At 42.2% G+C, this 62,450-nt stretch overlaps 1 protein-coding gene across 1 annotated transcript; it reads left to right on the top strand.

Moving 5' to 3' along the window:
- The first annotated feature begins 17,483 nt into the window (after positions 1-17,483).
- Positions 17,484-41,540, top strand: LOC125446447 (cytochrome P450 2K6-like). The gene is made up of 9 exons (XM_048520040.2): positions 17,484-17,946; positions 23,077-23,239; positions 25,823-25,972; positions 29,218-29,378; positions 31,393-31,566; positions 33,029-33,170; positions 35,271-35,458; positions 36,122-36,263; positions 37,947-41,540. The coding sequence occupies exons 1-9, from the start codon at positions 17,746-17,748 to the stop codon at positions 38,135-38,137; spliced, it is 1,512 nt and encodes a 503-aa protein (XP_048375997.1). The 5' UTR covers positions 17,484-17,745; the 3' UTR covers positions 38,138-41,540.
- Positions 41,541-62,450: the final 20,910 nt, after the last annotated feature.

Genomic DNA, 62,450 nt, shown 5'->3' with positions numbered 1-62,450 from the left:
CCATCAATATCTTTGACATTATCAATATCCAGAAAATGGCTATAAGGATAGATCAAAGGTTGACTTACAGCCTGATTCCTCAAAGCCAGATCACTATCTACTAGCCTGAAGTTTCTCATAACACTCTCCACTTACCTGGCTGAAGCCAATCTGCCACATTAAGCACCAGTGCTTGCTGACACCAGTGTGTATTGTTCACAAGTGGCACTACAGCAACTTGCCAAGCCTCCTTTGACTGTATTTCCAAACTCATAACCATTGCCCAGGTAGGACAGGAGAACAGATACATGGGACCACCACCACCTGCTAGCTCCCCTCCAAGCCAGACATCACTATGATTGTTCCTTCATTACCACTGGATGAAAATCCTGAAACTCCCTTCCTAGTAGCTCTGTAAGTGTTCCTATTCCAGATGGACTGCAGCCGGTCAAGTAGTCAATTCACCATCACTCTATGGTGGACCTTTCGGTATAGGCGATACATGCTGGCCTAGCTAGTAGCCCCAAGATCCCAGAACAGACCAAAATAAATTGTAATGTGAATAGTTTTGAGCAGCATATCCTTGGAAGGATGTGAATGCATTGGAGAGAGTGCAGACTGGTTTACAAAATGGTTCCAGAGATTGGGGGTGGCATGGTGCTTCATTGGTCAGCACTGCAGCCTCACAGTGCCAGGAACCTGGGTTTGATTCCACCTTTGGGTCACTGTATGTGTGGAGATTGCACATTCTGCCTGTATCTGTACGGGTTTCCTCCGGGTGCTTCGGTCTCCTCCCACAGTCCAAAGATGTGCAGACTAGGTGGATTGGCCATGCTAAATTGCCCGTACTGTTTGAGGATGTGCAAATTAGGTGGAGTACAGGGAAAAGGTAGGGGGATGGATCTGGGTGGGATGGTGTGAGGATTGGTGTGGACTTGTTGGGCTGAAGGACCTGTTTCCACACTCTAGGGATTCTAACTTCTGTTATGAGGACAGATTGAAGAAGTTGTGTCTGTTTTCCTTGGAGAGAAGACAGCTGAGGGATGATTTAATTGAAATTTCCAAATGATGAGTGGGCTGGATAGGGTAGATGGGGGGAATTAGTTCCAATTGTAAAATGAAAAAGAACAGAATCACAAAAGTGATTGGCAAAAGAAGCAAAGGTGTTATGAGAAAAAAAAATCACATGGGGTATAGTTAGGGAATGGAATGTACTGTCTGGAAGTGTGTTCAACTGAGACATTCAAGAGAGAATTGGACAATAATTTGGATAAAAAAGATAATTTTCAAGGGTCTGGGGAAAGGCAGGACACTGGTTTTAGGTACTGATGCTCATTTGAAGAGCTTGTGTTGGACCAAATGGTCTCCTCCTGCTCAGTAAATGTTCTGCAGAAAATAATTATAAGCACTTCCATGTAATTAAATGTGCTTATTTCTTGGCAGCACTATAATAAAGGGTAACTGAAAACAATAACACTCTGTTTGACCCTAGGCTTTTGATTAGATATGGAAGGCGATGTTATTAATCTGATTACAAAGATGGATGATCATTGTAACATACCTTCACCTTCTCATGAAATATTCTCCTTGCCTCAAACCCTGATGACTCTGTTTTAATACTTTGGATGCATGGTAATTGTTTTGGAAGCTGATGCATGAAATGTTTGATAAATGTTCCATCTTCTGAGAATGGTCGCTTGTTTAATTAATAGCCAGTCGAATGATCAGAGACTACAAAATATGGTTTATATGATGTAAAGCACATATTTAAAATTTAAAACTTTCACCCTCAAACTTTGAATTTTGAATCCCTCCTCAGCCTTTCCCCTCCCTGTGTCTGGAACCTTCTCCAGCATGACAACCACCTGACATATCCTAGCTCCTCCAACGTGGCTTTTTGTACATCCCTGATTTTTATGGTCCTACCATTGATGTGCTGCTGCCTAGGATTTGAGTTTGGAAATTACATCCCCATACTCTCAGACTGTCCTCCTCACTCTCCTCTTAAGGACTGCTCTTTCGAATTTGCCTTTTCTGACTGAACTTGTGTTCACTTCCTCTATTCACTCATGGATTGAGGGCATTGCTGGCTCGGCAGCATTTATTGTCCAGACTTAACCACATTGCTATCGGTCTGGAGTCACATGTAGGCCAGACTAAGTAAAATGGTAGTTTCCTTCCCTAATGGTCATGATTAAACCAGATAGGTTTCTCCCCAACAATTGACAATGGATTCACAGTCATCATTAGACTCTTAATTCCAGATAATTATTGAATTCAAATTCCACTGTCTGCCATGGCAGGATTTGAACCCTAGTCCCCAGAACATTATCTGAGTCTTTAGATTAACAGTCCAGCAATAATACCACTCGCCCATTGCTTCCCCATTACTTGTCCTGATATCTTCCTAACATGTCAATTTATTGCGAGATAATGCTCTTGTAAACTGCTTTGAGATGTTTCACTAATTAAAGGTAATTTTAATATGTGAACTTTCCACAAATGTTGAATAAAATGTTTCTACTTTCTACAGTTCTATGGGCTACTGAGTTGGATGATCAACTGTGATCAGGTTGACTAGTAGAGCAGACTCAGAGAGCTGAATGGCCTAATTGCACTCCTATTTTCTATGTTTCTTTGTTTCCAAGTTCTTACTGCTTACCATTATTTCTGTAAAGGCATTGTGCTTCTTTTCCCTGTGGAATTCTGTCAAACCTCATTCTCCCATTCCAACCAGAAGAATAACTTTATCCAGGGCAATGGTCAGTGAATGTATGAGCTAAAGCAACTCAGACTTTAGTTCTTCACCTCAGCCCCTGACAAAGAACTGCTGACATGATTCAAGAAGACAACCTTTTTGAATGAGATGTTAAGCTTTGGGCCCATTAAGTGGATATCAAAGTTGACACCACTATTTTGAAGAAAAGGAGGAGAGTTCTCCCTAGTGTACCAGCCAACTCAAAAACAGTTTGTCTGGTCATGAGCATGTTTGCCATTTGTGGACGTTTGCTGTGCACAATGTGGCAGCCATATCTCTGACATCACAATGGTGACTACACTTCCAAAAGGACTTCATTGGCTGTAATGTGCTCAGGGACATCTTGAGGTCATGCAAAGTGCATTAAAGATACTCTACACTCGTCTGGATGAAGCCAATCTGCCACCTTAAGTACTGGTGCACTTTGTGTACTATTCACGAGTCACTGCAGTGACTTGCCAAGCCTCCTTTGACTATTTCCAAACTTGTAACCATTACCCCCTAGAAGGACAATGGCAGCAAATGCATGGGACCACCACCACCTGCTAGTTCTGCATCAAGCCAGACATCACTATGGTTTGGAACTATTTGTCTGTTCCCTCATTACTACTGTTTCAAGCATTTGTCCCCCCCGTCCGAATAACTCTGTGGGTGCACCTACACCAGATGGACTGCAGCAGTTTAATAAGTCAGCTCATTACCACTCTGTAGAAGACAGTTCATGGCAGGCAATAAACACTGGCCTAGCTCGTGACACCAAGATCCCAGGACAGAATAAAAGTAAGTTGTTTGGTGTACATTTCTGGGTGCCATATTCCCAGAATCAGGGAGAGTGCAGAAGTGATTTGCAAGAATGGTTCCAGAAATGCCAAACTTCAGTAATGAGGATAGATTGAAGAAGTTGGAACTATTCCCCTGGGAGTGAAGATGGCTGAGAGAAGATCTGATAGAACTTTTCAAAATCATGAGTGGGTTGGATAAAGTTTTTTTTTAAAATTCATCACCAGGATGAGGGCATCACTGGTTAGGCAGCATTTATTGCCTTGAGTCAACTACATTGTTGTGGGTCTGGAGTGACATGTAGACCAGACCAGGTTAGGATGGCAGTTTCCTTCCCTAAAAGGCATTAGTGAACCAGGTGGGTTTTTTTCTCCTGGTCATCAGCAATGGATTCATAGTCATCGTTAGATTGTTAATTCCAGGTATTTTTATTGACTTCAAACTCCACTATCTGTCAGGATGGGATTTGAACCCAGGTTACCCAGAACATTGTCTGGGTCTCTGGAGTAACAGGTCAGCAATAATACCACTAGGCCATCCCCTCCCTGTGTAGGTAGGTAAGAAACTATAACAAATGTAAAAGGAACAGAAGTGAGAGGGCACCGACTAAAAGTGATTTGCCAAAGAAGCAAAGGTGATATGAGAAAAAAAATTGACACAGTTTTTGGTGAGCATATTGGAATGCACTGCCTGGAAGTGTATTCAATTGAGACATTTTAAAGGGGCATTGGGCAATTATTTGGATAAAAATCATGTGCGAGGATGTAGTGAAAAAGCAAGAGACTGTCTCTCGTCCCGAAGAGCCAATGGTATTATAATAAGCTGAACGGTTTCCTCCTGCACTGTAATGATTCTGCGATTCTGTGAAAATGCTTTTTAATCTTAATCTTGAGAGCTGATTCTGTTCCGAAAGAATGGCCTCTCTCTGTTTTTTCTTATCTGTCCCTCTCTGCCATTTTCCGACTTTACACAGCCTGAGTGGGCCAGTCTATGGGAATGTGCTGGGCTCTGTATTCAGATGAATAGATGAAAGGTTTTGTATCACTCCATGTGTCTTCATCACTAAGATCTACTGCTCTAGTCCAACAGTGAAATAGTAATCATCATGCTCATTTTAATGGACCAACATTACCATCAGTTCTGGAACTCAAGCCTGATTTCTGTTTGCACTACGTCAACAGAGAGCCCCACATATTTGTACCCGGTTGTTTTAAAACAGTAGATGGGGTGAGGTGCGGGAAATTGGGATGTGGGCATTTTGTTTCCATGGTGACAAAGGCCATGCCAATGTGATTGATGGCTATACAGCCATTCAGCGTACCATGGGATTATTGAATGTGTTGCTATAGTGACAGACGATGAGAGAGCGACAGTGCAGAAAGTGGCCCTTCGTGCTGTGCCTTTTTTTGGGTGGGGGGATGTGACTGCAATGCGAGATTGCTTCTATCATCATATTGATAAATTGATCAATTCTGACTGGGGTCTGTTACAAATCTTGCCAGATTTAAAGGTTTAATCTGAGGTTCATTGCTGTGGTCCAGCCCAGAGTACATATAAACAAGGCACCGACTCAATTCTGAAATCACACATTTGCAGACACTCAACTTGACCTTCTCTGTTCCCATACCCTGACTTGCATCAGGTCCCTACTCACCACCATCCCATGACCTATGTTAGACACAATTCTCATTCTGAAGTTCAGATCCCACCTAGACTTTTCATTTTCTTAACTCTGAAATCTCCTCCAGCCCAATGACAATAAATTACTTTCATCCATCAAGCATGGTATACTTTGCTTCCCGAAAGACCAAGAGATGTGTGAGCAGAAATGGGCCATTCAGCCCATCAGGCCTGCTCTGCTATTTAATGAGACCGTGGCTGATCTGATAATCATCAACTCCACTTTCCTACCTTTTCCCCAAAACTCTTGATTCCCTTTCTGATTAAAACTCTGTCTGTCTCTGCCTTGAATATACTTAATGATCCAGCCTTGACTGTCCACTTGTGATTAAAAATTCTACAGATTGACTACTCTTTGTCTTATAGGGTGATTCTTTATTCTGAGATTATACCCTCTGGTCCTAGAAACTTCCAAAAGGGGAAATAACTTGTCTGCATCTGCCCTGTCGAACCCCTAAAAATCTTGAACTGTATGCTTCTAACAGGTTGTGTCTCACCATAAGCTTTTGCTCTCCAACAAGTACAGGCCTGATCTACTCAACCTCTCATCTTGAGACAAAACCACACTGCCCCCCCCAACCCCGTACCTGCAATCAACCTGGGATCAACCTTCTCCTTGACTACTCTATTGCTAGCGTATTCTTACTGTCCTTAATTAATGACAACCAGCTCTTCGGAAAAAAGCTCAGCAATTCTGAATTTTGGATTAGCTTTATTGTCAGATACATGAGTACAGAGAAAGGTTTACAAGTCACTACTTACAGCACAGTCTGAAGTACAAAGCTACAGAATCTTAGTTACAAAGCAGAACAAAAAAGGCTCAGGATAAGGATAGATGGGTTACAGTTAGGGGGAAGAAAGGGGACAGACAGACAGTGCAGAGATCCCCTGTGGGCATTCCCCTCAGCAATAAGTATACCGTTTTGGATACTGCTTGGGGGGGATGATGTACCAGAGGAAAGCCATAGTAGTCAGTTCTCTGACACTGAGCCTGACACCGTGGCAAAGAAGGGAACGGCGCAGAATAGAAAAGTACTCGTGGTAGGGGAATTGACAGGAGATTTTGTGGTCAGGATCGGGATTCCCAGAAGGTATGTTGCCTCCCTGGTGCCAGGGTCCGGGACATCTCCGATCGGGTGTATAAGGTTCTAAAAGGGGAGGGCGAACAGCCAGAAATCGTGTTACATATTGGCACGAATGATATAGCCAGAAAAAGGATTGAGGATATAAAAAGCGATTTTAGGGAGTTAGGATGGAAGCTGCAAAGCAGGACGAACAGAGTAGTGTTCTCTAGTTTACTACCGGTGCCACGAGATAGCGAGGCGAGGAACAGGGAGCGGGCGCAGCTTAACACGTGGCTGCGCAACTGGTTAGGAGGGATGGCTTCAGATATGTAGATAATTGGGATGCCTTCTGGGGAAGGTGGGACCTGTACAAGAAGGACGGGTTGCATCTGAACTGGAAGGGGACCAATGTCCTGGGTGGAAGGTTTGCTCGAGTAGTTTGAGAGGGTTTAAACTAGTATGGCAGGGGGGTGGGAACCTGAGCTGTATACCGGAGGTGAGAGTTGATGCAGGTGAGGCAGTAGCAAGAGGTAGACCAGCTAGTGGGAAGGAACCAAGGGATCGGTTAAAGTCTGTTTGCTTTAATGCAAGGAGTATCAGGAATAAAAGTGATGAACTTAGAGCATGGATCAGTACCTGGTGCTATGATGTTGTGGCCATAACAGAGACATGGGTTTCTCATGGGCAGGAATGGTGGCTGGATCTTCCAGGGTTTAGAACATTTATAAAGAATAGGGAGGGGGGAAAAAGAGGAGGGGGTGTAGCACTACTAATCAGAGAGGGTATCACAGCTACAGAAGCTTCCATTGTCGAGGAAGATCTGCCTACTGAGTCAGTATGGGTGGAAATTAGGAACAGCAAGGGAGTAGTCACCTCGTTAGGGGTTTACTACAGGCCCCCCAATAGCAGCAGGGAGATTGAAGAAAGCATAGGTCGGCAGATTTTGGAAAAGTGTGGACGTAGTAGGGTTGTTGTAATGGGTGACTTTAACTTTCCTAATATTGATTGGAACCTCCTTCGAGCAGAAGATTTGAATGGAGCTGTTTTTGTAAGGTGTGTTCAGGAGGGTTTTCTAACTCAGTACGTTGACAGGCCGACGAGGGGAGAGGCCATTCTAGACTTGGTGCTCGGAAACGAGCCGGGGCAGGTATCAGATCTTGTGGTGGGTGAGCATTTTGGTGATAGTGACCACAACTGCCTCACATTCTACAGAGCTATGGAGAAGGAGAGGATTAGGCAAAATGGGAGGATATTCAATTGGAGAAGAGGAAACTATGATGCGATTAGACATGAGTTAGAAAGCATGGACTGGGAGCAATTGTTCCATGGTAAGGGCACTATAGACATGTGGAGACTGTTTAAGGAACAGTTGTTGCGAGTGATGAATAAATATGTCCCTCTGAGACAGGCAAGAAGGGGTAAGATAAGGGAACCTTGGATGACGAGAGCGGTGGAGCTTCTCGTCAAAAGGAAGAAGGTAGCTTACATAAGGTGGAGGAAGCTAGGGTCAAGCTCAGCTGTAGAGGATTACAGGCAGGCGAGGAGGGAGCTCAAAAATGGTCTGAGGAGAGCCAGGAGGGGGCACGAGAAAGGCTTGACAGAACGGATTAGGGAGAACACAAAGGCATTTTACACTTACGTGAGGAATAAGAGAATGGTCAAAGAAAGAGTAGGGCTGATCAGGGATAGCATAGGGAACTTGTGTGTGGAGTCTGAGGAGGTAGGTGAAGCCCTAAATGAGTTTTTTGCTTCTGTCTTTACGAAAGAAACGAACTTTGTAGTGAATGAAACCTTTGAAGAGCAGGTGTGCATGCTGGAATGGATAGAGATAGAGGAAGCTGATGTGCTGAAAATTTCGTCAAACATTAAGATTGACAAGTCGCCAGGCCTGGACCAGATTTGTCCTCGGCTGCTTTGGGAAACAAGAAATGCAATTGCTTCGCCACTTGCAAAGATCTTTGCATCCTCGCTCTCCACTGGAGTCGTACCTGAGGACTGGAGAGAGGCAAATGTAATTCCTCTCTTCAAGAAAGGAAATAGGGAAATCCCCGGCAATTACAGACCAGTAAGTCTCACGTCTGTCGTCTGCAAGGTGTTAGAAAGGATTCTGAGGGATAGGATTTATGACCATCTGGAAGAGCATGGCTTGATTAAATGCAGTCAACACAGCTTTGTGAGGGGCAGGTCATGCCTCACAAACCTTATCGAGTTCTTTGAGGATGTGACTAGAAAAGTTGATGAGGTCGAGCTGTGGATGTGGTGTATATGGACTTCAGCAAGGCATTTGATAAGGTTCCCCATGGTAGGCTCATTCAGAAGGTCAGGAGGAATGGGATACAGGGGAACTTAGCTGTCTGGATACAGAATTGGCTGGCCAACAGAAGGCAGCGAGTGGTAGTAGAAGGAAAATATTCTGCCTGGAAGTCAGTGGTGAGTGGGGTTCCACAGGGCTCTGTCCTTGGGCCTCTACTGTTTGTAATTTTTATTAATGACTTGGATGAGGGGATTGAAGGATGGGTCAGCAAGTTAGCAGACGACATGAAGGTTGGAGGTGTCGTTGACAGTATAGAGAGCTGTTGTAGGCTGCAGCGGGACATTGACAGGATGCAGAGATGGGCTGAGAGGTGGCAGATGGAGTTCAACCTGGATAAATGCGAGGTGGTGCATTTTGGAAGGTCGAATTTGAAAGCTGAGTACAGGATTAAGGATAGGTTTCTTGGCAGTGTGGAGGAACAGAGGGATCTTGGTGTGCAGATACACAGATCCCTTAAAGCGGCCACCCAAGTGGACAGGGTTGTTAAGAAAGCATATGGTGTTTTGGCTTTCATTAGCAGGGGGATTGAGTTTAAGAGTCGTGAGATCTTGTTGCAGCTCTATAAAACTTTGGTTAAACCGCACTTGGAATACTGCGTCCAGTTCTGGTCGGCCTATTATAGGAAAGATGTGGATGCTTTGGTGAGGGTTCAGAGGAGGTTTACCAGGATGCTGCCTGGACTCCTAGGGCCCAGGTAAAAAATGTGGCAGCCTCTACCCAGATGAGAGTGAGCGAGCCAGAGATGTGCCTGATGTTATAGAAAGGTTTTAAAACGAAAAAGCTATAAGTGGCACTTTTTAAAATGTCAACATTTCTGTGCATGATGCAATACAAGCAGAGGCCAACTACCCTCAATTTCCCCTCAACCCTCCGAACTTATCTTATGAAGAGATGTTGACTGAGCTCGGACTTTTTTCATTGGAGAAAAGGAGGAGGAGAGGGGACCTAATTGAGGTATACAAGATAATGAGAGGTATAGATAGAGTTGATAGCCTGAGACTATTTCCCAGGGCAGAAATGGCTAACACGAGGGGTCATAGTTTTAAGCTGGTTGGAGGAAAGTATAGAGGGGATGTCAGAGGCGGGTTCTTTACACAGAGTTGTGAGAGCATGGAATGCGTTGCCAGCAGCAGTTGTGGAAGCAAGGTCATTGGGGTCATTTAAGAGACTGCTAGACATGCATATGGTCACAGAAACTTGAGGGTGCATACATGAGGACCAATGGTCGGCACAACATCGTGGGCTGAAGGGCCTGTTCTGTGCTGTACTGTTCTATGTTCTATGTTCTAAAAAAGGAAAACAATGCTAAAAATTTGAACCTTACAGTCCTTCTTATTAAGAAGTGGAAGTACAAATAAATACAGTTAAATGATACAACGCCACAGTCCATAAACACCTGGCCATGCTGGGCTCACACTCCTCACGAGGGCTTGACCTGTAAATGGGGGCCCATTCAATTATCGGACCCTCCTCATGCCTCAAATGCATGTAAGTACAGTTTTGTCTGTGTAAGAAGGGTCTTTGGTTTGTTTGTATACAGCCAAACTCCAACGTTTGTTTGTTTCTTTGATATGCTACTGTATAGAACCTAACTGCATTTGTGACTGTGTACACATATGTACAAAGATCTTCTTCATGAATAAAGTACATTTTTCAATCAAAAAACTGGGCTGAACTTCCCGTACTTGAGTCTCAACCTCACCCCCTACTGCTGCCCCGGCCTGCCTGCTGCCTTTCTCACCCCCTGCCACTCCGACCTGCCTACTCCTATTCTAATCCTGGCCACTGGGCAAACCTGTCTGCTCCCACTCTCACCCCAAGCCACCCTGGCCTGCCTGCTCCCGCTGTCACTCCCAGCACCACCCCAGCCTGCCTGCTTCCACAATCCCACCAGAGTACTGCTCTGGTACTGCTCTGGCCCACTCTAGCCCCCAGCTGCTTCCACACTCTGGACCTCAATAAAGTTTCGATGCCACCGGCTGCCAGAGTTCTGCCCAGGCATATCAGCCACCTCATAGCCAGCCGCTCTGGGCCCCCAGCCACTGCCATTGCTGCTGCCGCCTCCACAACCGAGCTCTTTCCAGACGATAAGTCGAGAAAAGAGAAAGTGAAAAAACTAAAAGCAAAGCGAGAAAAGAGAAAACAGAGAAAAAAACAAAAAGTGGAAGCAACAGACAAACCCTGGCTGAGGAGTAAATTCAAGTACAGAACCATAGAATTTTACAGTACAGAAGGAGAGCATTCAACCCAAGGTGAATATATTGGTTCCTGAGAGGCCCTATCTGGCCCTATCTTCAAACCTTCTAACTTAATCACTTTCAAATATATATCCAGTTCTCTTTTGAAACCTCCTGCAAAATCTGCCTCCACCGTTCTCCAGGCAGCACATTCCAAATCCTAACAACTCTCTCTGAGTAAAGAAGTTTCTCCTCATCTCACTCTGAACTTTGTTGCTGACAACCTTGAAATTGTGACCTTTAGTTACTGACATAACAACTACTCAGAATGGGATATCCACTTTACCCGTCAAAATGGTTCATAATTTTGAACATCTCAATAAGGTCACCTTTTAATCTTCTCTGTTCCAAGGAGAATAAGCCTAATTTCTCTAACCTTTCCTTGTATCTAAAATCCCTCACCCTGGCATCATTCTAGTAAAAATCTCTTTTTCCCTCTCTTCAGGGCTTTAACATCCTTCCTTAAATAAGGGACCAGAATTGAAAACAGTACCCCAAATGTGGATCTTACGATTTATAAAGGTATAGCATCTCTTGCTTGCTTTCATACTCTATATTACTATTTATAAACTAAAGAATCCTATCAACCTTCTAAGCAAATGTTGCACCATTCCTTAGAAGACATGTCCATCCTGCGCCTCCTGCAGTGCCACAATGATGCCATCTGAAGGTTGCAGGAACAGCAACTCATATTCCGCTTGGGAACCCTGCAGCCCAATGGTATCAATGTGGATTTCACAATCTTCAAAATCTGCCCGCCCCCCACTGCATCCCAAAACCAGCCCAGCTCGCCTGCGCCTCCCTAACCTGTTCTTCCTCTCACCTATCCCCTCCTCCCACCTCAAGCTGCACCCCCATTTCCTTCCTACTAACTTCATCCCACCCCCTTGACCTGTCCATCCTCCCTGGACTGACCTATCCCCTCCTTACCTATACTCACCTCTACTGGCTCCATCCCTGCCTCTTTAACTTGTCTGTCTCCTCTCCACCAATCTTCTCCTCTGTCCATCTGCGATCCGCCTCCCCCTCTCTCCCTAATTATTTCAGAACGCTCTCCCCCTCCCCCTTTTCTGATGAAGGGTCTAGGCCCGAAACATCAGCTTTTGTGCTCCTGAGATGCTGCCTGGCCTGCTGTGTTCATTTAGCTCCACACTTTGTTATCTTGCAACTTTCCTGACCACCTTCAGAGAGTTATGCACATGATCCCCTCACTTCCTCGTGCTCCTGTATTCCACTCAATGTCGTTAATGTTTGCACTTTTAATGGTAGATCATCACCAGCTCAAAGCCTAAGAGTTTCTTTTCTGTGATGTGGCTTTTATTGAAAAATTGTGCACAATCTGAGTGAAAGCGCAGGAAATCACAAGGCCATTCTGCCTGATTCCAGTTCCAGACAGAAGCCTTTGGTTCCATGCCTTCTTGTTCCCTGTTTTATCCCCTTAACAACTTGTTAACATCATGTAATGTGAAAAGCTTGATCCACGATGGTGCCAATAAAAGGTTTCCTCACTGTATGGACAGAAAAATAGACTTTATTGTTCTGTCACTGGCAGTTGGTACAAACTGCTATGCATTCATCTACTGAAACAATCACAGAATGGGTCCTGACATCAAGTGGCCTATTTTCCAATGTGACAAAGATATGAAGCAGTTTTAGTAATCACCACAATACTCCATTACTCTGGCTACCAATGTAAATTACAAACAAAATCCATTCTATTTACCACCTATTCAATAAGTTCGTCCTGATAATGGTTTAGTTATTCTTAGTATGAGATGAAAGAAAAGAAAAACAATTGATTGATTAATTGATATTCCACTGTTTTTCTTTGAAATAGTGTCATGGGATCTTTTACTATAGCTGCGAAGATAGACGCGGATTTGGTTTAAAATTTTATCTCAGTGTTGGTACCTCTGACAATAGTGCACTGAAATTGTCAGCCTGGATTTTGTGAAGTGGGTCATTTGACATGCTGTCCAATGGCTGGTCAAATGCAGTGCATAGCATCTGAGAGAGGTGCACAGAGAAACCATCATGTTTTACTTGCTTCTGTACAAAATATGTGAAAACTTCAATGGAATGGGAAGCCTTATAGCTATCTATGCACCTGGTATCTCAATGAGACTTATCAGAGAACGTCATTGGGAAAGTACATTACAATATTTGCCTTGCTAATCTTGTTTTTGTGTGCAATTGGTTTCAGTCAATGAACTGAAACATTTCTGTTTGAACAAATGGTTAGTTCATACAATGTTATAAGTAAACTTGCAAACTCAGTCAATGTTGGTATTTACTCATTGGGACATACTGAGCAGGTCCTTCTACGCAATACATGTACTCATGAAGATTCACTGTGCTTCTGTGAAAAATCTGAAAACCTATTCTAAAAGGAAATCTTCGCAAACACACTTCTCAAATTATCACACAACACTGGTACTGCTAAATAATTCAAATTACTCCATTTACACATACAATACCACTGACACTCAGTAGCAGTAACAGAGCCTGTGTCATTCACTAGAAAATGAAGCTTGTCCAGCATTGGGAAAGCAACTGAAGCAATTTTCACACAAATGTTTAGGCTAGCAGGAAGCATCAGATCTATATAAATGGCTGCTGGAGCAATACCATCCGAAGGTCTGACAAAGGACTTTATAGATTGGTATCATCAGGTGATCTAAAGGTTTGCTGTTAAAATGATGACTACTGAAGGAGTATTGTTAACACTTCTGGTCACTTGCTATAGAAAGTATATTGTTAAATTAGGAAGAGTGCAGAAAATTTTTGCAAGGGGTTGGAGGGTTTCAGTTAGAAGGAGAAGCTGGATAGGCTGGAATTTTTTTTCCTTGGAAGTGAGGGGGGACCTTACAAATGTTTAAAAAGTCATGAGGGGCATAGATAAGGTGAATAGCAAGGGTCTTTTCCTCAGGATAGAGGAGTTGAAAACTAGAGGACACAGGTTCAAGGTGAGAGGGGAAATATTGAAAAGGCACCCGAGGGGCCACTTCTCCACACAGAGGATGATGCATACATAGAATGAATTGGCAAAGAAAGTGACAGATGCTGGTACAGTAAAAACATTTAAAAGACATTTGGTCAGGCACATGAATAGGAAAAGTTTAGAGGGATAGGGACCAAACAGAGGCAAATGGGACTAGTTTAGTTTGTGAAATTTGGTCATCGTGGATAAGGTGGACCAAAGAGCCTGTTTCCATGTTGTATTACTCTTTGACTCTATCTACAAAATTACTCTACCCTTACACAAATATTACAGAATCTTCTAACATGTCTTAAATTCTATCATATTTTATCATTCATCATTTGGGACAAGGCTACTAGATTATCCTGATCAGCAATATGATTGATCTGTATACTCTGTGGCTAAATGAATAGGTTCCATTTGAAAAATCCTGCATTTAAAGTTTTGAACTTTTCAATAGTTTAACATTCTCTTTAGTCCACAGTCCAAAGTAGTCACAAGAGATCAGAGTGTAGCCTGTTTTGACTTGGCTCTTCCCCCTCCATCTCACTTTTGAAGGCCTGTTGTTTGAACTTGCCTTTGCATCAGTAGATGTGACATTCTGTGGTTCCAGGAACCCCAGCACCAGGGGTCACAGAGCAAGGGTATGGGGTAGGCCAGTTAGGACAGGGATGAGGAGAAATTTGTCAGAGAGTTGTGAGCCTGTGGAGTTCCCTGCCACAAAAAGTGGTTTTGGTTAGGGCCAAAACATTGAATGTTTTCGAGAAGTAATTAGATTCTAGCTCTTAGGGCTAAAGGGATTGAAGTGTATGGAGAATAATCAGGGATGGGATATTGAGTTGAATGATCAGCAACAATCATATTGAATTCTCACCTTAATCACAATATGGGTCAGCCCACAGCTCGTGGACTGTGGCAGCTCAAGAAAGTAGCTCATTACTACCTTCTCAAGGGCAATAAATGCTGGCCCAGCCAATGATGCCCATGAATGAATAAAAAAAACAGATAATGCTCAAAGGGCTAAATGGCCTACGCCTGCTCCTATTCTGTTTGTTTCTGTGTTTCTATGTCCATCCTCTCTCTCTCTCTCTGGACAGCTACTTAATCCACATCTTCGGCCTTTTTTTGCCTGTATTGACCCTCTTTTAAATTGGAATTGCGAGTTAAAAATGTCCACACTACTTCTGGGTTGTACTCCATGGTCATGACAAGAGATACATGTTGAAATCCCACCACAGCAACTGGAATAAGTTAAATTTAATTATTTAATAATATTCAAATAGAGTGCTAATTTCATGGTAAAGGCGATGGTAAAGGTGATTAAAGTGCATGATTTTTGGAAGCAAAACATCTTGTTCACATGTATCCTTAACCTGCTCTCCCGACCTGGTCTGACATACATCTGACTGTGGATCCACAGCAATGTGGTTAATTCTTAATTTCCCACTGAAATGAAGTGCAGGCCAAATCAGCACAGCAACAGGCACCGTGGTGCTCTCTCTCCCTCTCTCTTTCTCACACACACACACACACACACACACACACACACACACACACACACACACACACACACACAGGATCTCTCTCTACAGCGAAGATCTCCACTTTAATTCCAGATACTGTCAACCACCGCAGTTCTTCAACACAGAGGAGGCAGCAGTGGATGTCTTAAAACACAAAAGATGGATAAATCCCTTGGACCTAATCGGGTGTACTGTAGAATTCTGTGGGAAGGAAGGGAAGTGATTGCTGGGCCCTTTGCTGTGATATTTGTATCACAGATAGCCACACATGAGGTGCTGGAAGACAGGAGGTTAACTAACATGATGCTACTATTTAAGAAAGGTGCTAAGGAAAACACAGGGAACTATAGATAACAAGGTGTGGAAGCTGGATGAACACAGCAGGCCAAGCAGCATCTTAGGTGCAAGATGTGGCTCGGCCTGCTGTGATCATCCAGCTCCACACCTTGTTATCTCGGATTGTCCAGCGTCTGCAGTTCCCATTATCCCAAGGAACTATAGACTGGTGAGCCTGACATCAGTGGTGGGCAAGTTGCTGGAGGGGTTTCTGCCAGACAGAATTTATACGTATTTGGAAAGGCAAGGACTGTTTAGGGATAGCCAACGTGGCTTCGTGCGTGGGAAATGGTGTCTCACTAATTTAGTTGTGTTTTTTTGAAAAAGTGACAAAGAGGATTGATGAAAGCAGAGCAGTGGACATGATCTATATGGGCTTCAGTAAGGCATTCCAGAAGTTTCCTCATGGGAGACTGGTTAGCAAGGTTAGATCAGACGGAATACAGGGAGAACTAGCTATTTAACTTGAAGATAGGAGACGGGGTGGTGGTCGAGGGTTGCTTTTCAGACTAGAGGCCTGTGACCAGTGGCGTGTCACAGGGATTGGTGTAGGGTCCACTGCTTTTTGTCATTTATATAAATGATTTGGATGTGAACATAGCAGATATTGTTGGTAAGTTTGCAGATGACACCAAAATTGGTGCTGTAGTGGATAGTGAAGAAGGTTACCTTGAAGTACAACAGGACCTTGTCAGATGGGCTTGTGGTCCAAGGAGTGGCAACTGGAGTTTAATTTAGATAGATGTGAGGAGCTGCATTTTGGAAAGGCAAATCAGGGCAGGACTTGTACACTTAATGGTAAGATCCTGGAGAGTGTTGCTGAACAAAGAGATCTTGCAGAGCAGATTCATAGTTCCTTGAAAGTGGAGTTGCAGGTAGATAGGATAATGGAAAAGGCATTTGCAGTGTTGATTTAGCTGCAAAATTACCTAGGCACATCTTTAGTTACGAGATTTTAGAAAATAGAGAAATAAAGTGTCCAGTATTACAGAAATAAAAATTCAGCACAGCAGACGACTCCAGGCCTTAACTCCACACTGCGCTGGTGACATTCCATGCTGGGAGGTCACTGCAGGAGACCAGAAGGTCACCACACCCCACTGAGAGACCCCAATGGGAGGAGGCTGCTGTGCCAGGCCCTGAAGGAGGCTGGGAGTTGTCACCGGAGGCCGGGAATCATAACAAATTAACTTGTCTCCGTTGTTGATAACATTTTAGAGTCCTTTATTTAGGATAAGATTGTACTGTACATAGAAGTGCATGGTAAAGGAGGCTTCCACAGCCCTCTGTAGCAATGAATTCCATGGATTAACCACTCTCTGGCTGAAGAAATTACTCTTCATTCAAGTTTTAAAGGTCCACCCTTCATTCTGAGGCTGCCCTTGGGTCCTAGTTTTTCTTGCTGGTGGAAACATCTTCTGCAAGCCCATTCTATCCAGACCTCTCAGTCTCCTGTAAGCTTCAATCAGACCCCTGCCCCTCATCCTTCTAAATTCCATCAAGTACAGACAGAGAGAGATAGGTTCTTGACTGGCAAGGGCATCAAGGTAAAGGGGAGAAGGCAGGGGAATGGGATTGAGAAATATATCTGCCATGTTCAAATGGTGGAGCAGACTTGATGGGCCGAATAGCCTAAATCTGCTCCAATGTTTTATGATTTAAAAGGGAAAAGAGTATATCAAACAATGCTTCACTGCCTATACCTGTAGAGGGATAAAGCACTCATAATCTTTTTCCCTTACGCCCTTTCATCTGTGACTAAAGGTTACTTGACCTCAAAGGGCTTTCACAATTGTAAGGTAAATGTACATGTGGCCTGGTTTCTGTACGATGTGCTGCAATCCATCTGAAAGTCATCCAACAAATATACGTGACTGCAGAGTCTGATGGCCAGCAGAGTGTTTTTCTGCCAGTTTCAATAAGGTCTGAGGGGCTGTTCTTAGGCTGTAAATTATGCTGGGAATGTGACTGTCTCGGGCAAGCAGGAGTGTCAAATGTTTGCATAAGGCTAATAGAAATCAATAACTGCTCATGGGAAAAAACATAGTGAGAAAGTAACAAAATGGTTTGACATTACAGAAAAATCCATTTGCAATGGCTTTAATCAACCTGCTGGCATCTAGTCTCACCACGACATTACTGCTTTATTCTCTACTTGGGATTCTGCTCATTTCCTTCATCATCACGTTCAGGAGTAGGCCTCGGATTAACTACCCACCTGGACCTAGCCCTCTCCCAATAATAGGGAACCTGCACCAGCTGGATCTGAAAAGGCTTTACAAATCTCTGGTCAAGGTAAGAAAACCAGCCGGCGAGCGAGCACTGATTGGTGGTTAACAGTGAATGTTGAGGATATCTTTGTGATAATTGATTTATCGAAAACTCATTAGTTTAAAATCTGTCAGTGTGTGTTAGTCTTTCAAAGAAATCGCTTGACAAGCTCCTGAGCAGAGCGGATACTTAAAGATTGCACTTCATGGTTTAGTTTAGATTAGTCACCATGGTGACAATGCTAACCATATTTGGATCTTGCTTTCAAAAACAGAAGTTGCTGGCAAAGCTCAGCAGATCTGGTAGCATCGGTGAATTAAAAATCAGAGTTAATGCTTCAGGTCTGGTAGCCCTTCATCAGAACAGTCATGATCAAATGGTGGAGCAGACTTAATGGGTCAAATGGCCTAATTCTGCTTCAATATCTTATGGTTTAAAAGGGAAAAGGTAAATCAAACAGGGCTCCACTGCCTAGATCTGAAGAGAGATAAAGAGGAAGGGTAACTCGACCCGAAAATTTAACTCTGATTATTTCTTCACAGATGCTGCCAGGCCTGCTGAGTTTTTACAGCAACTTCTGTTTTTGTTCCTGATTTACAGCATGCACAGTCCTTTCAGTTTTTATTGGGATCTTGCTTTATTGCTTTACAGAATATTGGCACAGCTTATCCTGAAGTTGCTCACAGTTTTTGTCTCCCCTTGTAGGTTTTTTCTCCTCTTGGAACAGGTATAAAGTGTCATTAGAAAGGATAAAGTAGGAATTTACATTTTATATGATGTTTTTCACACCCTTAGGGCATTGCAAAAGCTATCAAAGTATTTATTGAAATGTAGTCGCTGTCATGGCATATGGAAAGTAGCAATATAATTGGCTTTCAAAATCAGCAGAGATAATAACCTGTTTTGTTGGCTAAGCATAAATATTGGCAGGGAGACTGACTCCTTATCTTGTTTAATGTAGGGCCCTGATGCATTTACCTAAGAGGGCAAACCAAATCTTGGCTTATATCATACAATGCATTGAGGTGTCAGCTTAGATTGAGTGCATACCTCCTTGAACCCAGGACCGAATACCTCAGCAGTGAGAAGGCTGCTATTGAATCAATTTGTAACATCTCATGGTTAGAATATGGATTGATGGGCTCAACAGTCATCTTTTTGTGAATCTAGTTAACAAAGAGCCAGAAATCACCCACCACAATCATTTACTGTTAGACATCCAAACATTTCACATGGTTCTCTCTGAAACGTTAACATAACTGAAATTGTTCCTTTTATTTGGGACCAGTTCCAATTTGGGTCTCACTCCTACCTTATATTTTTGAATATGTATACCAGGAGTTTGTTACTGTGTCCATGTGCCCAGAGTGCTTCAAATATCATTAAATGCAGAAACATGAAGTTGCCTTGGTTCTGTAACCTTTCCAATGTCACTAGTTTCATTTGCTTCAGTTTAGCCCTGTGTTACTTCATGTTGTTACTTGAAAGCTGGATGCCCTTCAGCACCCCCAACTAAGTGCCTGTCCCTAAGGTAAGGTCGGACAGTTACCACACTTGGGCTGCCCAATGGTAGCATGGTTTCAGATCTGATCTGAATATTGCTTCCACCTCATAGCATTACATGCACTTGTTTTCCAGGAGATGTCCGACGTAGAATAGTGGGATATTGGATGGCAAGCAGATACCTGTCTAGCCTAGAGATTCTCAAGGAGGTAAACTGGTGTCCAAACCAAGAAGCGAACCCAAGGCTAAAGCTGACCTGCATTATACAGAGTTCAATTTTCCTCTTTTTGTGGAAAGTAAGCAGCTGATCACTTTTCTTACTGAGATGAAAAATGATCAAAGAGCAAGACTAGACCACTCTACCCTTCGAGCCTGCTGTGTCATTCAATAGGATCATGGCCGATCTGATTTTAACCTCATTACTGCATATCGCTGATAGTCTTTCATTCCCTCAGTAATCAAGAATCTGTCTACCTCTGCCTTAAAAATATTTGAAGAGCCTGCACCCACTGCTTTCTCAGTAAAAGAATTCCTAAAGCTCACAACTTCTGAGAGAGTAAAAAAGTATACTCATTTCTGTTTTAATGGGTGATTCCTTACTTTTAAACAACTGTAGGAAAACAATAAAAGGGAACTTAGCTCACTGTGTCACAATTAATCGCCAAATCAACTGAATCCCAAGTACTAGTTATTCTACCAAAATGAAGAGGAGAAAGACTTAAAAGGAACCTAAGGGGCAACATTTTCAAATAGAAGGTGGTACATGAATGTAATGATCTGCCAGAGGAAGTGGTAGAAGTGGGTACAACATTTAAAAGACATTTGGATGGGTACATGAATAGGAAATGTTTAGAGGCCTATAGGCCAAATGCAGGCAAATGGGGCTAGTTCAGTTTAGGAAATCTAGTCGATATGGATGAGTTGGGCTGAAGGGCCTGTTTCCATGCTGTATACGTCTATTATTCTATGACTATAAGTTTTGAAATCTAACCGAAAACAATGAAGGCAGAGAAAATGGTACTCCAAAACTGGAATCAAAAATAAAATGAGTCCTTATGGTTGGAAATCAAAGCCTTAATGAGGAAATAAAGACCACCTCAAATACCAATTGAGGAAGAAGGGTCTGTGGTCAACCAGGTTTCCTTTCATCTGAAGATGCTAATTAAAGTTTATGAGAGGCTAATGAAATTCCAATGGAAGGTCATTTAGGAATGAGGAAATCACAGCTTAAAATATTATAACATTTTTGTCGGCCAGGATTGCAGAAAGATGTAACCAAATTTTGTCAAAAGTGCCATACATCTCATATAGTGAGAAAACCTCAAACCCCAACTGAGCCTGGGCCTTTAATCTCAAACCGATTTTTCAAGAAATATTTAGCAGGATCTTAATAGATCTGTTCTAAAACCAAAAACTGGAACTAATAACTTTTCATGATAATGGTTGCATCCACAAGCTTTTGTTTTAAGACCAGGCTGTAGTGTAATGGGAATGTAACTAGGCTAAAAAGCCAGTGTCCCAAATGTACTGGGGATGTGGGTTCAATTCCCACCGTAGCAGATGGTTTGAATTCACCTTTAGACAAAACCCTGGAATTATTGTATTCTAAAAACTAGAGTAATGATGACTTTGCAATCTTTCTTCCTCCGACTATATCCAATGATGCGCCGACAAGTAAAATTCATGTCACCGTAAAAATCTCCAACAAGTGACAATCTAACTGCCATGTCTTGACATTCAATGGTGTTACAATTACTGGATCCCTCACCAACAATATCCTGGGGGTTATCATTCACCAGAAACTGAACTGGATTAGCTGTATAAACACCATGGTTGCAATAGCAGGTTAGAGGTTTGGAATCCTGCAGCGAGTAACCCACCACCTGATTCCCCAAAGACTGTTCACCATCTACAAGGCACAAGTAATGGAATGCTTCCCATTTGCCAGGCTGAGTGCAGCTCCGACAACATTCTAGAAGGTTGACACCATCCAGGATAAAGATGTCCTCTTGATTGGCACCACATCTACAAACGTTCATTCCTTCCACAACCAATGCACATTAGCAGCTGTGTATCATCTACAAGTTTCACAGCAGAAATTCACCAAGTTTCCCTACACAGCACTTTAGAAATACATGACGACTATCATCTCAAAGTCAAGGACAACAGAGTAATATATTTGTATTTCTGACTAGTCCTGAGTTTGATGTTGGCATGTAGCCCAGTCTTTAATCAACAGCCTGAACCAAATCATCAGCTTTTTCTTACAATGATGAAAATGCCTTAGTTGCATCTTCCTATATGACCACTGAGCAGAGATGGAGAATCAGTTGCATTAGAAACCATAGGTTAAATCCAGAAATCTATTATTTCTACCAGGGTAACCATTCAACATAAGGATTAGCAAGCTGGCAGAAGTACAATAGTAAACAATAATTTAAAAATTCAGATTCCCTCAAACATGATTCCAAACAGGATAGCTCAATAGCCCACAGCAGTTACCTTGTGTCACCAAGCTGCAATGAGAAATCTTTCTCCTTATATATTAGTGCACAGAGCACAAAAGCAGATCTTGCCATCCAACTTGTAAATGTCCAATGTTACAAACTGATTTATTTATCTTCTTTTTCCTAAACAAGACCAGCAACTTTACATGTAAGTTCTGTGCATTTTGTTACCCTTGGCATGATTGCCCAGGTTAAATAATACCAGCAGCAATTTTTTAAAGATTATTTATTTCGAGCGGTTTTTCCCTAATGTTTAAAACTTGTTGTCTCACTTACCCAGTTTCACCTATAGTATCACACACACAAAGAGCAGGTGTAAATGAAGGTGAAACAATAAGATAACAATTTATGATGTTCTCATTCTATTGTTAGTGTGTTAATTGGGCTTGTAGTTTCTTAGATTAATTGATGCTTTACTTGAAGTGAAAGAAATATAAATCATGGCAAGCTCCCAGCAAGGTAGGAGGCTTCTTATGGTCAAACTCCCATGACGTTGGCTCTCAGGTGAATGCCAAGTTGAAACAGAAGTGGAAAATCCTTTGCTCATTTTCAAAGTATTGCTAATTATTATCTTGTCCTGAAAGAGGGCTTACAACTAGTTTGATGGCACTCTCGTGGAATTTTCTCTAGAATACCTTTTTGTCATTATTTTAGAACAAATGAATAGTTTCCTCATCATGTGATTTTCAAAAAGATGAAGTCCCATTTCAAATACCGCTAGGGTGATCGGGTCAATTTTACATCCTGAGTTGTGCAGTACATACTTTTTGAGTTTAAGACACAGTGGTGTCCTTGTTTCAGAATGTTCCATTCAATTACTTACAGCCTTTTGAATGAGATTCAGGAAAGGACATCGAGTAAGTAATTAAGTCTGGAATTTCCCTTACGTTTCCTCTGGTGACAAGAGACTGTTTTTAATTCACATGAGAAGTCAGATGATCCTTGGGTGGCTGCTTTTTGCAGCCTTTTATGATTAATTTAAAAAATACATAAATTAATTTAGAGATCAGAATGCACCGGGACATGACAATATCTTATATATGACATGAAACCCCCTCCCCCATTTTCATTTCATTCTACTAATTAGTGCAACAGGTGGTCTGTTAAGAGACAGATTTACTACTTTGTTATTTTTTCTTTGCAGTTGTCAGAGAAATATGGCTCAGTGTACTCTGTGAGCCTGGGCCCAGAGAAAGTGGTGGTTCTAGCTGGGTATGAGACAGTGAGGAATGCTCTCATTAACCATGCTGATGAATTCCTGGGAAGACCTGATGTACCTATCATGAACGTGCTTAAAGAAGGATCTGGTAATTTCCTGCTATCTATTCTTAAACTCTGTGACCGTGCGATAGGAACTACTATTGGTAGTGTATTGGGGTGCAAAGAATTATCATACTGGCTTCCTATCTTTATAATTTTCCCTACGACATTAGAAATAATATAGCCAATTGAATGAATCTACAGGTTAACTGGAGAAGTAAGCACAGAAAGCTAATAATTCCATCAGCAGCACTAACACAGCTTGATAGTGAGATTACTAGAAGCAGAAAATGTTCCAGCTAGTCAAGTACTCACCTGTCTCTTTGATAATCTTAATTTGAATTCAGGAAAAGGAAACACAGTAACACCATCCTATGCCGTACTATGTTTGTTATAAGGAGTTGAGAATAAGATTGTGACACTGCAGGCAGCAACAGGTTCATTAAAGTAGAATCGAACTTAATCTGCGAAATTGAAGAGAATAATGCCTGGAGAGAAATTCAGAGCTTAATTACCTGGGGACAGTGAATGGGATCTCCTTGGCTGTGATTTGTCTGGTGCTGATAATTGGAAGCTGGTACTGCATGATAGTCATATATATGTAGCTTGTTAGGGCTCTGAGGTGCAGTGGTAATGTCCATACCTCTGAGTCAGGAAACTGGTTCAATCCAACCTACTTTAGAAAATATGATCAGTTTGCTTAAAACATTTTTTCTGTGAATTGGAGAATTTAAATCAATAGTTGAACATGAATAATTCTAAGAGCATTTTTTAAAAAAAAAGCCCTAGATGAAAAGATTTGTACAATGGTGACTCAGTGGTTAGCATTGCTTCCTCACAGTGTCAGGGACCTGGGTTCAATTCCATGCTCAGGCAACTGTCAGTGTGGAGTTTGCATATTGTCCCTGTTTCTGCATGGATTTCCTCTGGATGCTCTTGTCTCCTCCCACAGTCCAAAAATCTGCGGGTTAGGTGGATTCACCATGGTAAATTGCCCCAGAATGTGCAGGCTAGGTAGATTAGCCTTGAGAAATACAGGGTTACAGGGATGGGGTGGGTCTGGATGGAAAACTCTTCAGAGGGTTGGTGTGGACTTGATGGGCTGAATGGCATGCTTCAACAGTGTAGGGATTCTATAATTACATACAGTTGTGAATTATTCTAATTATATGGGAATATGTCGCAACTAATTTATCCCACAACAAGATCCCACAAACAGGGAAATAGATTATTTGTAGCAATTGGTTGAGATTGGGCTATTGGCCTGGCCACTGAGTGAAATCTTTAGTTTGCTTTATTTAATGCCACTAGGCACTTAACATTCAATTGTAACAAATGCCATGTGGAGTTTGATGCCTCATGCTAAAGAGGAGACTGCAAATAATGCAAGATGGCCTTAGGGACCCTCTAGCTCAATGTGGAAAGGTTGTGACGGGGCCAAGTGTGCGAACCTAGATGTTTAATAGAACTCAAAATTTAGTCCTCTTCCAAGCATTCACAGTAACAAGTGAAAACAAAGCAAATCAGGAAGATTCAAAGCAGGAACAAAAACAGAAGTTGCTGGAAAATCTCATCAGGTCTGGCAGCATCTGTGAAGAAAAGGTCAGAGTTAACATTGCGGGTCCTATGACCCTTCCTCAGAACATATTGTTGAGAGGACGTGCAATGTTAACTCTGATTTTTTTTCTTCACAGATGCTGTCAGACCTGCTGAGCTTTACTAGTAACTTTTGTTTTGTTCCTGATTTACAGCATCCACAGTTCGTTCGGTTCTTATTCAAGAAGATCCAAATTTGAGGGAAGATTGCAGAGTTGGGATTTGACTTCACAGTGATTAAGAAGAAACCAGGAAGTGTCTGCAAGGTACACATGCTCCATTATAGAGTGCTGGAACATGATCTCCAGCTGGTGTTTGTCTTTGAGCAGTGGCAATATTGGAAGTGTCGAGCCTAGTACATCATAGCATTCTCAAACAGAATTTTACAGCTCAGAAACAGGGCATATAGCCCAACAGATAGTGCTGAGCCATGCATACTCACAAGTTTCATATTAAAGCTTTTAGGGGATTTGTAGCTCCTATTTGTGCCTATGTGCAGGTGGTGATCTGTGAAATATCACATATTCGTACAGAAATAGCCTATAAATCTTCCTCTGAAATCCTGGAAACTAAATGGTTTTCATTCTCTTTTATGACAAGGGTAGCTAGTGTGTCTAAGCTTAAAATGGAGATAAGTGCGAAGGAAGAGATTATAATGTAATCGGATATGGACAGAAACTGCAGACAACTGAAAAGGAGTACGGGGGATGTCGAGCAGATGTATTTTGCTCAACAAGTTCAGCAACCTGGAACATTTTTCCTGAAAGGGGGAAGCAGAGAAGATTCATTTGTGATGTTCAAAAGGGATTGAAAAGTGAAGAAATGCCAGGCTATAGGAACATATCGCAATCATGAGACAAATTGGACTGCTCTTACACAATAAGAGTGGATGGAAAGTCCTTGATTATTCCACATGATTCTATAGATGATTACATGGTTTTCTGCCACACTAGTAAACTGAACTAGCATTTGACTTCTTCATCTGACTGAGGAAAGACTTGTAGAATTGACCAGCTCTTTTGATTGATCTATAGGTGTTGTTTGGTCCAATGGGGAGCCATGGAAACAAATGCGAAGGTTCATGCTCTCAACCCTACGAGATTTTGGAATGGGCAAGAAATCTATCGAGGACAAGATAATCGAGGAAGCTGGATTCCTGGTGAGAAAGATTGAATCGTACAAAGGTGAGCATGTGTGTTAGCTCAGTCTTACCATCCGAGGAGCAAGTACTCACGGATACCAACCTCCCACGCATGTAATATAAAATTCACCCACTTAGACCAAACGGGGAAATGTATTTTATTAAAACTGTAAAGTAATAGTTTAAAAAAAAGTTCAAAGGGGCATTTTTCTCCTCCTCCTGCAACAAGAGTTATTGAATCACTTGCATGTGCCTGATTAAGCCTGTCTGAATGGATTAACGTTTTAAATTCATGGATAGAAAACAAGTGAGTCCCACCAGATGATCAGGTTCCCTGCCCTCTTCTGTCCTGTATTTGTTAGCTGCATCTCAGGCAGTCGCCCGTGGTGGAGGAACAAGTAGCAGGGCAAAAACAACAGAGTCAAAAATTATTCACCAGAAACAATCCGCATTTATACAGAGCCTTCAACACAGTTAATTGTCCTGGGTGCATTATCTGACATTTACTACTGAGTGACACGAGGAGATGGTAGAATCAAAACATTTGTCCAAGATATAAATGGGAGGGAAAGTCTGAGAGATGAAGAAAGAGAGAGAGAGAGGTTTACACAGGGATTTAGAAGTCCAAACTGAGCTGAATTGGAGGAGACAAGCAACAACATCAGGCCGTTTGCTACAGTGACAGTATATATTTTTAAAATTCTATCAATCACAGAGTTAACAGCAGTGTGAAACAGCAAGCTCTACAGCAGTGAGAACAATTCCTTGGAAAGATAGATAGTACCTGAAAGGGTTAACTGACATCACAAGGATGAGCTCCGCCCATCAGGATATGCTCTGGTTAAGATGGCAGCAATGTAAGACGCTCCAACTGGAGCTCCACAGCTTGCCAGCTTCTTTTCCTCTTTCTTTCTTTTTTCCCCTCTTGCTGCAGCTTTTCTCCCCACCCCTACCTTTTAACTCCTTAATGTACCCTACTGAGAGAGAATGGGGAGCAGCCTCGGAGACGGGTCGCAGCTGGAAGAGTTGAGTCTTGGAAGTGAACTGCAGCTGGAACAGCAGCAGATTAAGTGCAGGCCAAGTCATGTAAGAGAGTCATGGCTGGAGCCAGAGCAGAGAGAGCAGGGATTGAGTCCCATAAGACAGCCGTGACTGGAGCCGGAGCAGAGAGAGCAGAGACCGAGTCCTGGAAGACAGTCATGGCTGGAGCCGGAGCAGAGACCGAGTCCTAGAAGGCAGCCGTGACTGGAGCTGGAGCAGAGAGAGCAGAGACCGAGTCCTGGAAGACAGTCATGGCTGGAGCCAGAGCAGAGAGAGCAGGGATTGAGTCCCATAAGAGAGCTGTGACTGGAGCCAGAGCAGAGACCGAGTCCTGGAAGACAGTCATGGCTGGAGCCAGAGCAGAGAGAGCAGGGATTGAGTCCCATAAGACAGCCATGACTGGAGCCGGAGCAGAGAGAGCAGAGACCGAGTCCTGGAAGACAGTCATGGCTGGAGCCAGAGCAGAGAGAGCAGGGATTGAGTCCCATAAGAGAGCTGTGACTGGAGCCGGAGCAGAGAAAGCAGAGACCGAGTCCTGGAAGAGAGCCGTGGCTGGAGCCGGAGCAGGGACAAATAGCATTAAAAAAATTGACTAGCAAAGGAATACAGAATTTAAAAGTCCAGAATGAGAATAAACGGTATCTTTGAAGTAATCAAGTTATAGTCCATTTCACTGAGTCTGTGCCTGCCAGGCTTTAGAACACGAGGCCACACTGCCTCCACATATTGGGCTCTGGCCCGGACTCCAGGGCTCGTGCTAGAAGACAGCAGTGACTGGAGCCGGAGAAGAGAGAGCAGGGACCGAGTCCTAGAAGAGAGTCATGGCTGGAGCAGGAGAAGAGCGAGTGCGGGCCGAGTCCCAGAGGCAAGCCACGGCTGGAGCAGGAGCAGACAGTGTGCACGGCCGGGTCCCGGAAGCAAGCTACAACCAGAGAGAGTGCGAGCTAAGTCTCAGAAGTGAACTGTGGCTGTAGAGGGAGCAGGGAGAGCATGGGCCAAGTCCTGGAAGTGAGCCACGGCTGGAGTGGGATTAGAAAGAGCACGAACCGAGACCCGGAAGTGAGCTAGGGCCAGCAGGAGGAGAAAGCACGCAGTTCGAGTCCTGGAAACGAGATATAGCCAGAGGGAGCAGAGAGAGCACGTGTTGAATCCTGGAAACAGCCTATAGCCAGAGGGAGGTGAGAGAGCACGTGCCGAAACCCGGAAGCGAGCCGGGGCTGGAGTGGGAGCAGAACAAGCACAGGCTGAGCTGGGAGCCAAGTTGCAGCTGGAGCCATGAACAGGGGCAGAGCGAAAATGGGTTGGCTGGGAGCACGAGCCCTGGCGTCCGGGCCAGAGCCCAACATGTGGAGGTAGTGTGGCCTCGTGTTCTAAAGCCTGGCAGGCACAGACTCAGTGAAATGGACTATAACTTGATTACTTCAAAGATATCGTTTATTCTCATTCTGGACTTTTAAATTCTGTATTCCTTTGCTGGTCAATTTTTTAAAATGCTATTTGCAACGACACTTAACGTATCTGTAACTAAGATGGCACCAAACAGTAAGATTAGAAAATTTTCACTGCGCTCATTCTCGTGCACGTGACAATAAAGTCTATTCTGTTATAATCTAGTCCAGGGCCGATCCTGAGAAGAGCTAACCAATGTTCCTGTTGTTGGTCTAATCGAGAAGTCTGTGTTGATAACAGTAATGTCTACTTAATCCAAAGTACGGTATGAGATCTTACAAAAGGCCCTTGTGTAATTCAGATTGAGTGTAACGAGCTATTAATTATTCTGTAGTGCATTCTTCTGTTCATCAAGGCTGTTGAAGACTTTGATGGGTACCTTTCCTCACCTGGTATCAGTAACTTCAAGTCGTACCGACAGGAAGGATTGGTGCTAGTGATTTGATCCAAGACATCTCAAATGATTCTGGTGGAGACAGCCACTATGGATACCACATAAATAGTACTGGAATTTGAAAACATATCTTTTCTCATTAACATTCTGAATTAGAAGTAGTGAGGTATCTTTCCAACTTTCCAGCCAGGTACCTCTGTCCAGAACATGTACTTGTGTGTGTATGGTACCTATTTACACATGTATATCAATGAGAAAATAGATGAGTAGGTAATAAACGGAGAATGATTATACAAAAAAATATGAAAGGGGCAGGTTTGGAAACATTAATTTGAACTCAGATTCATGTAAATCTCTGCAATTGACTGATATCATGTACCCACGCTGCAACTTCATGTTTTCAGGTCAGCCATTTGACACGGACATTATAACAAACTTTGCCACAGCCAATGTCATCTGCTCCATAGTATTTGGAGACAGGTTTGATTATGAGGACAAGACATTTCTCAACATAGGAAACATGGTCCATGAAAGCTTTCGACTACTTGGCAGCCCCATGGTCCAGGTAACTCCAGTATCTGATAGCTATGAGAGTGTCATCATTTAGAAATTGCATTAACCATTGGATATTGATCAGAAAGGGTAGGGTGTCTCAAACGTTTGAACAGCAGGTTGAAGCTAGCCGCTTCTTGCTGTTGCTATGCAGTAACAATAAAAATAGTGCTCGTAATGAATTGATTGTAGCTGTCAAGCCAAAAAGATATTCTGCCTGTCAGGCAAATGAATATTGAGGTAGCTGACTTTCATTTCCTGTGTGATGCTAGGTATATAGACTAGACTGGAGGTCTGCACCGTGCTGTGTATCCTTTTCACTGCTCACAACAAGCAGCATTATGACTGTGTGAGTTCTGAAGAAGGGTCACTGGACCCGAAACGTTAACTCTAATTTCCTCCACAGATCCAGTCAGACCTACCAAGTTTCTCCAGCAATTTCTGTTTTTGTTACTGACTGTATCCAACCAAGCTGCACTTGCTGGACTTGCAACATTTGCTGGATAATTCTGAGTGTACAAAGAATTATAATGATAAGCAATTTAAGATCATTAGTCAGGCTGATAGTGTGGTGCACTTATGTGTATTGGAAGCTGCATATGTTAATACACAGGACCTTGTTCTTTCTAGACAGAAAGAGCATGCCCTTGCAATGTCTCTGTTTCAATTCAACAAAACAGGTGACAGCCATTTGCTGGTTTGTTTCTCAGCCTTAAACAATCAGAGTTTCATGGTTTACAAATTAAATGAAGCTTGTCTTTTAATGTCAATAATTATTAACTGGTGAATTCTCCATGACAATAACTCTACCAGTCCATTTGACAACCAGTCAGCACCTTCCTCTCACTGTTGGTTTTCCCTAAAAGTTGCTATTCTTGTGAAATATCCTGATGAGGCCAAAAAGCTTCAATAGGATAGAACAAAGAACAAGAGAGAAATATGGCATAGGAACAGGCCTTTTGGCACTCCAAGCCAATCACCATGCTCTAACTAATCTAGACAAAACCGTATGCCTTTACTCAAGTGCATATCCCTCTATTTCCTTTCTATCCATGTAACCATCCAGTTGCGTGTTAAAAAAAGAACGTAAAAGGAAAAGTAAATTGCATTACACTCCTCAAGAGTAATTGGAACCATCTCAAAATAAACATCAGAAAGAAAGATTCATCCCTTTTAGCTCAGCAATAAACTTACAGAAGCTCAAACCTTAGTGAAATATCATCCGTGTCTTTATGCTAAAGCTTCCAGCTCAACTGGCGTGGCTGTAATTGTTTCATTTTAGTAAATTCCAGTACATTACATGATGCTACTTTCTTCAGCCAAAGATCATCGCTTCGACCATAAAAGCTACTGCCCATTTATTGATTGACATGATTCCTTAAACTCAAGTCTTTAATAGGCCTGTCTTTCTCTCCCACACTCACAGTATCCTGCCTCTGGAACATTTTTCTCATTGACATCCGAGTAACTCAGGACTTCACCTCACTCCAAATAGCAGCACCTGTGTGGTCAACAGCTACTTTCCCCCCGCATAAACATGCTTCTGGCCCCTTCTCTCTCTCTCTGCATCATAAAGCTCAAGTCAGCAAAGACCTCAGCAATTATCTGCCCAGGTGTCTTGCAGTTCATTTAGCTGAAACCACATGATTTTGTGAAAATGATGTTTTGAGATCAATGTTCAAAATCACCTTCTGACCTTACAAGAAAAAGTCAAATCTTCACAGAACTGAAAACAAAAATCCATATTTCACCATTTGAGGCCAAAACTTCTCAATAATAATAAAAAACTATGTTATGAATCTTCACAACAATGAGTGCTATCCTATTTAAAGTATGTGGGTTAAAGATTTCATTAAAAGGATAACTGTAATTCAATATTATAATGCCCTCTCAGATAAAGTTATTGTTAAGTGTGTTTTAACACCTCTTGTTCTCTCCCATGTCAATGTCTTTCTTGGAAGTTATGACTTCTTACACACAACAAATTATTTTGCCAGTAAGTACCAGTTTACTGAAATGTTTGACAGGTGTACAATGCTTATCCATTTCTGAAGTTTCTACCTGGAAGCCACAAAGAGATCTGCAAACAATTTGAGATGCTGAAGACATGTTTGATGGAGATCATCAAAGGTAAACAACAGGAGCTGAATGAGAATGACATCAGGAGCTTCATTGATACGTACACTGTGAAACAGCAAGAGGTATGATCATCAGATACTGTGCAAATTAGACAGATATAATTCCAATGGCAGTCAGCTGCAATCTCAGTGCACAGGGTTCCTACCTCTGAGTCAGAAGCTCAGATCACACTGCAGGGACTTGAGCAGATCATCCAGGTCATGACTGAGAAAATGCCACACTATCTACCTGCTGCTATGTAGACTGGATGATAAAGCTTCACTTTATCTCTCGGGTGGATTGCAACAAAAACCCCCATTGCAATATTTTGAAGAGGAGCAAGAATGTTCTGTCCAATATTTACCACTCAACAATATAATGAAAATCAGAGCACAATGTATTAGCTAGCCATTACCACATTCCTAATTGTGAGATCTTGTTATGCGCAAATTGATGCTAAAGTTTCCTGCAGGGGAATCTGGGAGTCCTCATCCATGAATCACAAAAACTAGCATCTAAGTTTGGTGGGTAATAGGGAAGGCAAATGGAACATTTGCCTTTATTTCAAAGGGAATGGAACAGGGAGGCTTTGATAAAACTGCATGAGGGATTTCTCTGGTCACAGCTAGAATACATCTTTGGTAAAAAAAAATGATACATTGGCATTATAAGCAGTTCAGAAAGGTATCACTAGGCAGATATCAGGTATGGAGGGATTATACTATGAGGTGTGTTTGAGTACATTGGGCCTGCACTCTTTGGAATATGAAAGAATGAAAGATGACGTTTATTGAAGCATAAAATATTCTTAGAGGACTTGATAGAATAGATAAGGAAAGATTGTTTCCTCCAGTGGGAGAGTCTAGGACCAGGCAACGTAAACTCAGAACAGGAGGTTGCATATTTAAGGCAGAGATGAGGAGGAGTTTCTTCTCTCAGATGACTGTAGAGGTTGTGTTATTAAGTCTATTCAACACCAAAATAGACAGAGTTTAATCACTAAGGGTATCAAAGGTGATGAGGAAAATGCAGGAAAGTAGATCTGAGGGATACCAGATCAGCCATGATCTCATTAAATGGTGGAGTAGGCTTGATGTTGTCAGGCCGGGGTGGGGGATGGGTGTTGTTGGCGGGAGGCTGAAAGGCCTATTTCTGCTGTAATGTCTTCTGGTCTTATTATAGGCTTCACTTGACAAGTACTTTGTGAGCTGTAAGGTGCTTTGGAGTGTTCTGAGCTTGTGAAAGGTGCTATATAAATGCAAGTCTTCTTTTCAGGTTGACACAATCGCAAACCTTCTGACAATCTGCACAAGCAACACAATAGTACGAGAGATTATTGTACAGTCTAAACCTCTAAACTTCAGGATATCAGCATCTGGGACTGCAGCAGTAATTTAAACTGCAGAATAAAATGAAGTTGACATTACATTTCACTAACAGATTAATGGTGCCTGAGAGAATGGTAAAAATACAGATCACAAACAACTAGAAACAGAGTATTGACTTTTATGATCTCATTCTGTGATCCTCCAATTCCCTTTCAAGGAGGCGGGAAACCCAAACACATACTTCCATGAAAAGAACTTAGTGATCACAACGAGTGATCTGTTCATTGCCGGAATGGGAACTGCTGCCACCACCATTCGCTGGGCACTTTATATCATGATGAAATTCCCAGAGATTCAGGGTAAGGAAAAACACAAATAATACTTTCATTTTTCCAGCTGTATTGGACATTTCCTTGTCTGCAGCGCACTCTGGTGTGTTGATTGACAATGGCTCCCTATTCCTTCCCCTTCACTCAACATAGGGATGGAATGTTTCTCTGCTCAGTCCGGTGTCTGAAATACCCAAAAAGTCTGATTTCTGATGTTCTTATTTCCGTTGAAATAATGACAGACTCAACAGGAAAGTACAAGGGTATTGTGGTACATTATGAAACTGGGTGTATAGGCCAGGCTTGTGTACTCTTGTGTTGTGGAAGATTAATGGTTAATAGCAGAATAATGATTGGGCAGTGAGGTGGCACAATGTTATTGCTGCCTCATAGCTCCAGAGACCAGAGTTCAATTCCAGCCTTGATTGGCTGTCTGTGTTGAATTTGCATGTTCTCCCTATGTTAGCATGGGTTTACTCCCACAGTCCAAAGATATGCAGGATTGGCATGGATTGGCGCCACTGAATTGCCCTGTGTCTTCCAGGGATTTGTAAGCTAGATAGATTAGCCATGGGTAATGCAGCGCTGTCGGATATGGCTCTGAGTGGGATTCTCTTCAGAGGGTTGGCAGAGATTTAATTGGACAATGACCTCTATCTGCACTGTAGGGATTCCAAGGTTCCAGGATCAATTTGGGATGCTTAATGTGATTACAAGGTTTGATTGGATCGATAAATCAAAACGTCCTTTTTGATGAAGTTTGGTGATGGGGTAGGAGGTGGGGTTGCGGGGGGGAGATCAAAATAATAAAGCGTGACCTTAAAATTAGAGCGAGGCATTCAGGGGTAATGTTCGACAGCTCTTCTTCACATAAATGGTAATGAAAATCCTAGAATCATAGAATCCCTACAGTGTGGAAACAGGTTACTCGGCTCAACAAGTCCACACTGACCCTCCGGGCAGCATCCCACCCTGACTCACACCCCTACCCCTGCATTTCCCCATGTCTAATCCAAACATCCCTGGACACTACAGGCAATTTAGCATGGCCAATCCACCTGGCCTGCACATCTTTGGACTGTGGGAGGAAACCCTCGCAGATATGGGGACAATGTGCAAACTCCACACAGACAGTCACCCGAGGGTGGAATTGAACCTGGGTCCCCGGCGCTGTGAGGCTGCAGTGCTAACTACTGAGACTGGACCTTGCATTCCCACTTCAAAAGTTGTTAACAAAGGGAGTCAATTGAAAATTTCAAAATAGAATTTGCTGGATTTTTGTTAGCTTAAGAATTCTGGAACAAAAATGGGTGGACAAAATTAAGATACAGATCAGACACGATTGAATTGAACAGTAGAAAAAGGCTAAAGGGCTGAATGGCTGTTTCTGTAGGGCTGTTTCGGTCTGACTGGCTGGAGTAAATTATTCTCCTAATGGAAGGAAAACAAACGTACAAATTCTGGACTGTTGTAACTGCTCACTGATCATCAGTGAAAAAGAAAGGAAGGAGCTTGAAGTATCTCAGTTCTGACCTTTCATAATAGACACTTACCATTCGACAGATTCCTGGCCAGAGCTTTACAGGAAACTAGGCCCAGGGCTCTCTCAGGAGTGGACAGGAGTAGAATATAACCAGTGATAACTAAAGAGCCACATGGCATTGATAACTTGCTGCTGTCTCACTAACTACCTCAATGTCCATTGGCTTGCTGGACAATCCTGAACCAATTCACCCCAGCAGCAGCACAAACCCCAGCCTTTTCATCCAGCTCCTGAAACTGTGGTGATCTTTTAGAGCAATCTTCAGCAGAACCCAGAGCAGTTCAGTGAGAAACATGGCTCAGAGGCTCCAACATTAAACCATTGGATGTACTGTACAGTTGCATTGAACTGAACAATTTCAGACCCACCAAGAGTATTGTTTCCCACTTTGTTGTAGTATCTGCATCGTACGATATAAGCTTTTCTTTTTGGGTAGTAGCACGGAAAGGGAGGTATGGCACAGGTTACTGTTGTGCCCTCCCCTCAGTATTCAGTATGTGAGTGTAAGAGCCTTCAGATGCGGCACCACCAATTTTGCATTACCTCCAAGCCACACTTCCACCCACTTCAGCCTTTTTGTGTTTTAGGGAAAGTTCATGAAGAAATTGACCGAGTGATTGGATCAGAGCGATCTCCCAGGATGGAGGACAGGAAGTCTATGCCCTACACTGATGCTGTTATCCACGAGGTCCAAAGGTTTGCGAACATCGCCCCATTGGGCATTCCACGATCGACGACCGTGGACATCAATTTCCAAGGATATTTCATCCCAAAGGTAGGTAGATGTAAATCCGTCACAATTTAGAGCTGAGAGAGATATTGGGGACTGCCGATGCTGGAGAATCTGAGATAACAAGCTGTAGAGCTGAATGAACACAGCAGGCCAAGCAGTATCAGAGGAGCAGGAAAGCTGACATTTTGGGTCTAGACCTTTCTTTAGAAAACTGTTCTGAAACAGTCAGCTTTCCTGCTCCTCCGATGCTGCTTGGCCTGCTATGTTCATTCAGCTCTACACCTTGTTATCACAAATTAGAGCTTGTTGTGCTGGTTGCAGGGGATATTATGTCATACCATTTTACAGAAATTATGCAGAAGTCTGACAAAATGAGCAAATTGCTTGAAGATTATTTGATCAGCATTACAAAATGTGAATTTTTGAAATGTATTTTTTCCCTCTACCTAATGTTCAAGCCATTTATCCACTCAACTGGTGAGCTTTCTAGGGCTCTGAGCTGGTGCTTATAACTTGCCAAAGTAATTTGATTATTGGACCTCTGATCTGCTCAGTCTGGTTTTGGGAAACTTTGCTATTTGACATGAAAAGTCACCAAATCCAGTTTCCCCAGCTGTGTCTCTCCAAGTTTGACTTTTCTATACAGTCTAGCTTCACAATAACAAATTGCACTGTAAGTAATGAGTGCTTTAATTTTGACCACAGGGAACTTACATTATTCCTTTATTGGCCTCAGTGCTTTATGACAAAAGCCAATGGGAAAAACCTGATGAGTTCAACCCAGCTCATTTCCTGGATGCTGCAGGCAAATTTGTGAAGAGAGATGCCTTCATACCTTTCTCTACAGGTAACACATCTGTGAAGTTACACCACATTAAAAAATAGAAAGTTCTCATTAATTTGTATTAACATAAATAACTAACGAATTTTCACTTTGGAACATTCAGAGGCATGTCAGCCCTTTGAGTCTGTTCCAACATTTAACTAAATTAATGTTCATACGAATTTGAACTCTACTTAATTAAGCTGAATTCTGCAACCTAACCCTTAAAATCCTCAGCAATCAAGCCATCAATCTGTTTTGAAATTTTTAGTTGAACCTTCCCCCCAACCCCCACAAGCCTTAACAGCCTTTGGTTCAGATTTCAACTGAAGAAGTGCTTCCTGACATCCTTGAACAGCTTAGGTTTAAATGTTAAAATTAGGGCCATTTATGCTGCACTCTCCCTCAACTGGAGAAATTGTGTTTTTCTTGAATGACACTTTCAAATTCTTGAATCACCTTAACTGCTGTCATTGTCCTTTCCTTGCTCATGTCCCCTATGTCCCTGTTAATAAAGATGATCCTGTTTACTTTACTTGCTTTCCTCTCCAGCTATCCAGCTGCCCTCAATGATCAGTGCGCATGCACTCCCAGGTCCCTCTGCACTTTCACCTGCTTTAGAATTGTATCTTTCTTTTAATTTTGTTTTTCAATGTTTATTCCAAGAAAATCCATCATGTTGCACTTCTCTGAATTAGAAGACCTGTTGCTGGTAGGGCGCTGGTGTTAAAAAATTCCATAGATTACTTATGAGCCACAGACACGCCTACCACTTTCTGTTGCTGCTGGAAAGGAGATCATCAGGCTTAATGTGAATGAGATAAAATTATGTCCATTAGTGTTTTAAATTAAATATCTAAAGTAAATTATTAATCAAGTCAGAAACAGAAGCATAGATGTGTTTATGCTGTGAACATTAATACCAGAAGCAATCTAATTTATTTGAAACATTTTAACTTATTACAATAATCTTCTTTTCAGAAATGGATACTTAAATCTATATTAATTAAACAAAATTACTGCTGACATAAATTTTCTTCTGAGATTATTCATGGTGAGTAGTGCAATGCAGGCAGGAGCCAGTCTGACTACAAGTGGTGAGGATGTGGGTTCTGGCCTTTTCTTTCCAATGGTCTCAGCAATGGCATTGATCATCAGTCATTCACACTTTCGGCCTTCATCTGGACCTCTTGGGACCCACAGGATCACATTTGTGAACCATGGCTTTACAACCATCCCAAATCAAATTCGACAACGTTAGATGAAAGCATAGTTCCAATTTGATTTGAATAGAAAATGTTGCTGATGATTCCGCTGTTCATTGGCATCACTCATCTCTTTAGCTCTTTCCTCTGATCTCCCTTTATCTGCTTTTTGTGCCTGTAACATTTTCCAGTTCCAACTGAAGATCACTAATCTGAAGTAAATTTTTTTTCAGTGCTGAAGAAGGGTCACGAGACCTGAAACGTTTATTCTTCTTTCTCTCCACAGATGCTGCCAGACCTACTGAGCTTTTCCAGTAATTTCTCGTTTTTGTGACTGAAAATTTTGTTTTTCTCTTTCCATAGATTAGTGCCCGATTCATTGAATATTTTCAGCTTATGTTTTAGATCACAAACATCCATAGTGCTTAGCCTTTTCTGAGACAATGAGTTGACATGGCACCTTTTAATACTGTCTCTTGTTTCATGCACTGATCTCAAACAGGTCGCAGGATCTGCCCTGGGGAAACCCTGGCAAAGGTGGAGCTCTTCCTTTTCTTTGTAACTTTGCTGCAGAGGTTTGACTTGCATTCTCCACCAGGAGTGAGTGATCTGGACCTGACGCCAGTCGTAGGTGGAATATTGAATCCAAAACCTCATCAGGTCTGCGTTGTGCCTCACGTCCACCTTGGTTGACCAGTCCTATCATTCTCACAATGTCAACAGATGATTATAAAAACTTTGAACATAAATAGTGTTTTGCAGTCCGGTGATCCAAACATTTTCAAGGTATTGTTGTTACATTCACTGACAGTCTCGTTTAAATGTAAAACCCTCTTTTTGTTCTTTGTTTCAGTCAATATCTAATGAGTCTAACTTACAGACAGGTCGATAAAGTGGAGCGTTATTCACTGCGCCATCTTTGAAATCTACCTGTAGGCTTATCAAGCAAGCACACACAAAATTTGTGAGTTATCACATCTGCTACAAAATTCCTTCAATGGCTGCTTACTGTTGAAATGAACATTCACAGGTAGATTGACACATGATATCAATACATTCCAACTGGGACAACAGGAAATATTCTCAACATCACCCACTCCCACCCCACTCCAAACCCAACTATTAAAAAAAAATGATAAGGATTTTATTTTATTTGAAGGACTTCACAAGCTTCAAAATCTCCCCTTCCTCCACTGCATCCCAAAACCAGCCCAGCTCGTCCCCTCCCCCCACTGCATCACAAAACCAGCCCAGCTCATCCCCGCCTCCCTAACCCGTTCTTCCTCTCACTATCCCCTCCTCCCACCTCAAGCCGCACCTCCATTTCCTACCCACCACCTCATCCCGCCTCCTTGACCTGTCCGTCTTCCCTAGACTGACCTATCCCCTCCCTACCTCCTCACCTATACTCTCCTCTCTACCTATCTTCTCCTCTATCCATCTTCAGTCCGCCTCCCCCTCTCTCCCTATTTATTCCAGTTCCCTCTCCCTATCCCCGTCTCATGATGAAGGGTCTAGGCCCGAAACATCAGCTATTGTGCTCCTGAGATGCTGCTTGGCCTGCTGTGTTCATCCAGCTCCACACTTTGTTATCTAGGCTTTTATTTAAATCTGCTTCATTCACACCTTGTGAATTGAAAAATGAAAAGGAAGATGCCATTAGGCCCTCCTGCTGTCATAATTTCAGAAGGTTACCTCCATCGATGTGCAACATGCAGGAATACTGAAGTAGATTTAAATAAAAGCCTTATCATTTTTTTTAATAGTTGGAGCTGGATGAACACAGCAAGCCAGGCAGCATCAGGGGAGCAGGAAAGTTGACGTTTCGGGTCTGGGTCTGGCCTGCTGTGTTCATCCAGCTCCACATCTTGTTATCTCAGAATCCGGCATCGGCAGTTTTAACCACGCAGCAAAAGACACCAGTTAGTTTTCTTTATAAATGCAAATAAAGCCATGACGACATCAATGGAAGTTGACTCAAGGACAAAAACCATGTTAACAACTATTCACTCTCCTTTCCAGATCGTTGTCAAAGCCCTTGCCTATCCACCTGCTCTTCTCTCTCTTGGGCTCGATCCTTTCGTTTACTCCCTACCCCCACCCCCTCCCTATTTTCTGCACATAAACCTACATTTTCCCAGCTACCATCAATTCTGAAGAGGGGTCACCAGACCCGAAATGTTAACTCTGATTATCTCTTCACAGATGCTGGCAGACCTGCTGAGCTTTTCCAGCAACTTCCGTTCTTATTCCGGATTTACAGCATCCGCAGTTTTCCATAAGGAGTCTGTCCACAAGGCCTTAGCTTGCAAGATCTGGATTCATTACAACCCATACATTCACACTTCTCTCAGGCCACAATGAGGAGGTCTCAAGTCTCCTATGGTTCTATGTAACTCATCAAGACTCGTTCCACAGCATCTTCTAAACTCACAATCTCTATCACCTAGAAGGACAAGAGTAGTAGATAGCTGGAACGCCACCACCAGCAAGTTCCTCTCCAGGCCACTCACCACCCTGACTTGGAAATGTATCACCATTACTTCACTGTCACAGGATCAAAATCCGAGAACTTATCTCTCTTGTGGCATTATGGGTGTTCCTACATCCCAAGGAATGCAGCGGTTTAAGAAGGCAGTTCACCACCACCTTTGCAAGGTTAATTCAGGATGGACAGACTGATATTGGTCCAGTCAGCAACATCCATATTCTGCAAAATAGTTTTTAAAACGCTTACCTTATCCTGCCACCCTGCTCCTTATATCAAGCATTTACATTGGAACAAGGTTTATTTCTTATCATGTCTAATAACTGGAAGGCTTGACTAACCCAACAATATGTGCATTTAGACATATTTCCATTTATCACATGGTAAAAAAAAACCACATGAGTTTCTGTCCAGAGACTGTTCACGTCTGTGTATTTCTAATCAATCTACTCAGATGTGTTATTGCACAACCCTAGAACAAATGCCAAATGTGAATCCAGGCCTTCTGCCACAAGAGCTCTTCCAGGGATTTCTCCTCATATAGCTGGCCATTTGGATGCAAAATTGACTTTAAGGTAGAAGGCAGAGGGTGGGACAGAAGATTGCTTTTAGGACTAGAGGCCTGTGACCAGCGGTGTTCCGCAAGGATCGGTGCTGTCTTCACAGTTTTTTGCCATTTATACAAATGATTCAGATGTGAACATAGGAGTTATGGTTAGTACGCTTGCAGATCTCACCAAAATTGGTGGTGTAGTGGACAGTGAAGAATGTTACCTCAGAATACAATGGGACCTTGATCAGATAGGCCAATGGACCAAGTAGTTGCTGATGGAGTTTATTTTAGATAAATGTGAGTTGTTGCATGTTGATAACATAAATCAAGGCGGGACTTATATACTTAATGGTAGGGTCTTGGGCAGAGTTGCAGAACAAAGAAACCTTGAAGTGCAGGTTCCTAGTTCCTGGAAAGTGGAGTCGCGGGTAGACAATGTAGTGAAGAAGGTGCTTGGTGCACTTGCCTTTTACTGGTTATTGTATAGAGTATAGGAGTTGTGAGGTCATGTTCCAGCTATGCAGGACTTTTGTTATGGCCTCTTGGAAAACTGCATTCAGTTCTGGTTTCCCTTCTATAGAAAATACGTAGTGAAACTGGAAAGGGTTCAGAAAAGAGTTACAAGGATGTTGCCAGCTATGGAGGGCTTCAACTTTCGAGAGAGTCTGAATAGGCACGATCTATTTTCCCTGGAGCATAGGAGGCTGAGGGATGACCTTATAGAAGTTTATGAAATCATGATGAGCATGACTAGGGCAAATCCAAAAGTTTTTGTTTTTTTCTTTATTCATTCATGGAGTGAGGGCATCACTTGTAGGTAGCATTTATTACCCAGGGGGCATTTGAGAGTCAACCACATTGCTGTGGGTCTGGAGTTACATGTAGGCCAGACTGGTAAGTTTCCTTCCCTAAAGAACGTTAATGAACCACATGGGTTTTCTCAACAATCAGTAACGGATTCATGGTTATCTCTAGATTCTTAATTCCAAATTGTTTTTATTGAATTCAAATTCCACTATCTGTCAGAAGAGATAACAAGGTGTAGAGCTGGCTGAACACGGCAGGCCAAGCAGCATCTTAGGAGCAGGAAAGCTGATGTTTTGGGCTTAGATCCTTCATCAGAAAATGGGTCTAGGCCCAAAACGACAGCTTTCCTGCTCCTAAGATGCTGCTTGACCTGCCGTGTTCATCCAGCTCTACACCTTGTTGTCTTGGATTCTCCAGCATCTGCAGTTCCTATTATCTCTCTCCACCACTATCTGTCATGGCAGGATTCAAACCTAGAATGTTATCTCGGTCTCTCTGGATTAATAGTCCAGCTATAATACCAGTAGGCCATTGCCTCCCCGACAGCATAGGTTTAAGATGAGAGGGAAAAAAATGTTAAAAGGACCTAAGAGGCAGCTTTTTTATGCAGAGTGCTGCGTGTATGGAATGAGCTGCCAAAGGAAGTGATGGAAGCTGGTGCAATCACAACATTTAAAAGGCATGTGCATGGGTACATGAATAGGAAGGGCTTAGAGGGATGTAGGTCAAATGCTGGCAAATAGGACTAGGTTAATTGAGGATATCTGTTCAGCATGGATGAGTTAAACCGAAGGCTCTGTTTTCATGCAATTCATCTCTATGACTTTGAGGGCATTTTACAAATTGTGTTGGCAAGCAAGTTGTTTTTTTAAGAAAAGGTAAGATTTTTGCAGCAATTGCTTAATTATTTCCTGAGACAATTGTTTCTCCTCCTGTTTCAGTCAAACACAATTAATGGTATGTACACAAAAAAGCATAGCTGCTGTATTCCAATAGGATGAATGCCACACTGCCTCTCTCAGGGGCACTCTGTGTGGAACAGAATGGATTCTCTAGAGTGACTGAGTCCTCTCTGAGAGCAATACAGCAGCACTGCTCCTTCAGATGCAGCCTCCAAATAGAAGCAGGAGGAGGTCTTTCAGTCTTTCCAACGAAGTTTCACACAGGATGCTTGTGTAACCATTACAATCTTGACCTAAAGGAATTTGAATGAGCTCTTGAAGGAAATAAACTTGCAGGGCAATGGGAACAGAGTGGAGGAATGTAGCTGACTGGGTTGCTCCACAGAGAGCAGGGTGGTTTCAATGGACAGAAGGGGCGCCTCCTGCGCTGTTATGGTTCAATTTATTCTAAATACAGCTCACAATTAAATCAGGTGAATTTTTAGTATCTTGTGCACCCGATTGTTCAGAATGAAAGGGAATGGTATATTTTGAGGATGAATTGGGAGACACAGGAATGGAACCTGGTGTACATCGGGAACGCAATATTGCACCATAAAGAGTGTTGGTGGTAAAGGTGACAGACCATCTAAAAGGTTGCAGGGAAATTGTAAAGCTGTGACTGCAGAGATACTGTAACTGTAAGACCTGTTTTGAAAGTCAAATTGTCTCTTTTTTTCAATTACTGACAACACGCTGTTGTCAAGAATTCTTATTTATCAGGACTCAAATCGGGAAAGGAAGTCAGCCGGTGTATTAATCTGTCCAAAGTCCACACTGAAGGGCTGATACCATACCAGCTGTCCAATTTACCTCCTTCGTGCATCGTTGCGCAATGGAAGTTTGCCTGAACATTACAATGTCTGATGACAGTCCATGGTACAGGTCGTGTGTTCAAGGCTATTGACTCATACAAAAAATGTCAACTAGAAAACTATGTGCGGAGACCAGCTTATTCAGTGAGACAATGTCAAGTAGGTCAGGATTGGGATGAAACACCCTCTGGGGCAGAATGAGGGGCAAATTCCAGATCTTATGTCCCAGAGGCTGACGGCCTGGCCCCCCATATTGGAATCATTGAAGTGAGAGATACTCAAGATGCAGAACTAGATGTGCATCAATGTTCCAGAAAGCCTGTGGGGCTGGAGGAGGTGACACAGACGAGATGCCACAGAGTATTTAAGGTTGAGAATTTGGAGTTTGGGAAAATGTTAGAACATGAGTCAGTGTAGGTCAGCGTTGACTGGGGTGGTGAGGGAATGGGACTCGGTGAGAGTAAGAATACAAGCAGTAGAATACCAGGTCATCTCAAAGAGAGCGGAAGATGTCAGAGGGAGCATTGCAATATTGGAGTCTGGAGGAAAGAAAGGCTTATTTTATGGTAAATGTGGATAGATGAAGATGGATAATATGACATAGGCATATAATTTTGATGATGGAGAGGTCATGGGCTACTTTATTCATCACCAGATCAAGTAGGAAACCAAATTTGGGTTTAACTCAGAAAACAGCAATGATCCTTAATTGGAAAGGTTTGCCAGTGATGTTTGGCATTTTAACAGAGTTTGAACTGAAACACATTGCAAAGTGTAGTGAAGGAGTGTAGTCAAGTGTGATGAGTAAATCTTATCATCAGTTTCCCCCTAGATGGAATTGGTAGATGCACTCCTTGATAATCTTACAATGACCAATTATTAATTATTAATTTGATATTTTTATCCATTAGTTTTACCCCTGAAGGAATAATGGAATGTTATTAATGATTCTAACTCCAAAGCTCCATTAATGTTGTTGCTGTTGGTCACTGTATGTTTGCTTTCTCTCAGTTTATCATTAAACAAATAGAGTGAAATGCTTTATCTAGGAAATCCAGTCAATAAGTAGAAGATCAATAAATCTCTTGGGGTAAGAATTATGCTGGCTCAAAAGAGGGAAGGCAAGAAGAAATTCTATAGCCCTCCTTATATATCAATATATTTCACATAAGATTACACAGTAAATTTGACAGTAAAAAGACCAGGAGAGACTAAATGGGTTAAAATTGTTCTTGTTTCAGGTCAATAAGAACAGAAAAGACAACTAGCTGCATTTGTTTTCTTTGCTTATTTAACTTATCCAGGTGATTACAAGCCTGTGAGGATCTGGGGAGGTGGCAGGGGGTGGTGATGGTGTGTGGGGTAAGATGGGTCAGAAATCCAGTAAAGCGGCTACAACAGTGACTGGAGCACACATTGGGCCGGTTGCTGTTTTCATGTGGACAAATCACAAAATGGCAACAGCACCAAAAGAGGCCATTCAGCCTATCATGTCTTAGCCAGCTCTGTGCCCATTCCTAATTACCCTGGATAAGGAGGTGATTGGCCTTGTTGAATTAATGCAGGCACTGGAATGTAGAGGCATTCGCAGTCAGTCTTGATTTGTTAATTATGCCCTGCAATATCCCCGATAGCAGGTGATACATGTAGATAAACCTCCTTATCCATCATCCTGCAGAAGGTAATGGAACTCACTGCAGCATTCTGGCCATAAGCACAGACCAATACACTGAAGTTGCATGACACGAACCTCATACATGTGGGTGGGAGAAAACATGGCCCTTTACTTATAAAGGCTAGGATCTCTGTTCCTTTTGAAATATTTATCAATTTAACTTATCACCTTCTCGCACATATGCTCCAAAATCTCTCTTGCTCCTGCATCCGCTTTAAAATCATGCCCTTTAATTAACACTGTGTCTACTCACCCTTCCTGCTAAAATGTATAATTTCACACTCCTTTGCATTCACTTCCATCTGGCACATGCCTATCCATTAAACCAGCCTGTCTATGTTCTCTTGATGTCTATCATTAGTTCAGTTCACATTACTCCCATGTTTTGAGTCATCTGTAAATTTTGAAAGCGTGCCCCACACAACCCTTTTTAGATGCACGAATGCTTCCAAGGTTCTGGCCTGTGGAAGTGCAGACCCACGGAAAACTAGCTCACTCAGTCATGTACTCAGCAAAAACAATAATTCAAGAGAGCAACATTAAAAAATGGTTCACTTCTGACATCTGTAATATAAAACTGCTCTCATTTCTGTTGACACCACCAGAGAGCACTGATACCTTTTCTCACTAAGCTCTTTCAGTGAGATCACCTGCTTGAAGCTGGATTCGTACAGAGATTGAATGAGCTCCATGCTGTTCAGGTGCAAACTCTTTAATAGCATCTCTGTTGTGATTCAGAGAACTTGTCAGAAACAAATATTTTCAACATCATCCTGTCAAATGATTTATGTTCACGACTTTGTAATGCAATTAATTATTTTCAGTTGCACAGAGGTAAATGCAGCATTTCAGCTCATGCCATTCTCTTGTCAATTAGTTTTGAGTCTAAAACATGCTTTCGGCAAGGCCTACTGAGGGTTGTGATTGATTGCTTATCTGTCTGTGTGTCACTCAGAATAATAACAAGCATATCTCATCTGCTAGAAATAAACTTTGAGAGGTATTAGTTTCAGAGAGGGGCCGTTCCTGACACAACACTGATTTTTGTGCTGAAAATTTTCAACTATTTATTAAAATCTCTCCTTATCCTTCACCAGCTGCCCCTTTGTAACCACTTTGGTTTCCTCCTTTAAGCCTCACTGAAGAAGTACACTGGAAGCCAAGCCCTATCAGTGTCATCACAAAAGTTGCAAGTTATAAAAGTACACAAAACTCCCTAATTCACCTGTATTTTCAGAATCAGATTGACAGGACACATGACTGTTTCTAAATTTAACAACAATTATGATTTATTGCAAGTAAATACATTCTAGCTCCAAGTAAGAAGTGACAAGGAAGGTTGGTGATGACAGAGTGCTAGCCATTGCCTACATGGATTTCAGCAAAACGAGCAACAAGGTTTTGCATGGTAAACTGGTTAATAAGGTGAGATTGCATGGGATCCAGGGGGAGCTAACCAACTGGATGCAAAATTGGCTTGAAATTAGGAGACAGAGGATGATGACTGAGAGTCTTTTTTTGGATTGAAGGCCTGTGACCAGTGATGTGCCATATGGAATGGTGCTAGGTCCACTGCTTTTCGCCATTTATATAAATAATTTGTATGTAAATGTAGAGGTATGGTCAGTAAGTTTGCAGACAACACCAAAACAGTGAACAGTGGACAGTGACAGTGAAGAAGATTACCTCAGAGTGCAACGGGACCCCAATGGACTGAGAAATGTCAGATAGAGTTTAATTTAGATAAATGTGAGGTGTTGCATTTTGGTAAGGCAAACCAGAGCAGGAGATATACCATTAATGGTAGGGTCCTGGGAAGTGTTGCCAAAGTGTGCAAATGCAAACTTCCTTGAAAGTGGAGTCTGCAGATAAACAGGATATTGAAGAAAGCATTTGGTATGCTTGCCTTCATTGGTCAGAACATTGACTATAGGAGTTGGGACATCATGTTATTGCTGTACAGCACATTGGTGAGGCCACTTTTAGAATATTGCATACAATTCTGGTTGCCCTTGTTGTTAAACCTGAAAGCGTACAGAAAAGATTTACCAGGATGTTGCAGGGACTGGAGGGTTTGAGTCGTAGCGAGTGACTGAATAGGATGGGGCTTTTTTCCTACGAGTGTCAGAGGCTGTTGGGTGACCTTATAGAGTTTTACAAAATCATGAGGGATGTGGATAGGGTGATGAACCAAGGTCTTCTTCCCAGGGTGGGGAAGTTCAAAAGTACAGAGCATAGGTTTAAGGTGAGAGGGGAAAGATTTAAAAAGGACCTGAGGGGTAACTTTTTCACACAAGAGGGTGGTGTGTTAACAGAATGAGCTGCCAGAGGAAACAGTGGAAGCAAGTACAATTGCAGCATTTAAAAGGCATCTGGATGGGTATATGAATAGGAAGGGTTCAGAGGGATATGGGCCAAATGCTGGCAAATGGGACTAGATCAGATTGGGATGTCTAGTCAGCGCGGTTGAGTTAGTCTAGAGGGCGTGTTTTGTGCTATATGATTCAATGACTCTACAAGGTAAACAGTGAACAATAAATCATACAGTCCTTAAAGTATGGAAACAGGCCCTTTGGCCCAATAAGTCCACACTGACCCTCAGAGCACCCACCCAAACCCATCCCCCTATAGCCCACCTAATGTACAATTCCCTGAACACCACAGGCAATTTAGTATGACCAATCCACCTAGCCTGTACATCTTTGGCCTGTAAGACTGGAGGAAACCCATGCAGACACAGGGAGAATGTGCAAACTCCACACAGACAGTCGCCTGAGGGTGCAATTGAACCCAGGTCCCTGGCTCTGTGAGGCTGCAGTGCTCACTGCTGTGCTACCCTTAAAACAGTAATTGTTTCATCCCTGGATGGTCTTAAACCACCAACTTTTTGATTAACAGCCAAACACACTGACCACTCGTGCCACAGGGACTGGCAAAGAGTCAGCACTTAACAATTAGCTCTTCTTTTAAACCACTCTCCAACCCCCCACCCCCCACCCACACACACATAAAGAAACAGAAAGTATGGGTGTTATGAGTGAAGGGGAAAACAAGGGACTTTCATCGTGTGCAGGTGGTGCATAGTGGCTGTTTCACACTTACAAAGTCTCTGGCTTACTGGTTCAAAACTATCCCTTACTGTAACTGACGAGGAGAAATAAATCAGTTTTAACGTGCTTTTTTTAACTGTGGAGAAAAGTAAATCATCTTCTTTTCTAAAGAATTATTGCTCATAAGGCCAAAAGACTTAGGAGCAGAAATAGGCCATTCAACCCACTGAGCCTGCTCTGCTGTGCAATGAGATCTGATAATACACAACTCCACCTTCCTACCCTTTCCCTATGACTCTTGATTCCCTTACTAACCTTAATCGTGGTTTTGATCAAAAATCCACATTCTCAAGCTGTTCAGCCAGTTGCATGCTTGTTATTTGTCATCAATGACTAGTCACCATTCTATAGCCCAACCAGTTACTGTTGCTGGCTGAATGCCTCGTTGTACACACTCTATGGTTCTAGCTCATCTGCAATGAACTGTTCTGCACTGCTTTGAACAAACAGCAGTGTAAGCAGCACTTGCATTGATAGTCAGTAATTTGCAAAATACAAAACGCAGTAATCCCTTCAATAACGCCTGGATTTAAAATAGTCTTTTTTCTGTCTCAACCCACAACTAAATATACAGATAAATTGAAAGATGTGATCTTTAAAATCAACCACTTTGACAAAACACTTTTTCACTTGTCCTAATTTGTCACCTTAGCTGCGCCTCACAGTCAAAACTGGATCTCGTTTGTCATGCTATTACATATCATGGGTTATTTTCTTCTTTATTATTTCACAGAATGTGGATATTTGTTGCCCCACCTTAATTACTTTGCCAGGTTATTTGAAATGGTAGTTAAGATTTAACCACATTATTGTGGATCTGGAGTCACTTGTTGGCCAGACCAAAGTAAGGACAGAAGATTGCAGAGTTAACATTTCAAGTCTAGTGACTCTCCAAAACTGTTCTGACAAAGGGATGTCAGCACTGCCTTCTCTCTACAGTTGCTGTCGAACCTGCTGAGTTTCTCCGGCAGTTTCTGTTTTTGTTCCAGATTTCTAGCACCCTCGGTTCTTTACTTAATTGAAGGAGAGCAGATTTCCTTCTCTCAATGACACTGTTGGCAGTTTCCTGGTCACCAGCGCTGAGGCTTGCTTTATATCTGAGATTTATTCATTTATGTTGGATCAGCTACTCTAGAGCAATTTGCACCCATGTCCTGGGCCTATGAATACTAGTTCAGTGGAAGATCCCATGTCACTCTCTCACCCCTTAATGGTGTGCTAGAGACGCTACGTTTAGTGCCAAAAGGTGTGTGACAGTGTGGAAAAGATTTGTGGGAATTGCAGTTGCATGAATTTGGATAAGCCTGGAAAAAGCTGTGTTCTCCTTCAGGAAGAAAGGATTGAGAGGACTTTTAACAATGTGTTCAAAATCGTGAGGAATCTGGGCAGATTTGTTAAGGAGAAATTGTACTGGTTGGTAAAAGGATTGAGAAACGGAGAGTATTGCTTTAAAGTGATTGTTAAAAGAAGCAAGGTGACACGAAGAAGGAATGTTTTGCACAGAGAGTGGTTACAATTCAGAATGACAGCTGGTGGGAGGTAGCCTTCAAAAGGGAATTTTATCACTATTCAAAAGGGGATACATTTCAAGGGAGAAGGGGGCACTAACCGTGTTGGCACTAAGTTGGTCTTGCAGAGACCCAAGGCAAAGCATGACAGGCTGGATGACTTCCTTTCCTGCTGAAACAATTCCCTGATTCTAATGACAGAAGTGTAAGTTGTTGTTGCATTCTCAAAGATCTTTCTCTGGTTGTCAGCTGTCATTTGAGTGGTAGAGAATTGAAATCCCTGGAAAAGGACTGTGATCACCATCTGTTACTTCACTAGGGTGTCTTTGACTGTGCTGCCAAAGTTTAATCAGCTGATCATAGGATTCTTCCTAACAATAGGGTGAATTATACAACCATTAGTTTCCACCTTAACACCACCCTCCTGTGATTGCTACCACTGTATAGCGCCTGCTGCTCCAAACAACACCTGCTCAAGGGGGGAATTATGCTCTCTGGGGGAATGAGGGGGTTGGGGGTAATGGCCACTTTTAAGAAAAGATGCTGGACTTCACATGAAAAGTCAGGCAGCTTGTACAGTGGACACCCTATAGGAAGAAATAAATTTTTCAATATTTCTCATAACCAGAGACTCCGGTCAATGAAGTTTTTTTTTGTAACATAGTCACTGTCCTGATGTAGGAAACACTATGGGTAATTCACACAGCAAGATCCCGCAGGAAACAACCTGACAGTGACTGGACAATCTGGATGTCCAATGACTGGACTGTGGTGTTGGTTAAGGGAGAAGGCAGGGGATAGCATCAAATTAAAAAGCTAGGAGTGCCCAAGTGGCCTGCTTCTATAACACAACTGTGATTCTGTGATTAATATTACCTAGGGCACTAAACTCTGCTGTTAGTACTTTGGAATTTGTAAGTTGCCTCAGCTTTATTTGAAGTCATGCTCAGTCCTGAGCCACAAGATGGTTCCCAAATTCTGGAGAGACGTAAGGATATCGTCCCTGGTCAGGGTGAACCAAAGGTGATGAGTTTAGGGGTAGATGTCACTCAATTGCTTCTGCAACGATTTTCTAGATGGATAAGGGTGAGCCACAGGCTGGAGTAGGGGAAGGGGGTGGTGGTGAGAAGCAGAATAATAGCTGATCCATTGGAATTTCACAGAATCCCAGGAAAGTTAAGGTGCAGAAGGAGACCACTCAGGTGATCTTATCTTCATATGCTGTTTTGAGTTTCATCCCCTTCAGGAGTCAAGACGGCATTTCCTAAACTAAACCAAACAATTATCCTTTATCTGTGTCTCCTTTTTTTTATTCTCTTTTGTGATTGAGAGACTTACAGGGGCACAGGAATACTGAAGGAAGCAAGTCAGACCTTCAAACAATAGAGGTATCAATGGCCTAGTGGCATTATCCCTGGACTGTTAATCCAGAGACCAAGAAAGTGTTCTGGGTACCTGGGTCTGAATCCTGGCAGATTGTGGAATTCGAATTTAATAAAAATCCGGAACTAAGCATCTAATGATGGCCATGAAACCATTGGTGATCGGTGGGGAGAGTGGTGATGGGGAAATCCAACTAGTTCACTAATGTCCTTTAAGGAAGGTAACTGGCCTACATATGACTCTAGGCCACATAACAATGTGGTTGACTCTCACCTGCCTTCCAGGCAAGTAAGGGTGAGCAATAAATGTTGGTCTAGCCAGCAATGATCATATCCTGTGAATTAGTTAGAGAAAAAAAGCCTATCCTGTCTTTCAATGAGACCTGAGACAATATTGCCCCATATCCTTTACTATCTCAATTTTAAAAATAGCCTGATGTTAAACTTAACAATCACTCACTGTTTGTGGAGAGTTCGCTACCTGAAGTAATCGCTCCTAATTTCACTTGTGCCTCAGAAGTTTAGACAACGTCCTTAAATCAGGATTTTCCAGCTAATAGAAATTGTTTCCTGTAATCTACTGTTCCCTTTCGCATAATCGAAGACTTCAATCAAGCCCGTTATCCATATTTGCTCACATTTAGCTAAAAAGCTAGCAAAATAATCATCTTCAAAATACTGCCTTCTGCCTTATCTTTTGAAAGTGAACAAAACTGGAACTAAATGTGCTGGAGAAGCTGGGTCTGTTCTTCTGAGATCAGAGAAGCTTAAGAAAGTAATGATAGTTTCAATGAAGTAAATAAGGAGGTTTCAGGTGGCAGGTGTGGATAATAGGAGGATGCAGTTTTAAAGTGATTGGCATAAGAACGGGAGGTGACAGGAAGATGACTAAAATGTACAGTAACCTCCTGTGATCTGGAAAGAGCTGCCTGAAAGGATGGTGGAAATAAATTTGATAATAACTATCAACAAGGAAATAGATATATAGCTAAACACGATAACATTGCATTGGGGGCAAGGGAAAGGGAAGAGCATAAGGAATTGGATGATATTCTCAAAGAGCCAGCATAGGCCAGAGGTCTCTTGTCCTGTGCCATTGTATGATTCTGAATAAAAGATGTCTTTTGGTGCTTTTGTGTGAGAGAGGGGTGTTAACCAGGCTCATGCTCCCTTTCACTTGCATGAAGCAGAAAGGCCGGATCTCTCTTTCAAGTCTCATCTTGAAACAATCCACTCACAACGTAGCTTCCTCTCAGTTCTTAAAGAGGAACACACTAGCTTTTGAACCAGCTCAGAGACACTTCATTGAGCTGCTTCCTGTAATGAGAGGAGTGTCTTCTGTGGAAAGGTTGAGCAGTTTAGAAGAATGAGAGGAGGTCTTATTGAAATTTGTCTGATTCCAAGGGGACTCACCACACTTGCTTAACAGGTTATATGCCTGCATGTCCATTTCTCCCTCATGATTCAATAGCCCATTCTATTCCTGGAGTTATTGTTGGTGAATTCAGCCCATCCCCGGTCTTCAGGAGCATTCGACGAACTTCCAACCTCTACTGTTAGGAAAGGCTTTGGCAAAAGATACATGGACATTGGCAAAAGATACACCCACTATCTGCAGGTTCACCTCCAAGCCACTTGCCTCCCTGACTTGGTACTGCAACAGCATTGCTTCAGGGTCACTGGTTCAAAATTCTGGAACTCCCTCCCTGATAACACTTTGAGTGTCCCCAAGGACGGCAACAGTTCACCACCAACTTCTTAAAAGAGATTAGTGGATGGCTGACAAATATTGGTCTTGACAATAACCCTTATATTCTATGAATAAAAGAAAAACAAGAACTGTACCATGATGAGTTTCATTAATTTCAGCATTGTTGATAACAGCTAAAGCATAAGCAGTACACTTGCAAAATCAGAACTTTCAAACGAAGTTATTATGGTGTCAATGCAGACAATGTGGAATAGACAATTGTTTTAATGTCATACAGAAATACATGCTAAAGAGGAGCTAGGTTTTATTTGACTCTTAGAGTTAGTTCTATGAGTATGAAGCATTCCAACAATAGTCATAAAGGGGTCTGCTGCTAATATTCCTAGGAATGATTCTCCTTGCTTTGGGCTGAACTCTGTACCATCATCCATCTTGCAAGCGTCAATGTTTCCTTGTTTTTATTTTGTTGCAAATTGCTAGAAAAAGCATCAAGAACTGATTATTTTTCCACAGCACTAGGATGTAATGTGAAAACTGGATCAACATATAGAATGAGGAGTTTAGATCAAATTGGCTTCAAATGCACACAGTTGGTGATGGGTCGATGAGTAGGAAGATATGATTGCCCCAGCAGACTCTCAGTGCATTAATACCCAGTGGTAAGTGTAGTACAATGGGGGCCCTTTAATGGTCTTGGAATGCCACAGAGACTGTATCCATGATTGAGGTACTTATGGAAAAATAACATGGCCCAGTCCACACCTCATGAGGCTTGGGCACTAGCCTCACTCCTACAGCAAGTGCAAAGTCCAGGTTAGCGATAGAAGGTGGAGTGTGCAGATGAAACCCCTGGAGCAAAGTTGTAAAGGGGAGGAAGAGCTCCATATTGGCCAAAGTCTCTCCAGCACAAATCCTGCGACCTGCAAAGCAAAAAAGGGAGAGATGACAAGGCAGTCTTGCTCATAGCACTCAACCTAAACTGCCTTACAGCCAAGTAAATACTTTGGAAGTGTGGTCTTGTATTGCAGGAAACACAGCAAGAAATTTACACACAATAAGCTCCGAAAAGATAACAATAAGTAGATGATCTGTTACTATGATGTTTGTCGAATGTTAACTGTTGGCTAGATGCAAAAGAGTGGCTGCAAAGCCTTCTACATTCTCTTAATAGGGTAAATGGATCTACTGTTCAATCTGAGAGAGGGTAACGTTGCAGCACTCCCTCAGTGCTGGGGTATCAGCTTAGATTTTGCTGCTGTAAAGCAAATCTTGAACCCAACAAACCTTTGATTCACAAGTGTCACTGAGCACTGGAGGCTGGCAGTGTATCTGCCATTTGACTGGTCCCCTGGTGAAAAGGATCAGCTGGCCCCACAAATCAATGGAAATAAAACTCGTAGGTGGTCCAAACTGGAAGATTAAGCTAGAAGTGACCCAGATGGGAGTTGAACATGTGCATTAGGAACAGGAAAGGCCCCTCTGCCCCTAAAGATGCTCCTCCATTCACTGAGATGATCACTGATCTGATAACTCCGCAATCTCAGTCACTCCCGTTTATCTATCAGCCCCTGGCTTTTCAACAACTGCGCACTTCAGTCTTAAAAATATTCAAAGTCTCTGTTTCCTCTGTATTTTTAGGAAGACAGTTCCAAAGACTCACACTTCCTTAGAAACAAATTTCCTTCATTTCTGCCTTCAACGGGCAGCCGCTTATTTTTAAATAGTGACCTTTAGTTGTAGATTGTCCCACAAGAGAAAATATTCTTTCCATATTGTCCCTGCCAAGACCCCTCAGGATCTTATATGTTTCAATCAAGTCACCTCTGACTTTCTTCTAAACTCAGCAGGTACAGGCCAAGCCAGTCCAACCCTCGATCAGAAGACAACCCACCCATTCCAGTTTGAGTAAACTTTCTCTGAACTGTTTCCAATGCATTCACAAGCTTCCTGAAATAAGAAGGCTAATACTGTACACAGTATTTCAGACCATTCTCATCAATGACCTAACACCATAGAACTATAGACATAGGAGCAGAAACAGGCCATTCAGCCCATTAAGTCTGCTCCACTATTCAAAGTGACTGTAATGGTCCAATAATCCTCAACTCTATGCTCTTGCCTTTTCCTCACAACTCTTGATTCCTTTACTGATTAAAATCTATCTCATCTTCAAATATATTTAACAATCCAGCCTTGATAATCCTCTGCAGTAAAGAATTCCACTGTTTCTCCACACTCTGAGAGAAGAAATTCCTCCTCATCCATGTCTTAAATTACATAATGTATGGCTTAGAAAGGGTGGACGCTGGGAAGTTGTTTCCGTTAGGTGGGGAGACTAGGACCCGTGGGCACAGCCTTAGAATTAGAGGGGGTAAATTTAAAATGGAAATGACGAGACATTTCTTCAGCCAGAGAGTGGTGGGCCGGTGGAATTCATTGCCATGGCGCGCAGTTGAGATCGGGTGTTAAATGTCTTCAAGGCAGCGATCAATAAATTCTTGATCTCACAAGGAATTAAGGGCTATGGGGAGAGTGCAAGTAAGTGGAGTAAAAATGCCCATCAGCCATGATTAAATGGCGGAGTGGACTCAATGGGCCGAATGGTTTTACTTCCATTCCTATGTCTTATGGTCTGATGGTCTTAAATGCATGGCCACTTATTTTGAGATCATGCCCTCTGGCCCTAGACCTTTCCTCAAGAAGAAACAATCTGTCTGCATCTATCCTATCAAGTCCCTTAGAAACCTCATATGCTTCAATAAGGTCTCCTCTCAATTTTCTAAACTCCATTGAGTACAGGAGCAGCCTCCTCAGATGACAGCTCCTCCACAGCAGCTATCAGCCTAGTGAACCTTCTCTGTACTGCCTTCAATGCAAGGATATCTTTCTTTAGATAAGGGGCCCAACACATTTCATAACATTCCACCTGTGGTCTGACGTGTGTTTTGTATAGTTTTAGGAAGGCTTCCCTATTTTATACTCCACACTTTGAAATAAAGGCCAACATTCCATTTGCTTTCCCTATTACCAATTGAGCTTGTTTGCTACATTTTTGTAATTCACGAACAAGGATTCTCAAATCTCTCTGCCCTTTATCCATCTTTCTCCTTTTAATTAATATTCAGCTCCTCTGTTCTTCCTGCCAAAATACACAACCTTAAATTTTCCACATTATTTTCCAACTGCCAAATTTTGTACATTTGCTTAGGTTATCTAGACCTCTCTGCAGACTCATTGTGTTATCCTCACCACTTTAGATTAGATTAGATTCCCTACAGTGTAGAAACAGGCCCTTTGGCCCAACAAGCCCACTCCGCCCCTTGAAGCATCCCACCCAGACCCATCCCCCTATAACTTACACACCCCTGAACTCTACGGGCAATTTAGCATGGCCAATCCACTTAGCCTGCACATCTTTGGACTGTGGGAGGAAACCAGGGCACCCAGAGGAAACCCGCACAGACACAGGGAGAATGTGCAAACTCCACACAGACAGTTACCCAAGGCTGGAATTGAACCCGGGTCTCTGGCGCTGTGAGGCTGCAGTGCCAACTACTGAGCCACCGTGCCACCCCAGTGCAGTTATTTCACTTGCCTTCCAACCTATTTTTGTGTCATCCACAAACTTGGCTATAATACATTCATTTTTAACATTCAGGTCATGTGGCTCCAGCACTGATCCCCATGGCCCGTATAACTGCAACACAAGCTCCCTACTTCCATACTCAGTTCCCCTTGCAACAAGAAATGATATTCTAGTAGTTTTCCTGATTCCTTGCTGTAGCTGCAGACTAACACTGTGTGGTTCATGCACAACAACCCCCAGATCTGTCTGCATCTCAGAGCTCTGCAATCTCTCACTATTTAAATAATATGCCTCTTTTTTATTCTTAACTGATCTATACGCATTTGTGTCTTCCTTATATCCCATTCACAACTTCCTCCCAATCTTTGTACCACACGCAAATTTAGCAAATGTACCTTCACATTCTTCATTCGATTCATTTATATAAATTGTAAAAAATTGAGACTTTGGCACTCTTCTCTGTGATACACCACTCATAATGCCTTACCAACGAGGAAAAGACCCACTTATATCTTCTTTCCGTCAGGTGGCTAAAGTTTTGTTAATGCCAGTATGTTACACCCTACGCCATGAGCTTTTATTTTCCAAAATAATTTTTAACATTAACCAAAGGTCTTCTAGAAATCTATGTACGGTATATCCAATTGTTCCCCTTTTTTCCACAACACATGTTACTTCCTCAAAGAACTCCAATAACTTGGTTAATATGATTTGAATGGCTGGCAAACATTTCCACATGATAAGTGCAAAAAAATTTAACACTGCGGATTCACATCTACCCCCTGCTATCTAGTACAAGCAGGAAAATGTGTTCTTGGAATAGAAGCATTTTTGATTACAGGTGAAATCCACAGCTCACTGATCCCAATATCTGAATGGGTAAATCCACTGAGAAATGACAATGGGCTGCTTGGACAGTCATTGATCTTGCTCACTGCAGGCTGGATTAGCTCAGATACTTTTGCCAGAACATTAAAGGGATAAAGTTGGTAGCAGGCTTCACTGTAAATCTAAGAGCTTCACTAACACTGTTTGCTGCAGATGGTAAATTCAATTTTTCACACTGCTACTTTGGAGTACAGTCAGGAGAATTCTCAGACCAATTACAGACTGAAAAGTGAACAATTGTTAGCTGATAAAAGATGGCTACTACTCTGAAAGAGTTTTTATGGGTGCCCACAGCCTGTATAATGTGCTGGTTGGAAGGATCCCACTCTCACCAGACAAAAATATCTCTCTTGATGTTAACCCAGATTTCAGAGCCAGTGATCACCAGGAAGGAGATTCAAACCTGCGCCTTCAAAATCAGAGACAGGAGTGTTGGATCGAAGCCAAAAGCTGGCCACCAACACCTCCTTGCACTTTGAGCAGCTTACCTGCAGAGAAAGGCACGAAGGCATCCTTGATCACTAACCTCCCCTCGACATCCAGACAGTGAGCCAGAATGAATTCATCCAGCTTTTCCCATTGGGGTTTATTGTAAAGCACAGAGGTCAGCTATGGGAAAACACACAATCCCTTGGGAAAAGTGGGGAAGAAAGGGGAAGTTGGCCTGGTGACCAATCTCTAGTGGCACACTTACATGGTTACTAAGCTGATGATCTCACAGTAGGTTGCTTTGTTGCTATGGTTATGTGACAGCTCTGCAGTTGCTACGATGGCATTGTTTAGACTTTCAGATAAAATTTATTCTTAACTTTAACACTGTTCTTGGTTTGACACCGTTTCAGAGTAACAGCTCATATTCAATGCTGGCACAGTAACAGAGTTTAGAGCGGGGTTTAAGGGGGGGGTCATTTAGCTCAGCTAGCCAGTCAGCTGGTTAGTGATGCCAAAAGCATGGGTTCAATTTCTGCACCAGCTGAGGTGCCATAAAAGACTTTCTTTCTCAACTTCTCCTCTTACTTGAGGCATGGTGACCTTTAGATTAAGCCATCACCAATCATCTCTCTCTAATGAGAGAACAGGCCCATGGTGACTTAAAGATAACAAAGTGTGGAGCTGGATGAACACAGCAGGCCAAGCAGCATTTTTTGCTCCTGAGATGCTGCTTGGCCTGCTGTGTTCATCCAGCTCCACACTTTGTTATCTTGGATTCTCCAGCATCTGCAGTTCCCATTATCCACTGTGACTTTATCTTTTATTGTCTAAGGTGCTACCTTTTAAAATTATCAATTAACAGTCAATGTGATACAAAGGCTTTTAACTTACAACAAACTGTGAAACTGCAGCAAATTTTATTATTGACACAGAAGCAATGATAACAAAAAACATTAATACAAAGGCAAAATACTTCACATACCAGCTCTTTGGAATTAAAAACAAAAGATGTTGCAAGTACTCAGCAAACCTGGCAGTATCTATGAAGATGGAGACTTGAGTTAAATGAGTTAGATGAAAGGTCACAGGTAGAAGACTAAAGAAATTCCCTGAAAGTAAAAGAATTTTAAGAGAGCCCACAGCGTCAAGGAAAAACATGTTTAGTTTGAAGTATGATGCATTATATATTTTGTCACAATGTTAGTGATGGCAACCAATTTGTGAGAACCATGGACCGATGGTGATAAATGCTCAGATAATCTGTTCTTTTGGTGATTTTGTCTGAGAGATCAATTTTGGTCTGCTCCTCCTTGAAAACATCTCACCATTTCCACCTAAGATGAAAGCTGATTGATCTGAAACATTAACTCTGCCTCTGTCTTCACAGATGCTGCCAGACATTTCCAGCACTGTCTGTTTTGCATAGAACATAGAACATAGAACATTACAATACAGACAAGACCTATGATTAATATCTGTCACGGAGATAGCTGGTTCTGCTAAAGAGCAGTTCATTGTTTAAAAGAAATGGAAGTCAGATAGGGAAGAAAAAATTTAGAGTATCGAAGATTTGAGCACATTTAATGACCTGTTCCTTTCTTGTATCCTGGGGCATCTGATACCCACATGAATGATGCCTGATTCTTCTCTGCTTTCAGAAATTCACATTGGTATTTCAAGGGAACTGTGGAGTCAGATTATGAAGATCCACAGAATACAAATGTTCCTTAGCTTAGATGCAAGTGGGTGTTCCATAACAGGAGACTTACAGTCCTTCCATTCTCTGCTGGGTAGATTGGCTTAGAGTGTAGTCACCAGCCTGAAATATGTAGAGCAGTGGATCAGTGAAATGAGGGAGAACATGAATCAGGAGAGATAACTTACCAACAAATGTCTAGCTTAGCTATAAAATATCCTCAGATATGAGCATCTACCCCTGTTGCCAGAGGAACACATATAATTGTAAATCTATGTCCCTTGTACGAATGTGTGGCAGTAAATGGAATATGCCATTAGTACTCCATTTGGTGGCTTACACCTAATCCAATCTATTTATTTCTTCATGAACTCTCTGTGGAAAATAAACAGGCAAGAAATATTTTCTTTTTGGAGAGATGGAGGTCACAAATATTATGGAGCATGAGAACCAATCAGGACAAATTCAAGAAAACTGAATTTCATAAAAATCCATAGAATCCCTACAGTGTAGAAACACGTCCTTTGCCTCAACATGTCTACACCAAGCCTCAGAGCATCCCACCCAGACACAATCCCCTCTTACCCCTAATCAACACATACCTGAACACTATTGGCAATTTAGCATGGCCAACCCACCTAGTCAGCACATCTTTGGACTGCAGGAGGAAACTAGAGCACCCAGATAAAACTCGCGCACAGACCGGAATAATGTAATAAACTCCCCAAAACAGTCATCATCCAAGGGTGGAATTGAACTCAGGCCCCTGGTGCTGTGAGGAAGTAGTGCTAACCACGGAGCCACCAAGTCCTTTGGTTTGTGGAAGAAAAGGATGCTGAATTTTCCACAGAATACGGGTCATTGCATATGAATTTATGTGGATTCTAGCCGGTGTTAGGTGAATTATATTGCATAATAAAAGCCAAAAGAACTGTGGATGCTGTAAATCAGGAACAAAACAAAGTTGCTGGAAAAGCTCAGCAGATCTGGCAGCATCTGTGAAGGAGAAAACAGAGTTAATGTTTCGGGTCCTGAGGAAGGGTCACCGGACCCGAAACGGTAACTCTGTTTTCTCCTTCACAGATGCTGCCAGATCTGCTGAGCTTTTCCAGCAACTTTGTTTTTGTTTCTGAATCATATTGCAAGCTCAACAGATATCTTAAATTGCTTGTTAGTATAATTATCAGCACATTCAGGATGGCTCAGCAAGTACTGTCTATTTAACAGTGGATACTATGTTCTAAGAATCGCAAGCTGTTTGAATACAATTATATTCTGCACGTAGCAAACAACTGAAGGGACTTGCTGTTGAGGTTATCCACCAGTGTTGGAACATGCGATATTGCACAAGTACTGAAGTTTGCACATTGCTTTGTTTATTTGTATTGTATGTAGAATGCCATTTTGTCTTGATAGAAGCGTTCTGTCTGTGGAAAATACCAGTCATGTTGGTAATTCATTTTGTCAGAAATGAGTAACTTCAACTGCTGTTCAAAGATTGATATTTCTTCCCCTTATTTAAAACAGACAGGGCATTATATATGGGAGGCTTTGGGAACATTCATGAAGCTGTATGATTTGCAGCGTGCAATAATCTGATCAGGATCACCATTATCCTGTGCCCTATTTCTATTTTATGCTTGTTTGGGCCCTCAAGGGGAAGCGACGACATAGTGGGATTGTCACTGGACTGGGCTAATCCTCTGGACATCCAGGTTCTCATTACAGCACATGGTAAAATTTGAATTCAGTAAAAAATCTGAAATTCAAAGTTTAAAGATGACTGTGAATCCATGTTTGATTGTTGAAAAATCCCGTCCAGTTCATGAATGTCCTCAGAAAACAGATCTGCCGTCCTTACCTGATCTGGCCGAAATGTGACTCCAGACCCAAAGCAATGCGATTAACTCTTAACTGTTCACTGGGAAATTAGGGATGGGAAAAAATGCTGGCCTAGGCAACAATTTCCCATGAATGAATTTTAAAAAGATTTCTGAAATTGCCAATATGGCAAAGGAGCTGCATGAATCCCAAAACATACATTGACCAGAGAATGTAACCTTATATGGAGCTCATTCGCAAATTTCTGAACCAGTACATTGAAGAAAGAGAGTTCATGTGACTGCTATGTTTCAAAGATAGATTTGAATGTGGGTGGTGTGCATTAAAATGTGCAGAAAATTTTCACGGACAGCATCAGATTAAAATATATCAAACATTCAAGGTCACTACTGGAGGCGAGGGAAGAGATTGTTACACCTTTGGCAATGATCTTTGCATCCTCACTGTCCACTGGAGTAGTAACAGGTGATTAGATGGTGGCAAATGTTATTCCCTTTTTCAAGAAAGGGATTAGGGATAACCATGGGAATTACAGCCAGTCAGTCTTACTTCTGTGGTGAGCAAATTATTGGAAAGGATTCTGAGAGATAGTAGTTATGATAATTTGGAAAAGCATAGTTTAATTAGAGAAAGTCAGCATGGCTTTATGAGGTGCAGGTCTTGCCTCGCAAGCCTTATTTAATTCTTTGAGGATGTGACAAAACACATCGACGAAGGTATAGCAGTGGATGTGGTGAATATGGATTTTAGCAAGGCGTTTGATAAGGTACCCCATGGTAGCCTCATTCAGAAAGTAAGGAGGCATGGGATTCAGGGAAATTTGGCTGTCTTGTTACAAAACTGCCTGTCCAAAGGAAGACAGAAGGTGTTGGTAGACCGAAAGTGTTCAGGCTAGATCTCAGTGACCAGTGGTGTTCTGCAGGGATCTGTTCTGGGACTTCTGCTCTTTATGATCTTTATAAATGACTTGGATGAGGGTGTGAAAGGGTGGGTTAGTTAGTTTGCCAATTACACAAAGGTTGGTGGAGTTGTGGATAGTGTGGAGGGCTGTTGTAGGTTGCAATGGGATATTGACAGGATGCAGAAATGGGCAAAGAAGTAACAGATGGAATTCAAACCGGAAAAGTGTGAAGTGATTCATTTTGAATGTCAAATTTGAGTGCAAAATACAGGGTTGATAGCAGGATTCTTGGCTGTACGGAGGAACAAAGGATCTTGGAGTCCACATCCATAAATCTCTCAGAGTTTCCACCCAAGTTGATAGGGTTGTCAAGAAGGCGTGTGGTGTGTTGGCTTTCTTTGGCAGGGGCTTTGAGTTTAGGAGCCATGAGGTTATGCTGCAGCTCTATAAAACCCTGGTTAGACTACAGTTGAAAAATTGTTCTCAGTTCTGGTCACGTCATTATAAGAAGGATGTGGAAGCTTTAGAGAGGGTGCAGAGACAATTTACCAGGATGTGGCCTGGACTTAAGGGCAAGTCTTACGAGGAAATGTAGAGGGAGCTACGGCTTTTCTCATTGGAGCAAAGAAAGTTGATAGAGGTAAAGATAGAGTGGATATCCAAAGATATTT

This window comes from Stegostoma tigrinum, chromosome 34 (genome assembly GCF_030684315.1).
Source record: "Stegostoma tigrinum isolate sSteTig4 chromosome 34, sSteTig4.hap1, whole genome shotgun sequence".
Classification (NCBI taxonomy): Eukaryota; Metazoa; Chordata; class Chondrichthyes; order Orectolobiformes; family Stegostomatidae; genus Stegostoma; species Stegostoma tigrinum.
The sequence above is the reverse complement of the archived record's forward strand: the minus strand, read 5'-3'. Positions and strand labels throughout refer to the sequence as shown.

Bases quoted from the DNA above. Each gene is read 5' to 3' on its own strand.
- LOC125446447 (XM_048520040.2), top strand. From the start codon at position 17,746: ATGGCTTTAATCAACCTGCTGGCATCTAGTCTCACCACGACATTACTG. The intron at 33,171-35,270 runs GTAAGGAAAAAC...TTTGTGTTTTAG, and splicing joins GAAATTCCCAGAGATTCAGG to GGAAAGTTCATGAAGAAATT. The intron at 36,264-37,946 runs GTAACACATCTG...GATCTCAAACAG, and splicing joins CTTCATACCTTTCTCTACAG to GTCGCAGGATCTGCCCTGGG.